The following is a 72,089-nucleotide window of genomic DNA, read 5'->3' as shown; positions in this document are numbered from 1 at the left end:
CCTTAATACCAACAGTGGTGCACTGGATGCTCTAAGTTTGAGACCAGTTTTCTCTGTCTACAAAGTGAGTTCCAGGACAGTCAGGGCTACACAGAGAAACCCTGTCTCAACCTCCCTCTCACAAATTGCTCAAACCAGGATATAGGAAAGAAAAAAAATTTCTCTAAAATATCTTTGAGTTAGTTTACATCAACATTTCTTAGGGGAGAATTTTCTTTGCTCAAGTTTCACAGGACACTTGGGTTATTGGTGGTGTTATATGATGATAAGTACTATTTTACTATTTCTAGAGTGTACACAAAAGTCAGGTTCCACTGACTTCGCATCAAACCCCAGAAGAAGGAATTTGCAGATATACTTCATGGAGATGCTGTTAAACCTAAAGGAAGGAATTAAGAGAGACATCCTAAGGAGAGGCTGTGAGAGCAAAGGAGAGAATTTGCAGATACCCCCTAAAGAGAGGCCGAGAAGCCCTGTAGAAGCAGCAGCATCCCTCACCTGGGCTCCCACTGAGCCTTCTAATTGTCTCCATAATTTCTCATGAAAATCTTGATATCTCTCAAAAATATGAATATCCCTTTCCTCCTTTTCTCTCATTTGCTCTAAATTCAATGGGTAGACAAACATCTATTTCCATTATTACTGCAGGTATTTCCTGATAATTAGAATGCCTGGAGAGACACACATATATGTAATTCTTTTCAGTGTTTCTTTTGAAAATCAAGATTATCCCCTCTCTAATGTCTAATACTAATTTTTTTTATTTTTAATGCATAACTTCTTTGTTGTTTAAGGTTTTATCATTCTCCATCAAGTGAATGTCTTGCTCAACATCTCCTGTGAATAGCAGAGGCTGTCTGGATGGGGGAAAAAGAAAATTGGTCTCCAGCCAGCTTGTTGCTTATTTGTAGGATCAGAAGTGATGGCCTATTGACAAACACTTATGTACTTTCATGGCATGTACAGTCCTGAACAACAGATGGGGAGCTGCTTCAGTAGTTTATTTCTCCTTACAACTCTCTGCCTCCCACAGTCTTTAATGAGCCAATTGTTGCTCTTCTTGTTTTGTGCCATAGACCAAGGTATTCAATACAAATCCAGGCAGAATTTCATGGAAAGACCATGTCCATTTACTAAATCATGATAATATATGCAAACTATAACTTACAATGATGCTTGGTAATTAGCTTTACTTCAACTTCTTATAGATAAAAGAGTAAGACTTCCCATTCAGTCTCAAAGGCAGGAATGTTTCAAGTATATACTCATATTAGGTGATCAGTCAACCACTGGGTAGTTGACACAGAACACAAATATTCCAAACAGTGAGAATAGCTGGTTCTGTGAAATGCCAAACCACTAATAGAGAATGAAGGCTAGTAGTTGAGGACATGGGGCTATGCATCAGCAACTGAATAATCACAATTTGATGACTTTGAATAAGTTAAAACCTCTCCAAGTTTGAATGGAAACTCAAATGGGAAACTGTTTAAGCCCCCCACCCCTTTTTTTTGGACATGGACTGAGACACCAAATCTTTTAAATTCAGACTCCATTTCAGAGGACCTGACCTAAGTTTGAATTGAGGTAAAGTAAAAACTGGTACCTAGCATTAGTTTCCAAGTTGCCTCCTAACAAAACTTGAGCCTAGCTCCAGTCACTAGGCTAATCCCCAAGAAAACCAGAGTTTCCAGGTTACAACCTCAACAAGACCAGATATCTTTCTCTTTCTAGTTAACATCTTGCTCATCTTCTAATGTGAGTAGCCTAGGTTGTGTGGATACGGGAAAAAGAAAATTGTTCTCCAGCAAGCAGGTCTCCAAGTTATTCCCCAAAAAAACCTGCACCCCAAGTTACAAGCCCACATCTTACAACCAATATATTGGATGACCAATGCAGAGGGGAGCAGAAGTTAAGTTTATGATATGACTCCTATCAGCAGCCAATTATATTAAAGGCCACAGGAACTTTCCAATTAGATGCTTGCAATCATATTCCCTGTTTGCTGCTTAGTTGCCCCATAGACATTCAGGTTTCCCCACACCAAATCCATCCTGCACGATGGTGATGCTTTGGGGTGGGTGTGCTGAGCTAGCTGGACTAGAATAAGTCCTTGCTGTGAGTTGCACCTGATTGGCTCCTGTGTGTTTTGGGGGATTACTAATATTTTACTGGCAAAAAAGTCATGAGACCTCTGCATCCAGTTAGCCTTCACACATTTACCTCCTGCTTGCTCATCCTGCAGGAGAGGTTCACCCTCTTCTCTGTTATTTTCTTGGTAGTGTCAGGGGCCCATAAAGCAGCTGTCTGAGAAAAACCTGAGACATCTCTGGACCAGAAGTTCTTGGGTAGAGAACCCTAACATGATCAAAGTGCAGGTCAATAGCCACACAGCATAGAGGTAAGATAGCTAGAGATAAGGGACTAGATTCATAAAAATTTTAGCAAAGCACACACACACACACACACACACACACACACACACACACACACACACATAAGTACATATGTGTTTGATTTCCGACCATGAGACCAGTTACTGAGGTACATAGTTTATATATTGAAGCAGACCTTGTTGCCAGGTTCTCTTAGCCTTCCTCAGTCCCTCCCTGGCATACCCTGCCCTCAAGTTTGAATTTTCTGAACCTGGGGGTGACCAGCTCTTTCCTGAGCTCTTCCCCATATAATCTAGACATTTGTGTGCTCTCTTTTTGTCTTTGTCTATGTCTCTCTGTCTCTCTCTCTCTCTCCTCAACCCTTTTCTCTTTTTTTCTTTCCCTCCTCAACTCCCCCTCACTTTCCCCATGGTGACTTCTCTGACCTTGGTCCTTGGGTCCAGTGAACTATCCCACTCAGGAGGATTTTTTCCAATAAACTTGCCTTTAAAGTCTTGCTCAACTTCTACTGTGAGTAGCATAGGTCGTGTGGGTAGGGGAAAAAGAAAAGTGTTCTCCAGCAAGCAGGTCTGCAGGTTATTCCCCCAAAAAACCTGTACCCAAGGTTACAAGCCCACTCCTTACAGCCAATGTATAGGATGACCAATGCAGAGAGGAGCAGAAGTTAAGTTTATACTAAGCCAATTATACTAAGGGCCACAGGAACTTACCAATTAGATGCTTGCATATATATTCCCTGTTTGCTGCTTAGTTGCCCCATAGACATTCAGGTTTCCCCACATCAAAACCATCCTGCATGATGGTGATGCTTTGGGGTGGGTGAGCTGAGATAGCTGGAATAAAATAAATACCTTGCTGTGAGTTGCATCTGATTGGCTCCTGTGTGTTTTGGGGGATTACTAATAATTTACTGTTAAAAAAGTCATAAGAGACTTCTGTATCCAGTTAGCCTTCCCACATTTAGCTCATGCTCCCTCATCCTCCAGGAGATGTTCACCCTCTTCTCTGTTGTTTTCCTCGTAGTCTCAGGGGCCTAGAATTCAGCTGTCTGAGAAAAACCTGAGGCATCTCTGGACTAGGAAGTTCTTGGGTAGAGAACCCTAACATGATCAAAGAGCAGGTGAATGGCCACACAGCATAGAGGTAATATAGCTAGAGATAAGGGACTAGATTCATAAAAGTTTTAGCAAAGACACACACACACACACACACACACACACACACACACACACACACACACACTTACATAAATCTATATATGTTTGTTTTCAGACCATGGGACAATTTACTTAGATGCATATTTTATATATTGAAGCAGACCTTGTTGCCAGGTTCTCTTAGCCTTCCTCAGTCCCTCCCTGGCATACCCTGCCCTCAAGTTTGAATTTTCCAAACCTGGGGGTAAATAGCTCTTTCCTGAAACTCTTCCCCATATAATCTAGACATTTTTGTGCTCTCTCTCTGTGTCTTTGTCTCTGTCTCTCTGTCTCTCTCTCTCCTCAACCCCTTTCTCTCTTTTTCTTTCTCTCTTCAATGCCCCCTCACTTTCCCCATGGTGCCTTCCTTGGCCTTTGTCCTTGGGTCCAGTGAACTTTCCCACTCTAGGAGAGTTACCCAATAAACTTGCCTTTAATATATAATAATCTTGTTTGAATTATTTCACTTCACCCCCAGTGGAGAAGTTTTAAATATACACAGAAACACACATACACACATACATAGACAGACAGAGAGAGAGACACACACACATACACAAACACACATCAAATCAAATGTGTTCTCCATGGGTCTTGCCTTAGTAGGAGCATTTGTCTCAATTGAAATTACTCTGCCATGATAATAAACATAACTATAAATATATGAATAACAAATATTAATATACATATATTGTTAGATTATTTATATCTCATTTGTGCTTTCAAGCATTAGAATGAAATATGTATAGGAGATTTCCTTCTGCCATGAACTTTTGATTCCAAGATATGTTTGACATGTGCTAACTATAAGTTAGAGGAGAGCAAACTGTGACTAGTACATATTATAGTTCAATATTTAAGCTTAATGACAGAGTCAATTTCACTCTACCTCTTAGAAGAGTCTAGACATATTTGCGAAGTGTATGAGTGTGTATAAGCATATGGGCAGGGGAGGGGCATTACAGGAACACCTACAAGAAAAGGCAGTAAGAAAAATCCTAACATCTTTGTAGGAAAAATATGTCCTCTGATTCTTGCCACAAAAGTTGTTCCAGCTGCTTGCTCTGATGTATCCAGCACAGCAAACCCATCCATTTAAGCATGGGACTTCTCTCAGATCCTCTGCTCCTTTGTAGTAGGTCCAATTTTAGTGCCTAATGTCCTCTGTGTCTCTAGATCCAACAATGGTAATTTTTTTCATGAAAAGATGTCCACCAGAAGACATTGACCTAAGACTTGTATTACAGGATGAAGCACATCTCTATGATTTGTAAAGGAAGCAGACCAAGAGTAAACTCATAATATGCTTTCTTATTACACAGGGATTATTAATACCACCATGTGCCTTCAATCTACTTTCCTCTCAAGGTCCCCTGTAACTTTATTTTTTTCCAACCCTTATTTTTCATGATGGTTTTTAAATGTGTTAAGCTCACTTTTAGCCTACTACCCACCTGAAGTAGTGGATAAGAAAGGATACTTTGGAAGTGGAGCAACTCCTATGTGTGTTGTCTTGAAATCCACAGTTCAGTTCACAAGGTTAGGAGTGAACCGCTCAATCCACTTGCAAGCACATCAAGGATGCATCAGTAGTCCAGTTTGATAAAGTCAGGATAGTCAACAGGAATCAGCAGTAGTGGTACTACCTAGCACAGACATGCAGGCCTCATCCACTTCAGGAGTCAGCAGGAGGCACCAGCAGGAATGCCAGGAGTTCTCAGCTCTCAGGGAAATGAAGATCACTAAGCCTTGAGACCAAGAAGAGTTGCACAACTAGCTCTGTAAGCAAGCCTAGCTCGGCCCCCATCACTGTCCATCGAGTCTTATTTATACCCTCCAAATACCATGTTTCCTCCACAGGTCTTGCCTGAACACAGGCTCATCACTTGCTGACATCACTCTGCTGATTATCCCCAGTCCACTGAACCTGCAATATAGTCAGAGGACACTACCAGATATTTTTCGGTCCATTTCCCACATGGAGTCCTGACAAATGGAGGTCAGGTAAGCCATGTAAGGTGGACAAATACACGTGTGTTGTCAGCAAAGAATCCTTCTGCACATGTCCTTTCACTTGCTTGCTTTAGCAGAACATCTTTTCTCCTATGTGTGCTTCAGGAAATTGTTCCTTCAAGAGTCTACCTTAGCATTTTACCTGTGGTTGCTCCAGTAAATCACCTTCCAACACAACTGATTTTCCAAAGAACAATCAAGTTTTCACTTCAGTCCCCTCTAGAAAATCCATACTATATGTACTTCATTAACATTTGGTGTTAGCATCAGAAGCTGTTTACAGCTAGCCCATGAATCCAGTGATGATGCCATCCCTAGTCAACAAGGACCTACTGTGTCTGTTGTCATGGCAAACACTGCACAATCCCTCTGCATGTCTCACCTGCATTACCTGTGGATGTCATTACCTGGGTCACCTACTTCAAGGCCTAGGTAAAAGTCAGAGTCTCTAACCAATCTTTCTCTTTCTCTTCTTCATTCCTTCTCCATTTTCAATAAAGGACTTCTTTCATGGGAACTGTTCTGGCTCGTCGTGATCAATACAGGAACAAGACAGCTTACAGTTAATATGTGGTGTATGCCTTTGTGAAGACTCTTGGATTTAAGAATGAGAATGATATCATCCAAAACATTTTTAAATAAAAATCCTAGCTTCCATTGTTATAAACTCAGAAAACACTGAAAGAACATGGACTCAATTTAAATTGTAATAATTTTACAAATCAGAATATGGGACTTCACCAGAGTAAATCTTTTCACACTTTCATCTGACCCCAGACTACATAGACCCCAGAACTATAGGAAATTGGCCCAACTGCTATGCAAAATACAATTATTTTATGACTTGTAATGTGGTGTTCTGCTATATAAGACCAAATGAACTAAGGCATATGTTCACACAGGAACTAAAAAGCCCTACTTGGAGGAACTCTGAATCTTTTTAGGGGAACTACAGGGAAAGAACTGAGGGCTCTAAGAGTGGTATAATGGAAATTGTTATGGATACCTTTATTGGGGAAAATATTTTGGGTTTTTTTCAAAAAAATTTTATTAGGTATTTTCCTCATTTACATTTCCAATGCTATCCCAAAGTCCCCCATACCCACCCACCCCCACTCCCCTAACCACCCACTCCCCGTTTTTGGCCCTGGCATTCCCCTGTACTAGGGCATATAAAGTTTGCATGTCCAATGGGCCTCTCTTTCCAGTGATGGCCAACTAGGCCATCTTCTGCTACATATGCAGCTAGAGACAAGAGCTCTGGGGTACTGGTTAGTTCATATTGTTGTTCCACCTATAGGGTTGCTGTTCCCTTTAGCTCCTTGGGTACTTTCTCTAGCTCCTCCATTGGGGGCCCTGTGATCCATCCAATAGCTGACTGTGAGCATCCACTTCTGTGTTTGCTAGGCCCCGGCATTGTCTCACAAGAGACAGCTATATCTGGGTCCTTTCAGCAAAATCTTGCTAGTGTATGCAATGGTGTCAGTGTTTGGAAGCTGATTATGGGATGGATCCCTGGATATGGCAATCACTAGATGGTCCATCCTTTCGTCACAGCTCCAAATTTTGTCTCTGTATCTCCTTCCATCAGTGTTTTGTTCCCAATTCTAAGAAGGGGCAACATGTCCACACTTTGGTCTTAGTTCTTCTTGAGTTTCATGCGTTTAGCAAATTGTATCTTATATCTTGGGTATCCTAAGTTTCTGGGCTAATATCCACTTATCAGTGAGTACATATTGTGTGAGTTCCTTTGTGATTGGGTTACCTCACTCAGAATGATGCCTTCCAGATCAATCCATTTGCCTAGAAATTTCATAAATTCATTCTTTTTATTAGCTGAGTAGTACTCCATTGTGTAAATGTACCACATTTTCTGTATCCATTCCTCTGTTGAGGGACATCTGGGTTCTTTTCAGTTTCTGGCTATTATAAATAAGGCTGCTATGAACATAGTGGAGCATGTGTCCTTCTTACTGGTTGGAACATCTGGATATATGCCCACGAGAGGTATTGCGGGATCCTTCAGTAGTACTATGTCCAATTTTCTGAGGAACTGCCAGACTATTTTCCAGAGTGGTTGTACACGCTTGCAATCCCACCAACAATGGAGGAGGGTTCCTCTTTCTCCACTTACTTGACAGCATCTGCTGTCACCTGAATTTTTGATCTTAGCCATTCTGACTGGTGTGAGGTGGAATCTCAGGGCTGTTTTAATTTGCATTTCCCTGATGATTAAGGATGTTGAGCATTTTTTCAGGTGCTTCTCTGCCATTAGGTATTCCTCAGGTGAGAATTCTTTGTTCAGCTCTTAGCCCCATTTTTTAATGGGGTTATTTGATTTTCTTGAGTCCACCTTCTTGAGTTCTTTATACATGTTGGATATTAGTCCCCTATCAGATTTGGGATAGGTAAAGATCCTTTCCCAATCTGTTGGTGGTCTTTTTGTCTTATTGATGGTGTCTTTTGCCTTGCAGAAGCTTTGCAATTTTATGAGGTCCCATTTATCGATTCTTGATCTTACAGCACAAGTCATTGCTGTCCTATTCAGGAATTTTTTCCCTGTACCCATATCTTCGAGGCGTTGGGGAAAATATTTTGGTTTCTAATGTTTACAAACATCCTCCATCAAAACCCACTTACTTCAGACAGGTTGCTGATGATCCCTCCCTCCTGAGCCAGGATGGATGGGTGTCCTCTGCATACCTGTTCTCAGCTCTTGGCTTCTTCCTGAAACCAGCACCGACTAGGCAACCATGCTGGAGAGGTTTTCTGTAATAAATTCTCTAAATACTAGAGATCCACTCATCTCTGTGCCCATGGTACTGACCAATGTCCAAATATAAATTATGAGTTAGAACGCATTATGTGTGTTGTTTGAAATCCACTTCTTCTGGCAATGATATCTTACAGGGCAGTAGGAGAGCAGAGCATGTTCATGTACATATACAGTGAGAGAATGTGTGACTTATGTGGATCAGTTTGAATATCAATCTATGCTTTGTCAATGCATTGATGAATTCGGGACTTCATCTTTTCACCTAGTTTCTTAATAATGAGTTTGTAAACTTGTCCTAGATCAGTGACATAAGATTCTGCACTATTTGGTATGCTTGTATGAACAACTTATCATTCTTTGTATATCCAGTTTCCTACAATGAATATGCAGGATTAGTGTGCAACCCAAGTGGGGTTCAGTTCTCTGTCCATGGGGAGGGATGTAGTGGGGTGGGGCTGTATGGTCTTGGTGATTGCCAGAACATGAGAAAAACTAGCAAGTGTTTGTTATTTTTCTAGGATTTCCAATACAAATTCTTTCTAGAACTGCCCTTTATTCTATCTGCCATTATATGAGAGCTATGAGAAAAAGAAGAAGAAACAAAGCCAGGGCAACACTTTATTTTCTGAACCAAGCAATTTTGCTAATCAGAATTCCTCTTTATGATTCTCAAGAATTTTTATGAAAATACAGAGGCAGAGGTGTTTCCTGAACCTGAATTCAACACTCTAATTAACACGCATGTGGTGTGTGATCATTGCAAACAAAGAGCATCTGTCATGAAAGAGCTGGGTACAAGTGTTCCTTGTATACCATGTGTATCATTGTTCTCAGCTGACTCTCAATCACAGCTTTATTGAGGGAACTTCTCAAAGAACCAGGGTCTTCCACATCAGGAGGCAGGAAGGCAGATGAATAGGTTACAAACCAGGAGCTTTAGATTAACATCCAAACTGAGGAGAACCTAGGCATTGGCAAGTGTGTGGGCATGTGGCCATTGGCTGGATAGTTGAAGAGAGTGAGGAGAGGGTCACTGTCAGCTAAGGTGTCCAAGTATTAAGAAGATGGGAAGGAGACCATCTGGGCAACATTAGACTGGAGAATGTTTTCCTCTAACCTGAAAGATTCTTAAATGAGCTGAGGAACTTTGAGTGTCAAAGGAAATTTGGTAAAGCAAAGAAAATATGTTCTCTTAATCCCTTGTATTCTGTTTCTGGTTGTAGAAAGGGTTCAGAAAACCAAACTTTCAAATAGAAATAAACTCTTTATGCTGCAGAGATATCTTTGTGTACTGTAGCTCTCTATATTGTACATTATTGCCAAGAGATATTCATCAGTATGTGAGTTGATAAGGAGAATGTGATACACATATATAAACTCAGCTGACTCTCAAGCACAGCTTTATTGAGGGAACTTCTCAAAGAACCAGAGTCTTCCACATCAGGATACAGGAAGGCAGATGAATAGGTTACAAACCAGGAGCTTTAGATTAACATCCAAACTGTGGAGAACCTAGGCATTGGCAAGTGTGTGGGCATGTGGCCATTGGCTGGATAGTTGAAGAGAGTGAGGAGAGGGTCACTGTCTCTGTTTCTGTCTCTGACTCTCTCTGTGTGTGCGTCTGTTTATGTGTGTACATAGTGGAATACTACTCAACCATAAAAAGAAAGAATTTACAATAACTGAGATGGTACCCGAGGACACTTACTGTGTATTATACAGACACACATATACAGACACACAAAGTGCAGGACAATGTGTTCTCACATATCCAAATAAAAAGCAATGTGATGGCAGGTGAGAATACAGTACTTGCTACTAGATTTTGGCAATGTATTTCATAACAGTTATTACCATAGAATTTAAGTGTTTCACCATAAAAAAAATTATAAATACCTGTGGGGACAGATATGATACTTATTGAACTTAATCAATTCATAATGTGCACATATCTGCATAAACTCTTTCAAATAAGCATATAGAATTATCACCACTATAGTAGGTCAGGTTAAAAATAATGAAACTGCCACACACACTCCAGTAGTGACATGCATGCCAGGCCAAAAGCCTCGTTGCAGTCCTGAGGCAAAGACTTTCACGGAGACTTTGTCTCCTGGAACTGTAGCATTCCATAGCACCTATGCTCCAATTTTGTCCTTGTGAATGGATCTGTGTGCTTCCTTTCCGTATTGTTTTGTTATAGGTGCCTCCAAGCAATGACTTGCCAAATATCTAAGCAAAATAGAACTTTGCTTCCTGGCTTTCACCGACCCTGGGCTTGGAATTCAGTAAGAATGTTGTCTATTCAGTGACATTTTGAATTGCCTCTAGTATTGTAAGAGAGATAGTGAAAGAAATCAGGCTTTACTATCTACTACATAGAGTTAGAAATCTCAGGGCAAGCTTATCAAAGTAAGTTTAGAATTCTTATTATAGTTATGTATGGCAGAGTACATGACTTATTAGTAGAATGTCCCCCCACACTATCAGAATAAAAGCCAAGTCGCTGCCATATACAGGAATTTACAATGGCTTAGGAAGTAGATTAGACTGTGGTTTTAGAGTTGCATTATTCATGAGATGGTTAGCTAGAGCGGAACTCCCTAATTAGAACATAACTTGGGTGTGAAAGCCCTTCCCCTAGGAGTGTAAAGACCTCACACCTGGCTTCTAAGACTATAGCTGACCTTAGATAGAGCTGACTTTGTCTCAGTTGTTTTATTACCCAGTTCCTGCCAGTCTTTATGTTTACATTCCTCTGTTTAGTGTAAGAGTCATTAAGCATCCTGTAACCTCATTCATACCTTGCTGATATGTAACTTAACTTCCCTATTTTTTTCTGTATAAAAAGTTTGATGCTAGCTGGGGCACAAGTCCCTTCCGCCCCACTCGAGCACCGGGGTACCTTGCCAGTGGAGTCGCACGACACCCGCAAGGGCCCACACAGGATGCCCCACGGGATCCTAAGACCTCTGGTGAGTGGAACACAGTGTCTGCCCCAATCCAATCACGCGGAACCTGAGACTGCGGGAGATAGGGAAGCAGACTACCCGGGCCTGACCTGGGGCACAAGTCCCTTCTGCCCCACTCGAGCACCAGAGTACCTTGCCAGCGGAGTCGTCCGACACCCGCAAGGGCCCACACAGGATTCCCCATGGGATCCTAAGACCTCTAGTGAGTGGAACACAACTTCTGCCAGGAGGCAGGTTCGAACATTAGATATCTGGCTACCTTCCCTGCAAGAAGAGAGCTTGCCTGCAGAGAATACTCTGCCCACTGAAACTAAGGAGAGAGCTACCCTCCGTGGTCTGCTTATAGAGGCTAACAGAGTCACCTGAAGAACAAGCTCTTACCAGAGACAACTATAACAGCTAGCTTCAGAGATTACCAGATGGCGAAAGACAAATATAAGAATCCTACTAACAGAAATCAAGACCACTCACCATCATCAGAACACAGCACTCCAAGCCCACCTAGTCCTGGGCACCCCAACACAACCGAAAATCTAGACCCAGATTTAAAAACATTTCTCATGATGATGATAGAGGACATCAAGAAGGACGTTCATAAGTCACTTAAAGAATTACAGGAGAGCACTGCTAAAGAGTTATAGGCCCTTAAAGAAAAGTAGAAAAACACAACCAAGCAGAGAGAAGTCCTTAAAGAAAAACAGGAAAACACATCCAAACAGGTGATGGAAATGAACAAAGCCATACTAGAACTAAAAAGGGAAGTAGACACAATAAAGAAAACCCAAAGCGAGGCAACACTGAAGATAGAAACCCTAGGAAAGAGATCTGGAACCATAGATGCGAGCATCAGCAACAGAATACAAGAAATGGAAGAGAGAATCTCAGGTGCAGAAGATTCCATAGAGAACATCGACACAACAGTCAAAGAAAATACAAAATGCAAAAGGATCCTAACTCAAAACATCCAGGAAATCCAGGACACAATGAGAAGACCAAACCTACGGATAATAGGAGTTGATGGGAATGAAGATTTTCAACTTAAAGGGCCAGCTAATATCTTCAACAAAATAATTGAACAAAACTTCCCAAACATAAAGAAAGAGATGCCCATGATCATACAAGAAGCCTACAGAACTCCAAATAGACTGGACCAGAAAAGAAATTCCTCCCGACACATAATAATCAGAAAACAAATGCACTAAATAAAGATAGAATATTAAAAGCAGTAAGGGAGAAAGGTCAAGTAACATATAAAGGAAGGCCTATCAGATTTACACCAGACTTTTCACCAGAGACTATGAAAGCCAGAAGAGCCTGGACAGATGTTATACAGACACTAAGAGAACACAAATGCCAGCCCAGGCTACTATACCCAGCCAAACTCTCAATTACCATAGATGTAGAAACCAAAGTATTCCACGACAAAACCAAATTCACACATTATCTTTCCACGAATCCAGTCCTTCAAAGGATAATAACAGAAAAGAAGCAATACAAGGATGGAAATCACGCCCTAGAACAAGCAAGAAAGTAATCCCTCAACAAACCAAAAGAAAAACAGCCACAAGAACAGAATGCCAACTCTAACAACAAAAATAAAAGGAAGCAACAAATACTTTTCCTTAATATCTCTTAATATCAATGGACTCAATTCCCCAATAAAAAGACATAGACTAACAGACTGGCTACACAAACAGGACCCAACATTCTGCTGCTTACAGGAAACCCATCTCAGGGAAAAAGACAGACACTACCTCAGAGTGAAAGGCTGGAAAAAATTTTCCAAGCAAATGGTCTGAAGAAACAAGCTGGAGTAGCCATTCTAATATCGGATAAAATCGTCGTCCAACCCAAAGTTATCAAAAAAGACAAGGAGGGACACTTCATACTCATCAAAGGTAAAATCCTCCAAGAGGAACTCTCAATTCTGAATATCTACGCTCCAAATGCAAGGGCAGCCACATTCAATAAAGACACTTTAGTAAAGCTCAGAGCACACATTGCACCTCAGACAATAATAGTGGGAGACTTCAACACACCACTTTCATCAATGGACAGATCATGGAAACAGAAACCAAGCAGGGACACAGTGAAACTAACACAAGTTATGAAACAAATGTACCTGACAGATATCTACAGAACATTTTATCCTAAAACAAAAGGATATACCTTCTTCTCAGCACCTCATGGGACCTTCTCCAAAATTGACCATATAATTGGTCACAAAACAGGCCTCAACAGATACAAAAATATTGAAATTGTCCCATGTATCCTATCAGACCACCATGGCCTAAGACTGATCTTCAATAACAACATAAATAATGGAAAGCCAACATTCACGTGGAAACTGAACAACATTCTTCTCAATGATACCTTGGTCAAGGAAGGAATAAAGAAAGAAATTAAAGACTTTTTAGAGTTTAAAGAAAATGAAGCCACAACGTTCCCAAACCTTTGGGACACAATGAAAGCATTTCTAAAAGGGAAACTCATGGCTCTGAGTGCCTCCAAGAACAAACAGGAGAGAGCACATACTAGCAGCTTGAAAACACATCTAAAGCTCTAGAAAAAAAGGAAGCAAATTTACCCAAGAGGAGTAGATGACAGGAAATAATCAAACCCAGGGGTGAAATCAACCAAGTGGAAAGAAGAAGAACTATTCAAAGAATTAAACAAAGGAGGAGTTGGTTCTTTGAGAAAATCAACAATATAGATAGACCCTTAGCTAGACTCACTAGAGGGCACAGGGACAAAATCCTAATTAACAAAATCAGAAATGAAAAGAGAGACATAACAACAGATCCTGAAGAAATAGAAAACACCATCAGATCCTTCTACAAAAGGCTATACTCAACAAAACTGGAAAACCTGGACGAAATGGACAAATTTCTGGACAGATACCAGGTACCAAAGTTGAGTCAGGATCAAGTTGACCATCTAAACAGTCCCATATCCCCTAAAGAAATAGAAGCAGTTATTATTATTCTCCCAGCCAAAAAAAGTCCAGGACCAGACGGGTTTAGTGCAGAGTTCTATTAGACCTTCAAAGAAGATCTAATTCCAGTTCTGCACAAACTATTTCACAAAATAGAAGTAGAAGGTACTCTACCCAACTCATTTTATGAAGCCACTATTACTCTGATACCTAAACCACAGAAAGATTCAACAAAGATAGAGAACTTCAGACCAATTTCTCTTAAGAATATCGATGCAAAAATCCTCAATAAAATTCTTGCTAACCGAATCCAAGAACACATTAAAGCAATCATCCATGCTGACCAAGTAGGTTTTATTCCAGGAATGCAGGGATGGTTTAATATATGAAAATCCATCAATGTAATCCATTATATAAACAAACTCAAAGACAAAAACCACATGATCATCTCGTTAGATGCAGAAAAAGCATTTGACAAGATCCAACACCCATTCATGATAAAAGTCTTGGAAAGATCAGGAATTCAAGGCCCATACCTAAACATGATAAAAGCAATCTACAGCAAACCAGTAGCCAACATCAAAGTAAATGGAGAGAAGCTGGAAGCAATCCCACTAAAATCAGGGACTAGACAAGGCTGCCCACTTTCTCCCTACCTTTTCAACATAGTACTTGAAGTATTAGCCAGAGCAATTCGACAACAAAAGGAGATCAAGGGGATACAAATTGGAAAAGAGGAAGTCAAAATATCACTTTTTGCAGATGATATGATAGTATATATAAATGACCCTAAAATTCCACCAGAGAACTCATAAACCTGATAAACAGCTTCGGTGAAGTAGCTGGATATAAAATAAACTCAAACAAGTCAATGGCCTTTCTCTATACAAAGAATAAACAGGCTGAGAAAGAAATTAGGGAAACAACACCCTTCTCAATAGTCACAAATAATATATAATATCTCGGCGTGACTCTAACTAAGGAAGTGAAAGATCTGTATGATAAAAACTTCAAGTCTCTGAAGAAAGAAATTAAAGAAGATCTCAGAAGATGGAAAGATCTCCCATGCTCATGGATGGCCCGTTCAACATTGTAAAAATGGCTATCTTGTCAAAAGTAATCTACAGATTCAATGCAATCCCTATCAAAATTCCAACTCAACTCTTCAACGAATTAGAAGGAGCAATTTGCAAATTCATCTGGAATAACAAAAAACCTAGGATAGCAAAAACTCTTCTCAAGGATAAAAGAACCTCTGGTGGAATCACCATGCCTGACCTAAAGCTTTACTATATAGCAATTGTGATAAAAGCTGCATGGTACTGGTATAGAGACAGACAAGTAGACCAATGGAATAGAATTGAAGACCCAGAAATGAACCCACACACCTATGGTCACTTGATCTTCGACAAGGGATCTAAAACCATCCAGTGGAAGAAAGACAGCATTTTCAACAATTGGTGCTGGCACAACTGGTTGTTATCATGTAGAAGAATGCGAATCGATCCATACTTATCTCCTTGTACTAAGGTCAAATCTAAGTGGATCAAGGAACTTCACATAAAACCAGTGACACTGAAACTTATAGAGGAGAAAATGGGGAAAAGCCTTGAAGATATGGGAACAGGGGAAAAATTCCTGAACAGAACAGCAATGGCATGTGCTGTAAGATCGAGTATTGACAAATGGGACCTAATGAAACTCCAAAGTTTCTGCAAGGCAAAAGACACTGTCTATAAGACAAAAAGACCACCAACAGATTGGGAAAGGATCTTTACCTATCCTAAATCAGATAGGGGGCTAATATCCAACATATATAAAGAACTCAAGAAGGTGGACTTCAGAAAATCAAATAACCCCATTAAAAAATGGGGCTCAGAACTGAACAAAGAATTCTCACCTGAGGAATACTGAATGGCAGAGAAGCACCTGAAAAAATGTTCAACATCCTTAATCATCAGGGAAATGCAAATCAAAGCAACCCTGAGATTCCACCTCACACCAGTCAGAATTGCTAAGATCAAAAATTCAGGTGACAGCAGATGCTGGCGTGGATGTGGAGAAAGAGGAACACTCCTCCATTGTTGGTGGGATTGCAGGCTTGTACAACCACTCTGGAAAACAGTCTGGCGGTTCCTCAGAAAATTGGACATAGTACTACCGGAGGATCCAGCAATACCTCTCCTCGGCATTTATCCAGAAGATGCCCCAACTGGTAAGAAGGACACATGCTCCACTATGTTCATAGCAGCCTTATTTATAATAGCCAGAAGCTGGAAAGAACCCAGATGCCCCTCAACAGAGGAATGGATACAGAAAATGTGGTACATCTACACAATGGAGTACTACTCAGCTATTAAAAAGAATGAATTTATGAAATTCCTAGCCAAATGGATGGACCTGGAGGGCATCATCCTGAGTGAGGTAACACATTCACAAAGGAACTCACACAATATGTACTCACTGATAAGTGGATATTAGCCCCAAACCTAGGATTCCCAAGATATAAGGTACAATTTGCTAAACACATGAAACTCAAGAAGAATGAAGACTGAAGTGTGGACACTATGCCCCTCCTTAGAATTGGGGACAAAACACCCATGGAAGGAGTTACAGAGACAAAGTTTGGAGCTGAGATGAAAGGATGGACCATGTAGAGACTGCCATATCCAGGGATCCACCCCATAATCAGCATCCAAACGCTGACACCATTGCATACCCTAGCAAGATTTTATTGAAAGGACCCAGATGTCGCTATCTCTTCTGAGACTATGCCGGGGCCTAGCAAACACAGAAGTGGATGCTCACAGTCAGCTAATGGATGGATCACAGGTCTCCCAATGGAGGAGCTAGAGAAAGAACCCAAGGAGCTAAAGGGATCTGCAACCCTATAGGTGGAACAACATTATGAACTAACCAGTACCCCGGAGCTCTTGACTCTAGCTGCATATGTATCAAAAGAAGGCCTAATCGGCCATCACTGGAAAGAGAGGCCCATTGGACACGTAAACTTTGTATGCCCCAGTACAGGGGAACGCCAGGGCCAAAAAGGGGGAGTGGGTGTGTAGGGGAGTGGGGGTGGGTGGGTATGGGGGACTTTTGGTATAGCATTGGAAATGTAAATGAGCTAAATACCTAATAAAAAATGGAAAAAAAAAGAATTACAGGAAAACACTGCTAAACAAACAGAAGCCTTTAAAGAAGAAGCACAAAAATTCCTTAAAGAATTAGAGGAAAACACAACTAAACAGGTAATGGAATTGAACTAAAGCATCCAAGATCAAAAAAGGGAAGTAGTAACAATAAAGAAAACCCAAACGGAGACAACTCTGATGATAGAAACTCTAGGAAAGAAATCAGGATCCATAGATGTGAGCATCAGCAACAAAATACAAGAGATGGAAAAGAAGATTTCAGATGCAGAAGATTCCAAAGAAAACATTGACACAACAACCAAAGAAAATGCAAAATGCAAGAAATACCTAAACCACAACATCCAGGAAATCCAGGACCCAATGAGAAGAGGACCAAACCTATGAATAAAAGGCATAGATGAGAATGAAGATTTTCAACATAATGGGTCAGCAAAATTATAGTAGAAAACTATCCTAACCTAAAGAAAGAGATGTCCATGAGCATAGAAAAAGTCTACAGCACTCCAAATAGCCTGGACCAGAAAAAAATTCCTCCCAACAGAAAATAATCAGAGTAACAAAAGCACTAAATTAAGACAGAATATTAAAAGCAGTAAGGAAAAAAGGTCAAGTAACATATAAAGGCAGGCCTATTAGTGTTACTCCAGTCTTCTCATCATAGAATATGAAAGCCAGAAGATCCTGGACAGATATTATACAGACCCTCAGAGAACACAAATGCCAGCCTAGGCTACTCTACCCAGCAAAACTCTCAATTATCATATATGGAGAAACCAAATTATTCCATGACAAAACCAAATTCATACAATACCATTTCAAGAATCCAACCTTTGGAAGGATAATAAACAGAAAACACCGAGACAAGGACGGAAGCTACACCCTAGAAAAACCAAGAAAGTAATCCTTCAACAAACCAAAAAGAAGACAGCCACAAGAACAGAATCCCAATTTTAACAACAAAAATAACAGGAAGCAATAATTACATTTCCTTAATATCTCTTAATATCAATTGACTCAATTCTCCAATAAACGGACACAGACTAACTGACTGGCTACACTAAGAGGACCCAACATTTTGCTGCTTACAGGAAACCAAGCTCAAGGAAAAAGACAGACACTACCTCAGAGTGAAAGTCTGGAAAACAATTTTCCAAGCAAATGGTCTGAAGAAACAAGGTGGAGTAGCCATTCTAATATGGAATAATATTGACTTCCAACCCAAAGTTATCAAAAAACAAAAACAAAAAAAAAAAAACCTCATGTTCATCAAAGTTAAAATATACCAAGATGAACTCTCAATTCTGAATATCTATGCTCCAAATACAAGAGCAGCCACATTCATTAAAGAAACTTTAGTAAAGCTCAAAGCACAGATTTCACCTCACACAATAATAATGGGAGACTTCAACAACCCACTCTCATCAATGGACAGATCCTGGAAACAGAAACTAATCAGAGACACATGAAAACTAGAAGAAGTTATGAAACAAAAGTTATCTACAAAATGTTTTATCCTAAAGCAAAAAGCAATACCTTCCTCTCAGCACCTCATGGTACCTCCTTCAAAATTGACATAATTTGTCACAAAATAGGCCTGAACAGATTAAAAAATATTGATATTATCCAATGCATTGTATCAAATCACCACCAACTAAGGCTGATCTTCAATAACAGCATAAATAATAGAAAGCCAACATTCACATGGAACCTGAACAACACTTCACTCAATGATAACTTGGTCACAGAAGAAATAAAAAAAGAAATTAGAGACTTTTTAGAATTTAATGAAAATGAAGCCACAAAATACCCAAGCTTATGGGACACAATGAAAACAGTCCTAAGAGAAAACTCATAGCCCTGAGTGACTCCAAAAAGAAACTAGAGAGAGGATACACTAGCAGCCTGACAGCACTCCTAGAAGCTCTAGAACGAACAGAAGCAAATTCACCAAAGAAGAGTAGGCAGCAGGAAATAATCAAAGTCAGTGATGAATTCAACCAAGTGGAAACAAAAGAACTATTCAATGAATCAACCAACCAAGGAACTGTTTCTTTGAGTAAATCAGTAAGATAGATAAACCCTTAGCCAGACTCACTAGAGGGCATAGGGACAGTATCTTAATTAATCAAATCAGAAATGAAAAGGGAGACATAAACACAGAACCTGAGGAAATCCAAAACATCATCAGATCCTACTACAAAAAGTTATACTCAATAAAACTGGAAAACCTGGATGAAATGGACAATTTCCTAGACAGATACCAGGTACCAAAGTTAAATCAGGATCAGATTAGCAATCTAAACAATCTCATTTCCCCTAAAGAAATAGAAGCAGTCATTAATAGTCTCCCAACCAAACAAAGCCCAGCACAAGATGGGTTTAGTGCAGAGTTCTCTCAGACCCTCAAAGAAGACCTAATTCCAACTCTCCACAAACTATTCCACAAAATAGAAACAGAAGGTACTCTACCCAATTCATTCTATGAAGCCACAATTACTCTGATACCTAAACCACACAAAGATCCAACAAAGAAAAAGAACTTCAGGCCAATTTCCCTTATGAATATTGTTGCAAAAATAGTCAATAAAACCCTTGCAAACCGAATCCAAAAAAACAGGTCAAACGATCATCCTTCATTACCAAGCTGGCTTCATCCCAGGGATACAGGGATGGTTTAATATATGGAAATGCATCAATGTAATCCTCTATATAAACTCTATATGAGCTCAAAGACAAGAACCACATAATCATCTTGTTAGATGCTGAGAAAGCATTTGACAAAATCTAACACCCCTTCATAGGAAAAGTCATGTAAAGATCAGGAAATCAGGGTTCACACATAAACATAATAAAAGCAATATACAGCAAATTGGTAGCCAACATCAAACTAAATGGAGAGAAACTCTAAGCAATCCCACTAAAATCAGGGACTAGACAAGGATGCCCACTTTCTCACTACTTCTACAATATAGTACTTGAATCCTAGCCAGAGCAATTTGATAACAAAAGAAGATCAAAGGGATACCAATTGGAAAGGAAGAAGTCAAAATATCACTATTTGCAGATGATATGATAGTATATATAAGAGACCATCAAATTCCACCATAGAACCAGGGATCCATACCAGATTATGTTATGGATCTGAGGAAGGGGCTGCCTCTGCATGGTTCCTCCATCCCTTTCAGCTCCAGACTGTGTCTCTGTAACTCCTGACATGGGTATTTTGTTCCATTATCTAAGGAGGGACGAAGTATCCACACTTTGGTTTTCTTTCTTGAGTTTCATGTGTTTTGCAAATTGTATTTTGGATATTCTAAGTTTGTGGGCTAATATCCATTTATCACTAAGTGCATATCATGCAAAATCTTTTGTGATTGGTTTACCTCACTCAAGATGATATCCTCTAAGTCCATCAATTTGCCTAAAAATTTATTAAATTAATTGTTTTTAATTCCTGAGTAGTATGTCATTGTGTAAATGTACCACATTTTCTGTATCTATTCCTCTGTTGAGGGACATCTGGGTACTTTCCAGCATCTGGCTATTATAAATAAAGCTGCTATGAACATAGTGGAGCATGTGTCCTTATTACCAGTTGGAACATCTTCTGGGTATATGCCCAGGCGAGGTATTGCTGGATCTTTGGGTAGTAATGTGTCCAATTTTCTGAGAAAATGCCAGACTGATTTCCAGAGTGGTTGTACAAGCTTGTATTCCCTCCAGCAATGGAGGAGTGTTCCTCTTTGTGTACATCCTTGCCACCATCTGTTTTTACCTGAATTTTTGATCTTTGCCATTTTGACTGGTGTGAGGTGGAATCTCAGGGTTGTTTTGATTTGCATTTCCCTGATGATTAAGAATGTTGAACATTTTTTCAGGTGCTTCTCAGCCACTCAGTATTCCTCAGTTGAGAATTCTTTGTTTAGCTCTGTGCCCCAATTTTTATGCGGTTATTTGATTTTCTGGGTCCATCTTCTTGAGTTCTTTGTATATATTGGATATTAGTCCCCTATCTGATTTAGGATTAGTAAAGATACATTCCCAATCTGTTGGTGGCCTCTTTGTCCTATTGACAGTGTCTTTTGCCTTACAGAAGCTTTACAATTTTATGAGTTCCCATTTGTTGATTCTCAATCTTACAGCACAAGCCACTGGTGTTCTCTTCAGGAATATTTCCCCTCTGCCCATATCTTCGATGCTTTCCCCCACTTTCTCCTCTATACTTTTTATTGTCAATGTTTTTTGGTGGCATTCCTTGATCCACTTAGACTTGAGCTTATTAAAAGTAGATAAGAATGGATTAATTTGCATTTTTCTACATGATAACCGCCAGTTGTGCCAGCACTATTTTTTAAAAATGCTGTCTTTTGCTGGCATATGCAATAGTGTCTGGGTTTGGTGGCTGATTATGGGAAGGATCCCCAGTTGGGTTAGTCTCTGGAGGTATGACAGCCAAATTTGCTGAAAGGACCCTGATATAGCTGTCTTGAGTGAGGTTATGCCAGTGTCTGGCAAATATAATAGTGGATGGTCACAGTCATCTATTGGTTGGAACAAATGGCCCCAAATGGAGGATCTAGAGAAAGTACCCAAGGAGCTGAAGGGGACTGCAATCGGAAAGGTGGAACAACAATATGAACTAACCAGTACCCCCAGATCTCATGTCTCTAGCCTCATATGTAGTAGATCACCTATTTGGTCATCATTGGGAAGAGAGGCCCCTTAGTCTTGCAAACTTTATATGCCCTAGTACAGTGGAACACTAGAGCCAAGAAGTGGGAGTGGGTGGGTGGAGGAGCAGGGTGGGTTGAGGGTACATTGAACTTTTGGGATAACATTTGAAATGTAAATAAAGAAAATATCTAATAAAAAAATTCTGTCCTTTTTCCACTGGATGTTTTTAGAACCTTTGACATAGATCAATTGACCATTGGTGTTTGGGCTCATTTAGGTCTACAATTCTATTCCATTGATCTACTTCTCTGTTGGAATTTTGATGGTGATTGCACTGAATAGGTAGATAGCTTTTGGCAAATGGCCATTTTTTTTTTTATATTAATCCTGCCAGTCCATGAGCATGGGAGATCTTTCTGTCTTCTGAGATCTTATTTGATTTCTTTCTTCAGATACTTGAAGTTCTTATCATACAGATCTTTTACTTCCTTAGATAGAGTCACACCAAGGTAGTTTATATTATTTGTGACTATTGTGAAGGGTGTTGTTTCCCTAAATCTTTCTCAGCCTGTTTATCCTTTGTGTAGAGAAAGGCCACTGATTTGTTTGAGTTATCTTATATCCTGCGATTGCCCTGAAGCCATTTATCAGGTTTAGGAGTTCTCTGGTGGAATTTTTGGGGTTACTTATATATACTATCATATCATCTGCAAATTGTGATTTTTGACTTTTTCCTTTCCAATTTGTATCCCCTTCATCCCCTTTGTTGGCTAATTGCTGTGGCTAGAATTTCAAGTACTATATTGAATAGGTAGGGAAAAAGTGGCAGCCTTATCTAGCCTTGCATTGAAATGTAAGCTGTTGAGACCCAGGAGTGTTTGTACATTTTGCTCAGCTGCTCCAATATACTTTCCCATCAAAAAAACTTTCTGCATGACACTCTGATTAAGAGTCTAGAGTGTTCCAGGAAATGAAGGCAAGCTCCACAGAGAAGTGTACAGGTAGCCAGGTACTGACCATCAGGTGGCATGGCTGTCCTAAAGGTCTGTCTTTTTCAGAGAGTCTTCAGATGACTCCGCGCAGTAGGGTTGGGTACCAGGCTCCAGTCTACTGAGCTCTAAACATCACTACATTAGTTCAAAACTCGCATTTCAAGAAAAGCAAAAGAGACCCATTAAAAAACAGTCGCTGGAATGTATGAATTCATAGATTTTGTGTACACCAGTGAGAATTTGAGCTTATGAAAGCCACCACAACCCCTTGTTAGCACTGTGGAATCTATAAGACTTGGAATCTCTTTTTCTATTACTAGAGTTAAATTAGGAGCTTAAAGTGTCTTAAGGATGTGAGGAATTAACATGGAAGCATCGTCATATATGCCTGTTAAATTTGGTGAGTGGTTGTTAAGAACTGGAAGGTTAGGGTCTCTAGGTCCTTCTGCAGCCACTATGTTTGGTTCAGGTTTCAGGCACCTCTACCGGTGGCATGAGATGGTGTAGTGACTGAGGATACTGTCTGTGGGACCTGATCCCTCTTGCTTTATCTCTATGTGTCACAGGATATCTGGTCATGTAAGGAACATTAGCCACAAGTTCCAACAGGTTAGCATCAGTCGAGAAAGGTAGATAAAGGTATCTTAAGATACCTACACCTAGATATCTGAAGATATACCTGAATACCTGAGCACATGGTATGTGTATGTGTGTGTCGGTGTGTGTTTAAAGTCAGTCCTCTATATATCAAATCCAGCTTCCACAGATTGCACAGATACTTCACATGATGTATATATCTGGGTGAGAGTTCCTGCTTTGCTTCTTGTCTTAGAGACTTTGACTGCTCTGAATAGACACACCAAAGAAACACTCTTTCAAATGTTGCCATAAGGACAACATTTGATTGTGGCTGGCTTACAGGCCATCAAGGCAGGAACATGGCAACATTCAGGCTGGCAATGTGCAGGAGGATCTCAGAGTTGTACAGCTTCATCTGAGGCTGCTAGCAGAATATTGCCTTCCAGACAGGTTGGATGAGGGTCTTAAGGCCCGCACCCAAAGTGACACACTTCCTTAAAGTGCCACTCCCTGGACTGAACCTATACAAAACATCACACTTCCCATTTGGTGTCTTTTCTATTTAATGCTACTTACAGTATTGTTTGTAGAGCTGACACACATATTCATTCAAGGCCAGGCATATGATCTTGCCATGCCCTGCTTGTCAAATCCTAACATTTAGAATGTGGACATTGGTTTCTGTAGAAAGTTAGGTGATTGTGACAATGTAAAAATGAATATAACCATGTTGCCTAACTCCCGTATGGCTGTTGGCTTTGGTAGTGGTTCAGATCTAAATGGGCTGTGTTATAAAGTGATAGATTAGGATGCTTGCAACAGCACAGGCCCTTCTTATTATCTATCAGGAGCCTGTGTGATGAAACCTTGACACTCCTACAGGCCAAAGCCAAGTTTATTTTGTTTTATGTTTTTTGTTTTTTGTTTTTTGGTTTTTGGTTTTTCCAGACGAGGTTTCTCCCTATAGCCCTGGCTGTCCTGGAACTCCCTTTGTAAACCAGGCTGGCCAAATCTTCCTGCCTCTGCCTCCTGAGTGCCAAGTATTTCTTCCTTGTATTCTGTTACTTGGTTCTCAGAGTCTTGCTTGGGACAATAATCAAGCACACACAGAGAGAATTTGCTGTAAAAACTTTATTTGCATAGAAAGGAAGAGGGAGGTCTACTGCATAACACCTGACAAATAACAGTCTTTTTTGAAATCTCAAGTCATATGACAAATATATTCTTCATGTTCCTAGTGCTAAGTGGCAACATAGTTGGAAGGTGTGGCCCTGGTAAGTGCTGGCTCAGAAAGCCGTTGTCCAAAACAACAATCTGTGGGTCTACAATCACAGATCAAGTCTGACTTCACATCTGGGGATACAGAGATCATATAAAGTACTTAGTACTTGGATCAGCAGGACAGAAGAGGTCTGGGCAAGATATGTGCTGGGTGAAATGGCTTCTCCACATTGATAATTACTGCCAGCAGCATGAGCAATCAGGATCAATATAAATAAATAAGCATGGTAAGCATAAAACTAAAGACTAAGCCCCACTTGTCTTGCTTGCCTTCATTTTTGTGTGCTTGCCATTACATAAATATCTAAATACACATCTCCATTTTCTAAAATATAATAGACATAATTAAATAGTCCAAGACTAGCCATTTAGATCTTGAAGAAAACACTAGCTACTAATTCTCTTTATTTATTTGTTCCCATGTTAGTTACAAACAAATCTTTGCAGAAAGAAATTGATCTGTATAGTTCTTGCTGTTCAATGAGGAAAATAAAGAAGTAATAAAGTTATCCCATCCCACGGGATTCAGTTATTCGTAGGTGCGAGGAGGACTGAAAACCTGGAAGGAAATGGGAGGAAGGGAAGGAGAGGCAGGAGACCAAGAAGATGGTACCTATCAAGGTCTCCTTTATTATGCTGCAGTGCCTTCTTTTAAAGCATACATCACAGGGAATAGGGGAGGGGTCGAGGGGGAAATTTACAAAGAACAAATCAGCAGGCATCTACTGACATGGGGGCTGAAGTCAGGTGCCAGGCAGCAGGCACTCTGCATCTTATCTCTAGAACATAGATCCTCCTTGACAGCCTTAGGTGTCAGGCTGGGCTCAGGTGTAACTCATATCCTTGGATGGCATGGGAGTTCAGGAAGAGATAGGGAAGAGGGGACTATAATTGAGCTTTTACAGATTCAGGTACCAGGAAGGGAATAGGAAGGAGGGAGTGATAACCAGCTCCTAGCAGGAGGCCATTTGGCCTGTTAGGGAGATTGTGAAGGGCTCACTTTCTCACAGGATGGTCTCTGACATCTCCCCCTTCTGAATTAAATTTAATAAGGCCACACTTAATTGAGGTGATCATATAATCTTTCTCATCCTTGAATGAGTGGGCAGTACCATGGCTGGGGGGGACATTGACCCGATTTCTCCCAAGGGTGCTGTCACTGACCCACACTTATGGCTCTTGGTATCTTTTGGGGAGGGGAAGCAGAGCCTTAGAAAAATTCACTTGCAACTGAAACTAGATACCAACCTCCATCCAAATCGGGTTTGTCTCTCCGGTAACTCAGAAAAGGTCTATATGGACCTTCCCCTGCAATTCTTAGCTTGTACCTATGCTGGGCCCATACCAGATTCATATTTATCAAGAACCAGCATGCACAGTTCTGAGTTCTGTGCAGCTCCCGTAGGAGAATTGTCAACCTCAGACTCAGTAAGGCCTCTACAAGAATTATGCCAATTGTAACACCACAATTTGTGACTCTAACGCTATATTAGGAGCTGGAGGTCACCCTTCCTCGTTCCTATTGTCTTCAAAGCCTGAGGAACCAAGGGGACCTCGCATTAGCAGCAAAGGTGGAAAATTGGAGACCAGTCACTCTTTTTGCCTCAGTGGGAGGTAGATCCTCTTTGTCTGAGTCCTGGATATCCAGCTGATGGTAGTGGACTGCAACCAGGTTACTTAAAACAGTTTCAATCTGTGACTTAACAAAACTGGTTAATTTTCTAAAGGCCCAGGGGCCAAGAGAAAAAGCAGCAAAATACCCATGAAAGGTCCCAAAATGCTGGGAAGTAAGGTGGTGACTCAAGGAAAAGTAGAAAACCAATTTTTATACCTATATTCTTGTTTCTCTCTGTTGTGTTTTCTCTCTTCTAAACTAGCTCTAACTTTGTCTATGCTATCTTTTTATGATATATATATATATATATATATGTATATATATTGGGTATTTATTTCATTTACATTTCCAATGCTATCCCAAAAGTCCCCCACACGCTCCCCCACCCACTCCCCTACGCATCCACTCCCACTTCTTGGCCCTGGCATTCCCCTGTACTGAGGCATATAAAGTTTGCAAGACCAATGGGCCTCTTTTTCCACTGATGGCCGACTAGGCCATCTTCTGATTCATATGCAGCTAGAGAAAAGAGCTGTGGGGCTTATTGGTTAGTTCATATTGTTGTTCCACCTATAGGATTGCAGATCCCTTCAGCTCCTTGGGTACTTTCTCTAGCTCCTCCATTGGGGGCCCTGTGAAACATCCAATAGCTGACTGTAAGCATATACTTCAGTGTTTGCCAGGCCCCGGCATAGTCTCACAAGAGACAGCCATATCTGGGTCCGTTCAGCAAAATCTTGCTAGTGTATGCAATGGTGTCAACATTTGGAAGCTGATTATGGGATGGATCCCCGGATATGGCAGTCTCCAGATGGTCCATCCTTTCGTCTCAGGTCCAAACTTTGTCTCTGTAACTCCTTCTATGGTTGGTTTTTTTTCCCATTTCTAAGAAGGGGCAAAGTGTCCACATTTCATGCGTTTAGCAAATTGTATCTTATATCTTTGGTATCCTGAATTTCTGGGCTAATAACCACTTATCAGTGAGTACATATTGTGTGAGTTCTTTTGTGATTGGGTTACCTCACTCAGGATGATGCCCTCCAGGTCCATCCATTTGCCTAGGAATTTCATAAATTCAATCATTTTAATAGCTGAGTAGTACTCCATTGTGTAAATGTACCACATTTTCTGTATCCATTCCTCTGTTGAGGGTTCTGTGTTCTTTCCAGCTTCTGGCTATTATAAATAAGGCTGCTATGAACATACTGGAGCATGTGTCCTTCATACCGGTTGGGACATCTTCTGGATATATGCCCAGGAGTGGTATTGCTGGATCCTCCGGTAGTACTATGTCCAATTTTCTAAGAAACCACCAGATTGATTTTCAGAGTGGTTGTACAAGCTTGCAATCCCACCAATAATGGAGGAGTGTTCCTCTTTCTCCACATCCTCGCCAGCATCTGCTGTCACCTGAATTTTTGATCTTAGCCATTCTGACTGGAGGGAGGTGTAATCTCAGGGTTGTTGTTATGTTACTGTTAAGAATATAAAAGGAATTAAAATAGAGTTGCTAAGGGAGCCACATTACTCTACCAGGATTCTAGGGCTCATCTTCATCACAATCTCAGGAGACTGCAAGTGTCCATCACACTGAGCACCAGTACTCACATTCTTCTTGAAGATCAGAGCCTTCTGAGTTTCCAAAGGAGACAGACACAGCCTGGTCCTCTTCCCCCGGCTGCACCTCAGTATTAGTCTTTTCATCTGTTTTTTGGATAGGATCAGCCTGGACCTGGAAGGCCAGCAGGAAAAGGGCAGAGAGGAGGACAAGTGTCTTCATGGCTGGGAGTCACCTGGGGGATTGGGGAGCAGGAGCCCAATGTGTGGAGAGTGATTAGTCAGCCCGCATGTATATGGCAGAGAAAAGTCCACACTTAGAGAAGACATTCTTTGATGGGAACTGGTAGAGGCTGTTACCCTGAAGTTCCCCTTGATGTTCCTCTGTCCTCAAGGCTACCGTCATGATGTTGCTTTGTGTGTTCAGTGACACCACCCCTCCCACTGATAATGATGAAGGGGCCTTGCTATCTTACCCTGTTTCCCATCTGCTTGAGTATTTACCTCTCAGTGGTTATGGAAGAAAAGAGTTGGGCACTGCCTAATTTAATAAGCTCATGGAACAAAGCATTTTTATGATCTGGACTTGAAGCCTGTACTTCTCAGAAAGTCTGGATCAGACCTTTACCAGGTAGACTGGAGAGTTAGTTCTTTGCATGATTCAGGTATTATCAATCCTCCTCATGAGGGATAACTTTGTGAATCCCCTACTTGGGGCCATTATAGAGAAAGTAAGATGACCTTATTGAAGCCAAAGTGGCAGCACACATCACACAAGAGTGCGGTCCAGGAGAGTCTCCATACTTGGGACCCTCAAGTCATGCGTCATTCCACATGTCTGAGATTCTGCAATGTTTTTACTTTCAGAAAATGAGTACTGATCTACAAGAGATGACATCCACAATGTAGAGAGGGTCATAAGGTAGTACCCAGTCTTAAGAAGTGTCATCACATCATACATGACCTCTGTTTTCTATGAGTTTCATCCCCTTTCTCACAGTACATACACACCAAAAGGTACAGAACTTCCTGCTGTTCTCAGTCACTGTATGGAGTCACCCTGTCACAAGTGCCAGCTCATATTTATGTGTTAATTATTATTATTCATTTGTCAAAATATTTTTATATACAGTTTTGTACAATAGTTAGCTAAGCAGTGAGAATAGTATTTTACACACATAAAATTACACACACATACATATATATGGAGAGATAGATAGATATCTATTTATATCTAAATATATACATGTATAATGGGACATGAACTTTTGAATACATCTGTAAACTTTGATTTATGAGTTAAGAAGCACACCTTGCCAGTCATGGTGGAACATGTCTTTAATCCCAGCACTCAGGAGGCAGAGGCAGGCGGGTTTCTGTGTTCGAGTCCAGCCTGGTCTACGAAGTGAGTTCCTCGACAGTCAGGGCTATTCAGAGAAACCCTGTTTCAAAACACACACACACACACACACACACACACACACACACACACACACACACACACACAGAAAGGAAGCATACCTTATATTTCATACACATTATTGTCTTTCTTGATCATTACAGAGTTGATCTCAGTAGCACTTTTAAAAATATTTATGCTCAAAAAACTACCATGGTCATGTGAAGGATTTTTATTACGTATTTTCACATTGTACCCTTCCTTCTAGTGTCCAGACAGAACTGGTCATTGAAGTCCCAGAGAATGCTGAACTAGCACTATATATCCATAGAGAAGTATGTCCTTTTTAAGTACAGCAATGAAAATTAGTCTGCACCATCTTTTCATTTTCTTATTGCTTTATGTTCTCTCTTTTTGTTCCTACCCAAGCCCCAGTAGCATTAGTTTGTCTCACTTGAGGAAAGACACTTACTCATGGACTCCAGAGAAAGTAGAGACCAGAATCCTCTATCTGTGGAACTGCACACAGTTACTTACATACTAATAGGTATATTGAGCCTTGGGGGAAAGCAGTTTTTTTGCTTTGTGAATTTACTGTCTGCTGAAATTTTATTGTTTTACTGCAGTTTGACACAAGTACTATAATGTTTTTCTTATATTCCTCATCCCAATCTGATAGATAACATTGATATTTCAATATTATAACAGTATATTTTTCTCATGCTTTGACACAAGAAGTGTGTGTACTTGTGTTTGGTCAAATGCTCCACTGAGAGAGTAGTTGGCACATTTGATTTTCATTTTTAAAGGAAGAGTCACTTATTTTTGTTCTATAAGTGATTTGCCAGACTGTATGTGTGTGCGTGGCTATTGTCTGTGGAGAGCAGGGAGCCCAAAAGCTTAGAACTGGAGGTCCAGAATGCTATGAGCTGCTATGTGAGTGTTAGAACTGAATCTATAACTTCTACAAGAGCACCCAATATTCTCTACATCTGAGCCATGCTTCCAGGCCCTCATTTTCTCTAATTAATCTTTAGCTGCTGATCAAAAAGTCTAGAAATTTTCTCTTTGTAGCATATGTTAAAAATCTCCTTAAAGATTGACATTTTTCTTTGTCCAGTTTTGTTTCCTGTTCCAAACACCCTGGTATTTGATTTTCTTTGATAATATTTCTGAGTTTTCTTGTTTTCAACTTGAATATGTAAACCTCAAGCTTTTGTCCTTTAGTGGCATTAGAAAAATTCCTCCCCCATCCTGTGGTTGAGGCAGTGTTACCTTTCTTACCACCCATTGTCACAACTGAGGATGTTCCACCTTTTCATAGAGCTTGTTCAGGACCTTTAATGTTCCAACATGTGATATCACATGTGAATGCCAAAGGAGGCATTGGAAAAAGGGCTGTGGATGGACAGGTGAATCAGAGACACTGAAGTGATGATGGAAAAATGAAGGAGCTCTTTGTAGTCCATTGCTATTTCTCCTTGTACTAAATCTTGTTCAAGCATCACCATATATTCAAACATGGCCTAAAAAGAATGGACGTTAACTGCCAGTGGTCTATGAACCCTCGAATAGTACACATGACACACTTGTGCACATGGGAGGGCTACCACTCTTCCTTCCTCACAGGCATTAGGACTCTGCTGACCCACAGAAAGTGCTGAAAAGATGGGTTATAGCTTGAGAACTTGTTTATTCTTATGCTCTTCTGCACTATATCCTGAACTCTAAGACAGGTGGGGTGTTCATTTCTGTATGTGTTTTCTATCACAAGCCAGAGTGCAAAAACTCAACAGATCTAGAGTTACTCTTAATAATCTACTCTATTTCTGTAGTAGGGATCATATATGTGAGTTATTACCTGTGATAACTGGCAAAAATAACACCCTTTCTTCAGATATTTCTAGAGAATAGGGGTTTTTTTTGGTGATCTCACATCAAATCTCAAGTGAGATAATTAGCAGAGGCAGAGACCAAGAAATAGTAAAAAGACCATCTGTCAAGAGATGTCTTTCCACCTTAGACTCTTATCAAGTCCTAAGTAGGTAACACAAATAATCCCAGTAAGTGACAGAAGGCATTACTCTAAAACACAGAAGTTAAGGTGGCATATGGGATAGCAGTAAAGTATAAGAATCTGGCCATAGCCCTGTTGCCTAATCTTTAGTGTTTTCTGAGTATGGCATTTAAACTCTTTAAAGTGCCTTTACAAACCCACAAAACATTGGTCAATGAACTTGGCTACTTTATTGAGTTATTGTGAAAACCTCTTATCCAGAGAGAAAAGATCTTAGCACTTAGTAAGTATCAGCTAATATAAACTCTCTGTACATATTACATACCTTGAGAATGCTGCCTGGTTTACCAAAAGTTTCAAATTATCATGGTTTCTATGAATTTACAACACAAAGCTGTTCCATGTCTCCAATAAATAAAAATTAGTATTCTTACTTTAGATAAGAAGTACTGAATATCCACAGCATTTAAATGTTATTTTTTCCAATTTTTCATTAGGTATTATCTTCATTTACATTTCAAATGCTATCCCGAAAGTCCCCCATACCCCCCCCCCAGTCCCCTACTCACCCACTCCTGCTTCTTGACCCTGGTGTTCCCCTGTACTGAGGCATATAAAGTTTACAAGACCAAGGGGCCTCTCTTCCCAATGGTGGCCAACTAGGCCATCTTCTGCTACATATGCAGCTAGAGACATGAGCTCTGGGGTAGTGGTTAGTTCATATTGTTGTTCCACCTATAGGGTTGCAGATCCCTTCAGCTCCTTGCGTACTTTCTCTAGTTCTTCCATTGGGGGCCCTGTGTTCCATCTAATAGCTGACTGTGAGCATCCACTTCTGTGTTTGCCAGGCACTGGCATAGCCTCCCAAGAGACAGCTATATCAGGGTCCTTTCAGCAAAATCTTGCTGGTGTATGCAATGGTGTCTGCTTATGGTGGGTGATTATGTGATGGATCCCGGGTTGGGGTTGCCTCTGGAAGGTCCATCCTTTCATCTCAGCTCCAAACTTTAACTCTGTAACTCCTTCCATGGTTGTTTTGTTCTCAATTCTAAGAAGGGGGCGAAGTATCCACACTCTGATCTTCATTCTTCTTGAGTTTCATGTGTTTTCAAATTGTATCTTGGGTATTCTAAGTTTGTGGGCTAATATCCACTTATCAGTGAGTACATATGTCAGTTCTTTTGTGACTGTGTTACCTCACTCAGGATGATGCCTTCAAGATCCATCCATTTGCCTAGAAATTTCATAAATTCATTGTTTTTAATAGCTGAATAGTACTCTGTTGTGTAATTGTGCCACATTTTCTCTATCCATTCCTCTGTTGAGGGACATCTGGGTTCTTTCCAGCTTCTGGCTATTATAAATAAGGCTGCTATGAACATAGTGGAGCATGTGTCCTTCTTACCAGTTGGAACATCTTCTGGATATATACCCAGGAAAGGCATTGCAGGATCCTCCAGTAGTACTATGTCCAATTTTCTGAGAAACAGCCCGATTTATTTCCAGAGTGGTTGTACAAGCTTGTAATCCCACCAACAATGGAGTAGTGTTCCTCTTTCTCCACATCCTTGACAGCATCTGCTGTTACCTGAATTTTTGATCTGAGCCATTCTGAATGGTGTGAGATGGAATCTCAGAGTTGTGTTGATTTGTATTTTCCTGATGATTATGGATGTTGAACATTGTTTCAAGTGCTTCTCACCCATTCAGTACTCCTCAGTTGAGTATTCTTTGTTTAGCTCTGTTTTGCTATCCTAGGTTTTTTGTTATTCCAGATGAATTTGCAAATTGCCCTTTCTAATTTGTTGAAGAATTGAATTGAAATTTTGATGGGGATTGCATTGATCTGTAGATTACTTTTGGCAAGATAGCCATTTTTACTATATTGATCCTGCCAATCCATGAGCATGGGAGGTCTTTCCATCTTCTGAGATCTTCTTTTCTTCAGAGACTTGAAGTTCTTGTCATACAGATCTTTCACTTCCTTAGTTAGAGTCACACCAAGGTATTTTATATTATTTGTGACTATTGTTGAAGGGTGTTGTTTCCCTAATTTCTTTCTCAGCTTGTTTATCCTTTGTGTAGAGAAAGGCCATTGACTTGTTTGAGTTAATTTTGTATGCAGCTACTTCACTGAAACTGTTTATCAGGTTTAGGAGTTCTCTGTTGGAATTTTTAGGTTCACTTATATGTACTATCTTATCATCTGCAAATAGTGATATTTTGACTTCTTCCTTACCAATGTGTATCCCCTGCATCTCCTTTTGTTGTCGAGTTGCTCTGGCTAGGACTTCAAGTACTATATTGAATAGGTAGGGAGAAAGTGGGCAGCCTTGTCTAGTCCCTGATTTTAGTCTGATTGCTTCCAGCTTCTCTCCATTTATTTTGATGTTGTCTACTGGTTTGCTGTAGATTGCTTTTATTACATTTAGGTATGGGCCTTGGAATCCTGATCTTTCCAAGTCTTTTATCATGAATGGGTGTTGGATTTTGTCAAATGCTTCCTCAGCATCTAACAAGATGATCATGTGGATTTTTTTCTTTGAGTTTGTTTATATAGTGGATTGCGTTGATGGATTTCCATATATTAAACCATCCCTGCATCCCTGGAATGAAGCCTACTTGGTCATGATAGATTATTGTTTTGATGTGTTCTAGGATTCCTTAGCGAGAATTTTATTGAGTATTTTTACATCAATATTCACAGGGGAATTGTTCTGAAGCTCTCTATCTTTGTTGGGTCTTTATGTGGTTTAGGTATCAGAGTAATTGTGGCTTCATAGAATGAATTGGGTAGAGTACCCTCTGTTTCTATTTTCTGGAATAGTTTGAGAAGAACTGGCATTAGATATTCTTTGAGTATCTGATAGAACTCTGCACTAAAGCCATCTTGTCCTGTGCTTTTATTTTTGGTTAGGAGGCCATTAATGACTGCTTCAATTTCTTTAGGGGATATAAGACTTTTTAGGTCACTAATCTGATCTTGATTTAACTTTGGTACCTGGCATGTGTCTAGAAATTTGTCCATTTCATCCATGTTTTCCAGTTTTGTTGAGTATAGCCTTTTGTAGAAGGATCTGATGGTGTTTTGGATTTTTTCAGGATCTGTTGCTATGTCTCTCTTTTCATTTCTGGTTTTGTTAATTAGGATTCCGTCCCTGTGCCCTCTAGTGAGTCTCTCTAAGGGTTTATCTATCTTGTTGATTTTCTCAAAGAACTAGCTCCTCCTTTGGTTGATTCTTTGAATAGTTCTTTTTGTTTCCACTTGGTTGATTTTGCCCCTGAGTTTGATTATTTCCTTTGGTCCTCTCCTCTTGGGTGAATATGCTTCCTTTTGTTCTAGAGCTTTTAGGTTTGTTGTCAAGCTGCTAGTATGTGCTCTCTCTTGTTTCTTTTTGGAGGCACTCAGAGCTATGAGTTTTCTTCTTAGGAATGCTTTCATTGTGTCCCATAAGTTTGGTTATGTTGTGGCTTTATTTTCTTTAAACTCTAAAAAGTCTCTAATTTCTTTATTTCTTCCTTGACCAAGGTATCATTGAGAAGAGTGTTGTTCAGTTTCCATGTGAATGTTGGCTTTGTATTATTTATGTTGTTATTGAAGATCAGCCTTAGTCCATGGTGATCTGATAGGATGAGTGGGACAATTTCAATATCTTTTTGTATCTGTTGAGGCCTGTTTTTTGACCAATTATATAGTCAATTTTGGAGAAGGTACCATGATGTGCTGAGAAGAAGGTATATCCTTTTGTTTTAGGATAAAAGTTCTGTAGATATCTGTTAAATCCATTTTGTTTCATAACTTCTGTTAGTTTCACTGTGTCTCTGTTTAGTTTATGTTTCCAGGATCTGTCCATTAAGAGAGTGGGGTGTTGAAGTCTCCCATTATTATTGTGTGATGTGAAATGTGTGCTTTGAGCTGTACAAAAGTTTCCTTAATGAATGTGGCTGCCCTTGCTTTTGGAGCATAGATATTCAGAATTGAGGGATCATCTTGGTACATTTTATCTTTGTTGAGTATGAAGTGCCTCTCCTTGTCTTTTTTGATAACTTTGGGTTGGAAGTCGATTTTATTCGATATTAGAATCACTACTCCATCTTGTTTCTTCAGATCATTTGCTTGGAAAATTGTTTCCCAGCCATTTCACTCTAAGGTAGTGTCTGTCTTTTTCCCTGAGATGGGTTTCCTGTAAGCAGCAAAATATTGGGTCTTGTTTGTGTCGCCAGTCTATTAATCTATGTCTTTTTATTTGGGAATTGAGTCCATTGACATTAAGAGATATTAAGGAAAAGTAATTTTTGCTTCCTGTTTTTGTTATTAGAGTTAGGATTCAGTTCTTGTGGCTGTCTTCTTTTAGGTTTGTTAAAGGATTATTTTTTGCCTTTACTATGGTGTAGTTTCCATCCTTGTATTGTTTTTTTTTCTGTTTTTCCTTTGAAGGGCTTGATTCATGGAAAGATATTGTGTAAATTTATTTTTGTCATGTAATACTTTCATTTCTCCATCAATGGTAATTGAGAGTTTGGCTGGGTATAGTAGCCTGGGCTGGCATTTGTGTTCTCTTGGTGTCTACATAACATCTGCCCTGGATCTTTTGGCTTTCATAGTCTCTGGTGAAAAGTCTGGTGTAATTCTGATAGGCCTGCCTTTATATGTTACTTGTTCTTTTTCCCTTACTGCTTTTAATATTCTATGTTTATTTAGTGCATTTGTTGTTCTGATTATTATGTGTCGGGAGGATATTCTTTTCTGGTCCAGTCTATTTGGGGTTCTGTAGGCTTCTTGTATGTTCATGGGCATCTCTTTCTTTAGGTTTGAGAAGTTTTCTTCTATAATTTTGTTGAATATATTTGCTGGCACTTTAAGTTGAAAATCTTCATTCTCATCTACTCCTATTATCGGTAGGTTTGGTCTTCTCATTGTGTCCTGGATTTCCTGGATGCTTTGAGTTAGGATGTTTTTGCATTTTGTATTTTCTTTGATTTTTGTGCTGATGTTCTCTATGGAATCTTCTGCACCTGAGATTCTCTCTTCCATCTCTTGTGTTATGTTGCTGATGCTTGCATCTGTGGTTCCAGATTTCTTTCCTAGGTTTTCTATCTCCAGCGTTGCCTCACTTTGGGTTTTCTTTATTGTGTCTACTTCCCTTTTTTGGTCTTGGATGGTTTTATTCAATTCCATCACCTGTTTGGTCGTGTTTTCCTGCAATTCTTTAAGGGATTTTTGTGCTTCCTCTTTAAGGTCTTCTAACTTTTTAGCAGTGTTCTCCTGTATTTCTTTAAGTGAGTTATTAAAGTCCTTCTTTATGTCCTCTACCATCATCATGAGATATGCTTTTAAATCAGGGACTATCTTTTCAGGTGTGTTGGGGTGCCCAGGACTGGGTGGGGTGGGAGTGCTGGGTTTTGATGATGGTGAGTGGTCTTGGTTTCTGTTACTAAGATACTTAAGTTTGCCTTTTGCCATCTGGTAATCTCTGGAGTTAGTTGTTGTAGTTGTCTCTGGCTAGATCTTGTTCTCAGGTGTTTATATTAGCCTCCATTAGCAGACCTGGGACACTAGCTCTCTCCTGAGTTTCAGTGTTTAGAGTACTCTCTGTAGGCAAGCTCTCTTCTTGCAGGGAAGGTGCCCAGATATCTGTTGTTCGAACTTGCTCCTGGCAGAAGTTGTGATCCACTCACAGAGGTCTTAAGATCCTGTGGAGGGTCCTGTGTATACCTTGTGTGTGTCCACAAACTCCAAGCCCAAGGTAACCCGGTGCTGGCGTGGACCGGAAGGGTCTTGTGCCCCTGATCAGGCCGGGTTTTTTGCTTCCCTAATTCCACATTTTAATTCTTATAGTTATACTAATAGCTATATATTCTTTATAATTCTCATAACAAAACTAAAACATTTACACATTAAGTTGAAAACAAAAATATAAAATCAATAAAACACGAATTACTTCTATTTACCACAAGAAATAACTGTTTTGCACAAATAAAAAATGTTTTAAAGAAATAAAACTCAATTTGGTTTAATAACAAACAGCTGTTGTTTCTTAAGCTGTTTGAACGCATTTTCTTCTTTCTTTTTTTCCTTTTTTTTTTTTTTTGGTTTTTCAAGATAGGGTTTGTGTGTACCTTGGCTCTCCTGGAACTTGCTCTGTAGACCAGGCTGGCCTAGAGCTCATATATATCCAACTCTCTGTGTCTGAGTACTGAGATTAAAGGTGCATACCACCACCCTGTGGCCAGAATACATTTTCTTTAGCTTGTTACATATGCATCCTGCCACCTCTTGCTCTTAGGACATTAAGTGCAAGTCCTCCAACAACATTTTACAAGGTGAGAGCCCTAATAGTGACAAAGGTCAAACTGCCTTTGCTAAAGTCTGCAAGAATGTCTACACCCTCACACATTGTTTTTATGTTTAGAACAGGAACATTTTTTACTATTTGTTTGCTGTTAGACATATTGCTAATGATCTCCTGTAAGTTCCTCTTTCACAGTGTATGGTACAAAACTTTTCATGACAGTGTCTGGGTAATGCAGACACTGTCATAAGTAGAGCAGACAGGACATTATGTGTACAATAGTTGCACACAATTTTCCCCACCTTTTGTAGCTTCATTGGTTTTATTTTCCAAGTCAGACTTTAATTTTGAATACTTAACACTATTGTTCATGTGCATTTCACTTTCGTCATGTTTACTAAGATGTGACAGATAATGCCAATCTTTGCACCCATTCTCATTTCTCAGCTGATTTTTTCATTCCCCAAAGAGTCTGCAATATAGGCAAAACACAGAGTCTTTCGAGGCTGAGAAGAGGAGCCAGGGTCTGGTGCCCTTTTAACCATTTGGAAAAACTCGGGTATAATATGTTTCTGAAAACGTCTTGCCTGCACTCTCTTTTGGAAAATTAAAATTTCTTATTTGAGGTGGATTGTTTTTGACAAGAAATTCATGTTGTTTCATATTCAAAATTCGGGGCCATGAACCTGGATTCAAAGAAGGTACAATGGACATATCAAACTCCTCTGAATTTTTGTCTCCTAGTTGCTCTTTAAATGTATGAGGAATTACTGCCACAGAACAAGGTAAATTCACATTTTGTTCCTCTGATGATGTATCTAGGCTAGTCTGCTGTGACTTTTATTATCTCTGAAGATTTTTCCTTTTTTTCGGGTACATCTCCTGTGGTTCTTGAAAGTGTACCTGATGATTCATGTAATCATTTTTCACTTTCTTCTCTGATAGCATTCTTTTATCTATTTTGTAAAAGCAGTATTTTTTATTTTGTTTCCATTATCTCTTTATATTCATCAGCACAATTCTGGCAGCAGAATCTCTTTTGCTGACCTGTTATCAGAATGCTGTGCCCAGTACTCTTGGGCATTTACTTGCTACACTGTTCACAGCAGTTCATTATTAGACCATTCGTCAATCTGTATTTATTAAAGCAATTATTACTGCACAGTTTATGTGTTATACTGTTAACACTGATTTCATGGCGAACCTCTCCTAATTAATTACAGATTATACATCTGGACTTAGTAAAAACTTCTTTCCTAAGACTCTGGCAGTTTTCATAGAGAGATGGCGATGCATTATAAAATCCTTGTAAGGATTGCTTGGCTCCACTGGAGGAACAATAGTTGTGGTTCTCACAGGAGAATTTTTTTTTTACACTTTACATTCCGTGTCCTTTGAGTCCACTTCTGGGAGAAAGAAGAAAGGCAGGTGGTTGAACAAAAGAGGTGAGCTGATCCTTTTCATTGATAAGCTGTCTGCCCCTTCTGTAAAGGATTTTTGCAGTTTGCACAAGTAATTTTATTAGCAGGTTTAGTAAGATGTTGTTGCTTTAACGGCTGGAAATTCTGTTTAGGAAGTGAGGCCACTGGTGAAAAAGAATCCACTTTTTGTTGTTTCTGGTTATGAGGAAATGATGGTGACTGGGAGATATAAGAATCAGGATTGTGATGAACTGCAAATCTTCCATTCTGAAATGCATCTGTGACATCAATCCTACCGGGATTAAAAGGTCCTACTGCAGCCTTGGTCTTGCTTCTTGATAGACTGGCAATGGGGAAATCCAGATGTTTGGTACTATTTTTATTTCCATTCAGTCCCCATTCAATAAAGTCGGTAGGATTTTTCTCCTCCCCACTATTTTTGTCTGTGTCCCCTTCATCATCAATTACAATTGTTTCACATATATCTCCCTTCTGAGAAGTCAAATCTCTCCAAGAAAGGGAAATTGTGGAATCAGTTCCTCGTGGATTTTCATATTTTGAGGAAGCAAATACAAAGTTTCTTTTATTAGGTATTGCTGGAGCATATATTGGAGGATGTACTGATTCAATAAATACAACATTATCATCTTCCACATGTGTGTTTCTAGATTAACCGGCTAAAGAAGTAGTTGGACCCCCACATGATTCCATATCTGTGAGATGAGCTTCCATGTCCAAGTCCAATGTACAGTCAACTAGTCTTCCCACTGATGAATTTTCTCCAAACAAACAATAGATCAACTAAACGACAGCAGGCCAAGCTCAATATGTTCTTTCCAGTTTCAGAATTATGAGGAGAGCACGCAGCTGAGTCGAAGATTAAACACATCCTCGAAGCCAGAAAGGGAATCATATTTCTCCTTAGTTATAACACTCAAGTACCAATCCGAAGCAAAGCAGGAGAGGTTCAACAATTGGGTCCCATTTGCTGCAAGCACTTGATTAGGACCTAACTTCTCAGTAGCCCGAGATAGGCACCAGGTCAGCCATTAGAAACTGGCCCAAATAAGCCTAAAAGCTGCGACAGACCGACCAAAAGAGAAAATGCCACGGGGCTTAAGCGGACGCCCCTTAACACAGAAAACTTGGGGTCTCTGTTAGGGTGGGAGTTTGGCTCCCAGGCGGGAGGGCCAAAGGGCCCCTCCCCAGCCTGCCCACAGGCTCACAGCACAGAAAGAAAAATACTTGAGTTAGAATCTTTTTGCATTTGCCTTTTTTTTATTGTTGTGTCCATGTTCCCTATGGAATCTTTGCCACCTGAGATTCTCTCTTCCATTTCTTGTATTCTGTTACTGATGCTCGTATCTATAGTTCCTGACTTCTTTCCTAGGGTTTCTATATCCAGAGTTGTCTCCCTTTAGGTTTTCTTTATTGTTTCTACTTCCATTTTTAGATCCTGGATGGTTTTGTTCAATTCCATCACCTGTTTAGTAGTGTTTGCCTGTAACTCTCTAAGGGATTTTTGTATTTCCTCTTTAAAGGCTTCTAGCTGTTTACCTGTGTTTTCCTGTATTTCCTTATTAAAGTCCTCCATCATCATCATAAGAAGTGACTTTAGATCCATGTCTTGCTTTTCTGGTGTCATGGTGTATCCAGGACTTGCTACGGTGGGAGAGTTTGGTTCTGATAATGCCATGTTGCTTCTGTTCATATGCTTGCCTCCTGCAATCTGATTATCTCAAGTATTTGCTGTCCTCAATATATCTGATTGGAGCCTTTCCTTCCTATAATCCCAGTTGATGCAGGACTCCTCAGAGTCCAGCTTTCTCTGTGATCCTTTGATTGTGGGCTCCTGTGAACCTGAGATTCTGAGTGTGTCAGAGTTCTTGGCAGTCAAGTTCCTCTGAGACCCTGAAATACTGGTGTTACCCAGCTCCTGTTATCCTGGGATCCTATTGTCCTAAGATCCTGGGCATGTTACAGTGCCTGGAAGTGGTGTCTCCTTTGAGGAGTGGGAAGCTCTCTGGTCAGTGGTCCTAAGATCGTGTTAAGATTCCTCTGTGGACCCTGGGGGTGTATGCCAACTCTATGCCAAGGTGACCTGGTGCGGGTGCCGACTGGAAGGGACTTGTGCCCTGGTAAGGTCGGTTTTCTGTTTCCCTAATGCTGTCTCAGGTCCCCGGCGATTGGATTGGAACAGAAGTTGTGTTCCACACACCAGTGGTCCTAAGATCTCATGGAGAGTCCCCTAGGGACCCTAGACATGTACAAAGACTCCACGCCCAAGGTGACCCGGTGCTGGTGCCAACCAGAAGGGACTTGTGCCCCTGGTCAGGTTTTCTTCTTCTCTAATGCTATCTCAGGTCCCACGCTATTGGATTGGAACAGAAGTTGTGTTTCACTCACTAGTAGTCCTAAAATCGTGCGGAGAGTCCTCTAGGGACCATGGGGTTGACCGCCGGCTCTGCATCTATAGTGTATTTTTTTCATGATATCACAGGTTGCTCACTGCAATTTCTTCAGAGGTCCTCTGTAGCGATAAGTGATGTCCTCTAGCTCCTGGGGTGGAACTTGTGGAAAATACCATGTTGATGGTGTGATGCGATTTCAATCGGGACATGTCTTCTGAGCATCACAAACTACAGCAATTATCAGTTATTATATAAACTAGCAATTCCTCAATGTTTGTCCAAGGCCAAGAAAAATGAATTGCTTGAGACTCTTTGGGATTAGGCTAACCTAGGGGACCTTTCTTTGGACAAAACCATGCTTTCTATAATTAAATCAGGGGCTGTCTGTCTTGTGAAGGTTATTATTTTCTTAAAATTCATTTTAAATTTATTCCCTTATTATATATGTAGGGAGAACTCGTGTTCCACAGAACTAATGTGGAGGTCAGAGGACAGCTAGTGGCAGGCTGTTTGCTCTTTCCACTCTGTAGTGCCTGAGACTTGAACTCTGTTTACCAGGCCTGTCTGTAGACTCTCACCTACTAAGTCCTCTTGTTTTTTTGTTTGTTTCATTTCAGTTACTGGCTTTCCTTGTGCTCAGCTTCTTGCTCTTGTTGTTCTGATATTTTACCTTTTGAACAGCCTTTCTCTTTGACTTTTACTTTATTTCTCATTGCATGGACTCATTGCTATTCCTTCTTGAAGTGTCTTGTGATTCTCTGAATGAGATTGCTTCAGAAGAATATATGACCTTATCACATGAGAGAGGTCTTTGTGAGTACATCCATATAAAGTAGGGCTACAAAAAGTGAAGAGTGTGGGCCAGGGCAGCATCATCATTTGAGCTTCTTCATTTTACTTTGCACCTGGAAATTGTGCTCATCTTTGCATTTGCTACTACCTGGTGTCAGGGTTGTGTTTAAAACAGTTTGATTTAGGAGTCTGACACTTGCATTCCAGAGACTCTTGACTTATCCTCACAGCACCATGGGTAAATGGCATGTAATTTCCAGGTCTCAAGGTGAACAGTAATTTTAATTTCTCTTCATTCTTGGTGCCCTGAATTATCAGCTTGTATCACACCTTAGATATAAACAAAAGTGTAGGAGTCAATCATGAAAATTGTAGGACTATTCCAACAATGGCTGGACAAGTCTTGGTTAGGCATCAAGATGCAGAATGAGCACAAAGGAATCGTCAGCAAGTAACATCTTGTAAAGAAATAGAGGAATTAAGGATATTTGTCATAGAGACTTCATGACAGTGAGCAGCATGATCTACTAATCATGTCACAAGTAGGCTGTGCATGGTTGTTGCAAAAGAAAAGCAAAATTACTGCTGCTTTTAAGCTCTGTGGGATCTGTATAAGTATTTTATGCATATAGCCATATAATGATAGACACTAGGATTTTCCTAGGTATTAGAAGAGTTCAAAAACAACTAAAATCAAACAATTGGAAGAGGACTTTGGTTTTTAAAAATAGACTCAGAGATAGCAATTACCATGAATAATTTAAGGAAGGAGAAAAAAATTGATGTAGTTTTTTATTTTTTTTTATTTTTCCTGATCTCCTTTCCCAAAAGAAAAAAGTTCCTATAAGGTCTCATATAGGAATCTAAACATGTCACTGGATGGTTCCCAGGAGTGAAGAGGCACCCAGAGCACACTCTTATGATATATGTTCTGTCACTGTGACTTCTTCAGAACAACCCACTCTAGCTTCCCTCTGACAAACTCTGTCTTGAATTCAATTCACTGGTGACATAAGGCCATTTTAGTTTCGTGGCCCCATAGGAAAAGATTCACAAAATCGTCCTTCCTGAGGGTGATTTCCCTAAATCATGCAAAGAACTGACTCTCTAGTCCACCTGGTCAAGGTCTGGTCCAGGCTCCAAGTTCAAAAGCCAATAATCATTTGATTAATCTATTTATTAAATTAGGCAATGAACATCTCTTTTCTTTCCCGACCACTGAGAGATAAATACTCAAGCAGATGGAAAACAGGGAAAGATAGCAAGGCCTAATTCATCATTATCAGTGGGAGTGGTGGGAGGCACTGAACACACAGAGCAATATCATGTTGGAAGCCATGAGGACAAAAGACAGAACTTGAGGGTTACAGACTCTCCCAGTTCCCATCAATGAGTACCTTCTCTCAGTGGGGACGCCTCTCTGCCCTATAAATGCAGGATGGCTACTCATTCTCCACACATTGAGCTCCTGCTCACTAATCTTCCAGGTGACTCCCAGCCATGAAGACACTAGTCCTCCTCTCTGCCCTCGTTCTGCTGGCCTTCCAGGTCCAGGCTGATCCTATCCAAAACACAGATGAAGAGACTAAAACTGAGGAGCAGCCAGAGGAAGAGGACCAGGCTGTTTCTGTCTCCTTTGGAGGCACAGAAGGCTCTGCTCTTCAAGATGTAGGTAAGTGCTCAAGCCCTGTGATGGAGGCTTGGTGTCTCTTGAGGCAGGACTGAAGATGAGCCTGGAATCATGGCTATAACAGCTTGGTTCAGGTAGTTGTCCCTTGATACTCTAAGATCTTTTCTGTCTTATTAATAGAAGTAACAGTGAGAGTCAACCCAGTGTTAAGTTTTTTCATTTAAAAATGTATTTACCTGTGACTCCTGAGCTCTGTTCCCCATTATAGGTTTAGGGATAAATGGAGTCACAGACATCAAGATAAAAAAATTATCTGTGAGACACCTTCAAAATATAGAACATATTGATAAGTCCTCTTATACATGATTAATAAATTTGTTAAGAAAGAATAATCTGTTTTGCTTTAAAAAATTGACTTAGAAACCAAATGCCATTGCATGAATGTGTTCTGTCAGGAAAATACAGAAATTTTAAAGAAATATGGTGTGGGTGTCATGTCCTGTACATGATCAATACTTGTTAAATGTCTCGTGTCCATGGTGCTGACTGTGATGTCACCAGTACAACAAACTTACTCTGTACCATGTACAGTACATCTCCATAGGAGTGTTTACTAACACACTGCTGGCCTCTTTACTTAACACCTGATGCTTTGTTTGTGTCCTCAGCCCAAAGAAGGTTTCCGTGGTGCCGGAAGTGCCGAGTGTGCCAGAAGTGCCAAGTGTGCCAGAAGTGCCCTGTGTGCCCGACATGCCCCCAGTGCCCAAAGCAGCCATTGTGCGAAGAAAGGCAAAATAAAACTGCAATCACCACCCAAGCTCCAAATACACAGCATAAAGGCTGTTGAGCTGAATGTGGAATCTGGGTTGAGATGACCATTTGCTTTTGGTCCTCACGATCCCATTGTGCTTAGCCTCAATTGCAATTCCTTCTCTCATAAACTCCTTGCTGAAAAATCATCTGTGTTTATGTTTCTTTGATGTTTTCTAGGTATCTTGGAAAGGACTCTTCTAATCCTTGTAGTAGAATCTTCAGTGAATCCCTTATAAAGGAAGTCTTGGTTACATTTAGCAGTCATATCAAGGATGCTCAGCAGGTTACATACAAAGAGACAGGCATTCTGCTCTAGTTACTTCTCTATCAACTCTTCTGTTCATTAGATAAGACTCACCCTCAAAAATGAGACCCACATTTTCACGATCCATTTTTTTCAGTTGAAGGACATTATGTCCTTTCCTTTCTATAGGTGCTGAAATCCCAGAGGCAATAAAGATGGTTGAGCAAGTAACTATGAGGGAGGTCCCTGTGTCTTGGGCATTTGCCAATGAGTGATACAGCTGTGCTATGGAGATTTCTCTGCAGTTTTGTGAGAATTCTCCACACTCACTTCCTTGGTTCCTATGCCAGCTTGCAATCCCACCAACAGTGCCTGAGGGTTCTCCTTTCCCTAGACCCTCACCCCCACTTGTGAACAATTGTTTTCTTGATCTTAGTCATTCTGACTAGGTATAGATGAAACCTCTGAGAACTTTTAATTTCCATTTCTCTGATGAGAATGTTGAACACTTTAAAATATACTTCTTGGCTATTTTTAATAGTTCTTTGAAATTTTGCAACAACCGGTTAGCCTATTTGGATAATACTCATCACTTAGCAAACTCATCCAACATCCATCCAAGTTCAATTCCTTTTTTCCTTTAATTTTAGTTTTTAATCCATGTGGACTTGCTTGTTGACAATGATGCCCATGGGATGCTGGGTCACATTGTAGACTCTTCCGGGTTTGCTGTGGTAGCACTTATGGGGCATTTCTTTTTGAACGGTGCCCATTCCCTTGATGTCTACAATATCACCCTTCTTGTAGATTCGCATGTATGTGGCCAAAGGAACAACGCTATGTTTCCTAAAAGGCCTAGAGAACATGTACTGGGTGCCTCTCCTCTTTCCCTTTGTGTTCGTCATTTTGGTGAGTTACTGGAAGATGTCTGCGGTGTTATTTTTTATTTTTAATGCATGACTTCTTTGTTGTTTAAGGCTCTATCATTCTCCTTCAAGTGAATGTCTTGCTCAACATCACCTGTGAGAAGCAGAGGCTGTCTGGGTGGGGGAAAAAGAAAATTGTTCTCCAGCCAGCTTGTTGCTTATTTGTAGGATCAGAAGTGATGGGCTATTGACAAAAACTTATGTACTTTCATGGCATGTACAGTCCTGAACCACAAGATGGGGAGCTGCTTCAATAATTCATTTCTCCTTACAACTCTCTGCATCCCACAGTCTTTAATTAGCCAATTGATCCTGTCCTTGTTTTGTGCCTTAGAGCAGGGTGGAAGTCAATGCAACTTCAGCCACCATTTCCTGGATTTACCTTAATCATTTACTAAATCATGATAATATATGCAAATTATGACTTACCCTGTTGCCTGGTAATTAGCTTTACTTCAACTTCTTATAGATAAAAGATAGAAGTAAGACTTCTCATTCAGTCTCATAGGCAGGAATGTTTCAAGTATATACTCATATTAGGTGATCAGTCAACCACCGGGTTCTTGGCCCAGAATACAAATATTCCAGACAGTGAGAATATCTGGTTCTGTGAAATGCTGAACAATTAATAGAGGATGAAGGCTAGTATTTGAGAACATGGGGCTATGCATCAGGCATGGAATAACCTCAATTTGATGACTTTGAATAAGTTGAAAACTCTCCAAGTTTGAATTGAAACTCAAATGAGAAACTATGAGAAACTGCTTAACAAAGGAAGCGCCCCCCCCCCCCCCGTTTTTGACAGGGACTAAGACACCAAATCTTTTAAATTCAGACTCCATTTCAGAGAACCTGACTTAATTTTGCACTCAGGTAAAGTAAAAACTGGTACCAAGCAATAGTTTTCAAGTTGCCCCCTAACAGAACCTGAGCCTAGCTCCAGTATCTAGGCTAATCCCCAAGGAAACCAGAGTTTCCATGTTACAACCTCAACAAGACCAGATATCTTTCTCCTTCTAGTTAAAAACTTGCTCAACATCTGGTATGAGTAGCATAGGTTTTGTGGGCAGAGGAAAAAAAATTGGTCTCTAGCAAGCAGGACTCCATGTTATTCCCCCCGCCAAAATGCACCCCAAGTTACAAGCCCACCCCTTAAGACCAATTTATTGGATGAGCAATGCAGAGGGGAGCAAAAGTTAAGTTTATGATATGATCCCAGCAGCAGCAAATTATACTAAGGGCCACAGGAACTTTCCAATTAGATGCTTGCATACATATTCCCTGTTTGCTGCTTAGTTGCCCCATAGACATTCAGGTTTCCCCACACCAAATCCATCCTGCATGATGGTGATGCTTTGGGGTGGGTGTGCTGAGCTAGCTGGAATAGAATAAGACCTTGCTGTGAGTTGCATCTGATTGGCTCCTGTGTGTTTTGGGGGGATTACTAATATTTTACTGGCAAAAAAAGTCATGAGACCTCTGCATCCAGTTAGCCTTCACACATTTAGCTCCTGCTCCCTCATCCTGCAGGAGAGAGGTCACCCTCTTCTCTGTTATTTTCCTGGTAGTCTCAGGGGCCAAGGATGCAGCTGTCTGAGAAAAACCTGAGGCATCTCTGGACCAGGAAGTTCTTGGGTAGAGAACCTTAACATGATCAAAGAGCACGTGAATGGCCACACAGCATAGAGGTAATATAGCTAGAGATAAGGAACTAGATTCATAAAGATTTTAGCAAAGACACACACACACACACACACACACACACACACTTATATAAATACATATGTGTTTGTTTTCAGACCATGGGACAAGTTACTGAGGTTCATAGTTTATATATTGAAGCAGACCTTTTTGCCAGGTTCTCTGAGCCTTCCTCAGTCCCTCCCTGGCATATCCTGCCCTCAAGTTTGAATTTTCCAGACCTGGGGGTGAACAGCTCTTTCCTGAAGCTCTTCCCCATATAATTTAGACATTTTTGTGCTCTCTCTATGTCTTTGTCTCTGTCTCTACCTCTCTCTCTCTCTCCTCAAACCTTTTCTCTCTTTTTCTTTCCCTTCTCAACTCCCCCTCACTTTACCCATGGTGACTTCCCTAGCCTTGGTCCTTGTGTCCAGTGAACTATCCCACTCAGGGGGATTTTCCCAATAAACTTGCCTTTAATATATTCTAATCCCGTTTGAATTAGCTCACTCCACCCCCAGTGGAGACGTTTTAAATATACAGAGAAACACACACACACACACACACACACACACACACACACACACACACACACAGAGAACAAATCACATGTGTCCTCCATGGGTCTTGCCTTAGTAGGAGCATCTGTCTCAGCTGAAATTACTCTGCCATAATAATAAACATAAATATATGAATAATAAATATTAATATACATATATTGTTAGATTATTTATATCTCATCTGTGCTTTCAAGCATGAGAATGAAATATGTATAGGAGATTTCCTTCTGCCATGAACTTTTGATTCCAAGATATGTTTGAAATATACTAACTATAAGTTAGAGGAGAGCAAACTGTGAGTAGATCCTATTATAGTTCAATATTTAAGCTTAATGACAGAGTCTATTTGACTCTATCTCTTAGGAGAGTCTAGACACATTAGAGAAGTGTATGAGTGTGTATAAGCATATGGGCAGTATGGAGGGGCATTCCAGAAACACCTACAAGAAAAGGCAGTAAGAAAAATCCTAACATCTTTGGAGGAAAAATATGTCCTCTGATTCTTGCCACCAAAGTGTTCCAGCTGCTTGCTCTGATGTATCCAGCACAGCAAACCCACCCATCTAAGCATGGGACTTCTCTCAGATCCTCTGTTCTTATGTGGTAGGTCTAATTTTAGTGCCTAATGTCCTCTGTGTCTCTAGATCCAACAATGGTACATATTTTCATGAAAAGAAGTCCACCAGAAGACATTGACTTAAGACTTGTATTACAGGATGAAGCTCATCTCTATGTTTTGTAAAGGAAGCAGACCAAGAGTAAACTCATAATCTGCTTTCTTATTACACAGGGATTATTAATATCACCATGTGCATTCAATGTACTTTCTTCTCAAAGTCCCCTGTAACTTAATTTTTTTCCAACCCTTATTTTTCATGATGGTTGTTAAATGTGTTAACCTCTCTTTTAGCCCACCACCCTCCTGAGGTAGTGGATAAGAAAGAATACTTTGGAAATGGATCAACTCCTATGTGTGTTGTCTTGAAATTCACAGTTCAGTTCACAAGGTCAGCAGTGAACCACTCAATCCACTTGCAAGTACATCAAGGATGCATCAGTAGTCCAGTTTGATAAAGTCAGGATAGTAAACAGGAATCAGCAGTAGTGGTGCTACCTAGCACATACATGCAGACCTCATCCACTTCAGGAGTCAGCAGGAAGCACTAGCTGGAATGCCAGGAGTTCTCAGCTCTCAGGGAAATGAAGATCTCTAAGCCTTGAGACCAAGAAGAGTTGCACAACAGCTCTACAAGCAAGCCTAGTTCAGCCTCCATCACTGTCCATCGAGTCTTATTTATACCCTCTAAATACCATGTTTCCTCCATGGGTCTTGCCTGAACACATGCTGAACACTTGCTGACATCACTCTGCTGATTATCCCCAGTCCACTGAAGCTGCAAAATAGTCAGAGCACACCACCAGATATTTTTTTTGTTCATTTCCCTCATGAAGTCCTGACAAATGGAGGTCAGCTGTGGCATGTAAGGTGGACCAATACATATGTGTTGTTTGCAAAGAATCCTTCATCACATGTCCTTTCACATGCTTGCTTTAGCAGAACATCCTTTCTCCTGTGTCTGCTTCAGGAAAATGTTCCTTCAAGAGTCTGCCTCGGTGTTTTACTTGTGTTTGCCCCAGCAAAAGAGCTTCCAACAAAACTGATTTTCCAAAGAACCATCAAGTTTTCACTTCAGTCCCCTGTAGAAAATCCATACTATAAGTAATTCATTAACATTTGGTGTTAGCATCAGAAGCTGTTTACAGCTAGCCCATGAATCCAGTGATGATGCCATCCCCAGTCAACAAGGACCCTACTGTGTCTGTTGTCATGGCAAACACTGCACATTCCCTCTGCATGTCTCATCTGCATTACCTGTGGATGTGATTAAACTGGGTCACCTACTACAAGGCCCGGATAAAAGACCGAGTTTCCAACCGAACTTTCACTTTCTTGTCTTCATTCCTTCCACATTTTTAACAATGGACCTCTTTCATGGGAACTGTTCTGGTTCATCGTGATCAATACAGGAACAAGACAGCTTAAAATTAATATGTGGTGTATGCCTTTGTGAAGACTCTGGGATTAAAAAATGAGGATGATATTATTTAAAACCTTTTGTTTTATAAAAATCCTAGCTCCCAGTGTTATAAACTCAGAAAACGCTGAAAGAACATGGATTAAATTTAAATTGTAATAATTTTTTAAATCAGAAAATGGGACATCACCAGAGTAAATCTTTTCACACTTTCATCTGACCCCAGACTTCATAGAACCAGAACTATAGGAAATTGGTACCAACTGCTATGCAAAATGCAATTATTATATGACTTGTTATGTGCTGTCCTGCTATATAAGAGAAAATGAACTAAGGCAGATGTTCACACTGGAACACAAATGCCCTACTTTAAGGAACTCTGAATCTTTTCAGGGGAACAACAGGGAAAGAACTGAGGACCCTAAGAGTGGTATAATGGAAATTGTTATCAGTACCTTTATTGGGAAAAAATATTTTGGTTTCTAATGTTTACAAACATCCTTCATCAAAACCCATTCTAGTTCAGACAGGTTCATAATGATCCCCCTCTCCTCAGCTAGGATAGTTGGATGTCCTCTGCACACCTGTTCTCAGCTCTTGGCTTCTTCCTGACACCAGTACTGACTAGGCAACCATGCTGGAGAGGTTTTCTGTAATAAACTCTCTAAATCCTAGAGATCCACTCATCCCTGTGCCCATGGTACTGAACAATGTCAAAATAGAAAATATGAGTTAGAACGCATTTATGTGTGTTGTTTGAAATCCATTTCTTCTGGTAATGATATCTTACAGGGCAGTAGGAGAGCAGAGCATGTTCATGTACATACACAGTGAATGTTTGACTTGTGTGGATTATTTTGAATATCAACCTTTGCTTTGTCAATGCATTGATGAAGTCTGGAATTTATCTTAAGGACTCTGAAAACATGTCCTAGATCAGTGACATAGGTTCTGTACTATTTGGGGTGCTTTGATGAACAACTTCTCATTCTTTGTATATCCAGTTTTCTACAATGGATATGCAGGATTAGTGTGCAACCCAAGTGGGGTTCAGTTCTCTGTCCATGAGGAGGGATGTAGTGGGGTGGGCTGTATGGCCTTTGTGATTGCTAGAACATGAGAAAACTAAGAAGTGTTTGTTATTTTTCTAGGATTATCAACTACAAATCCTTTCTAGAACTGCCCTTTATTCCATTTGCCATTATATGAGAGCTATGAGTAATAGAAGGAGAAACAAAAGCCAGGGCAACACTTTATTTTCTGAACCAAGCAGTTTTGCTAATCAGAATTCCTCTTTATGGTTCTCAAGAATTTGTGTGAAAATACTGAGGCAGGGGTGTTTTCTGAACCTGAATTCAACACACTAATTGACATGCATGTGATGTGTGATCATTGCCAACAAAGAGCATCTGTCATGAAAGTGCTGGGTACAAGTGTTCTGGGTATACCATGTGTATCGTTGTTCTCAGCTGACTCTCAAGCACAGCTTTATTGAGGGAACTTCTCAAAGAACCAGGGTCTTCCACATCAGAGGCAGGAAGGCAGATGAATAGGTTACAAACCAGGAGCTTTAGATTAACACCCAAACTGAGGAGAATCTAGGCATTGGCAAGTATGTGGGCATGTGGCCATTGGCTGGATAGTTGAAGAGAGTGAGGAGAGGGTCACTGTCAGCTAAGGTGTCCAAGTATTAAGAAGATGGGAAGGAGACCATCTGGGCAACATTAGACTGGAGAATGTTTTCCTCTAACCTGAAAGTTTATTAAATGAGCTGAGGCACTTTGAGTGTCAAAGGAAAGTTGGTAAAGCAAAGAAAAATATGTTCTCTTAATCACTTGTATTCTATTTCTTGTTGTAGAAAGGGTTCAGAAAACCAAACTTTCAAATAGAAATGAACTCTTTATGCTGCAGAGATATATTTGTGTATTATATCTCTCAATGTTGTACATTACTGCCAAGAGATATCCATCAGTATGTGAGGTGATAAAGAGAATGTGGTACACATATATAAACTCTCTCTCTCTCTCTCTCTCTCTCTCTCTCTCTCTCTCTCTCTCTCTCTGTGTGTGTGTGTGTGTGTGTGTGTGTATGTGTGTGTGTGTGGGGGGGGGTTTATGTGGACATTGTGGAATACTACTCAACCATAGAAAGAAAGAATTTGCAATAACTGAGATGGTACCTGAGGACACTTGCTCTGTATTATCCAGACACACAAACTGCAGGACAACATGTTCTCACATATCCAAGATAAAAAGCAATGTGATGGCAGGTGAGAATACAGTACTTGCTACTAGATTTTGGCAACATGAAGTAATGTTGAGGGGATTTTGGTCAATAGGTGCAGAATTACATTTAGGAAGGAGCAATGAGTTCTAGTGGATTATTACACAACAATATGGTTATAAAAATTAATGGATTATGTATTTCAAAACAATTAGTACCATAGAATTTAGGTGTTTCACCATAACAAAATTATAAATACCTGTGGTTACAGATATGATACTTTTGGAACTTAATCATTTCACAATGTGCACATACCTACAGAAACCCTTTCCAATAAGCATCTAGAATTTTCACCACTAGAATAGGTCAGGTTAAAACAATGAAACCATGCATTTTACAAGAAAATTTCTACCCAAATTGTAAATTGGGAAGGAAGAATACATGATCTTATAGCATCCAGGGTCAAGAATTTGCAACAGGGATATGTGTTGAATAAACTCTGAAGACAAAGAAAAGAGAGAGTTTTAGCTATGTAAAATAGAGGAGAGGCCTTGGAGAACATTAGTAGAGAGGTTGACCAATGTGACTGTGTCATGTGTTTGCTGATTGACAGTTACTGGAGTTATGCTAACTGTTCCTGGAAACAGAGGACCTATATCCTCAGATAATTACATTTCAGAAGGATTGACCATATTGATGTAATTGTTCAATTTATTTTGCTCAGTTCACCAGTGACTTATTTAAAGACAAATGTCTTGTGGACTATGATAACTGCATTCTGTTTGCAATCTTCTAACTGGAATTCTGTAATATTTGATGTGAAAAGAGTTGTATTGGCTTTCTCTTCTAGCTCAATCAGTGGAGCTAGTCTCTGTCATGATTGCCATAACTGACCAAGTAAGATGATTCTAGCATCTTTTCTTCCTCAAAGTGTGAAAGGGTATTCAATTTACCTAGCATGGTTCCATCACTATTGAATGCCGACAACTATGTTTTCTGTGAACCCACACCATCTGTGGTAATAGAACCTGTAATCTGGAGGCCACTACAACTGCTGTTCTTTCATTTAGGACATGTTCTTTCCTGAAGGAGTATGATGACTTATAGCCTGACTCTTAGCACCCTGTACATCACTGGAGTCCCCTGCTTCAACAACTGCCTACCGACTTCTTTATTTATCTTGCATATCTCTTCCATGCTGAATTAAGCCCTTGAAAGCTGTAGGGTAAGTCACTTGAGTGTACCTTGTAGAGCACACTGCAGTCATTAGACATGTATACTTTCTGTATATAAAGACGTTTTCTGTATAAAAACTGTATTTTGTACTATACGACTCTGGACACTGCAGATTAATGCAGATCATAGTGTGGGATGCACTGCTTTTTATCCTACCCATTCTGTCTCTGACTAACTTTTTCTAATGTTGAGAAAAGTTGTCTCCACAGAGCCAAATGTAACCCACGGTTTAGAAGCCAGTGGCATAATTCAGGTGTGGTTCATTAAAACTTAAACAGCTTTTAAGGACAGTGTAGTTTTTAAAATATATATCATTTTAGAACTCTGTAAACCTGAAACCCAAAGTGTCAGTTGTTCTTAACATATAGGCAAAGTCTTTTGAGAGTGAGTCAAGACTACCTAAAGGCAGAGTCAAAAGTCAGGAGCAGCATATGTGAGGATCATGAGAATTCTGAGCTTTCTATACATTTTGTGTCTGAACCTGGAGTCTTTTTAAAATTGATATTAATTGGAGCTGGTATCTCGAAGTAAAAAATTATAGTATTCATTCATCTTTAAAGGTTTCCTAGAAGGTCCTGGTACTTTATATACAGAGCCTTTACTGAGCCTTGTAGCATACTTTGAAAGAATGTAAACACACAGGAAGCATATTGTGAACAATTTATTGAGAAATGTTCATCAGGCCCCAGCATCAGTGGCCTCAGTACTCATGGCTGTCTTGTCCTCTGTGGTCTCCATGTTCAGCGGCAGCAGAGCGTGTACATTAAATGACCCTTTCTGCAGGTCCCATTCAGGCGTTCTCTTCTTTTGCAGCCTCTTGTTCTACAATAGCATATCAGATCTCTCAACGCGCTGGAGGCACAAAAAGAATCAGGCATTAAGATTTGGGGTTGGCAGCATGTAATAATATGTGATCCTATGGGGATATGTGATACAGCATGAATGTGCTGTGTTGGCCACAATACAGACTTCAGCAAGGACATCTCAACCAATAACACACTTCAGGGGTGTTGGTCATGGACTTGAGAGCCATTCTGATGTGTCTTTAATTTCTGTGTTCCTTTTGTCACCATGTAGACACTTTAGTATACTTTGAAATTGATTCAATTTTCCTTTACACAAAGAAAAATTTCTACTAATACCCAAGACTAATCCTGTTCTAGAAGCTTCTAATCAGAGTATTGGAGGACTGTGAGTACTGAAATTCCAATGTATATCTTTTTACAGTAAACGCCTTATGAGAAAGATATTCAATTAGAGTTACTTTTCGCTCGCTGTTACTGTTATGAATATAAAAGGAATTAAAATAGTGTTGCCAGAGAGCAACATTACTCTACCAGGATTCTAGGGCTCATGTTCATCCCTCCCTCAAGAGAATGCAAGCATCCATCACACTGGGCACCAGTACTCATTCCTCTTGAAGAGAAGAGCCTTCTGGGTCTCCAAAGGAGACAGAAACAGCTTGGTCTTCTTTCCCTGGCTGCTCATCAATTTTACTCTCTTCATCTCTGTTTTGGATAGGATCAGCCTGGACTTGGGAGGCCAGCAGGGCAAGGGCAGAGAGGAGGACTAGTGTCTTCATGGCTGGGAGTCACCTGGAGGATTGGTGAGCAGGAGCTCAATGTGTGGAATTGGGAGAGGCTGTTACCCTCAAGTTCCCTTTGATGTTCCTCTGTCCTCAAGGCTACCATCATCATGTTGCATTGTGTGTTCAGTGACAAAAACCCTGCCACCGATAATCATGAAGAGGCCCTGCAATCTTCTCCCATTTCCCATCTGCTTGAGTATTTACCTCTCATTTGCAAGAGAAGAAGCAGCTGGGCACTGCCTAATTTAATAAGCTCAAAGAACAAAGGATTTTTATATTCTGGACTTGAAGCCTGTACTTCTCAGAAAGTCTGGATTAGACCTTGATCAGGTAGACTGGAGAATCAGTTCTTTTCATGATTCAGATATTATCAATCATCCTCATGAGGTTTAACAATGTGAATCCCCTACTTGGGGCCATTATAGAGAAAGCAAGATGGCCTCATTTTGGCCCAGTGAATTGAGTTTAAGAGACAGAGTTTGTAAGAATGCAGCTAGAGTGAGTTGTTCTGTAGAAGCCAAAGTGTCTGAACACATGGAACAGTAGTGTGGTCCAGGAGCATCTCCATACTTGGGACCCTCAAGCTAGGGGTCATTCCACATGTTTGAGATTCTGCAATGTTTTTACTTTCAGAAAATGTGTACTGGGGCTTTGCCTGAGCATTGGCGGGAGACATCTTGGTTCCAGGACTCCACCGAGACTAGTCTGCACAGGTGAGAGTATGGACTACAGAAGCTTATAGCTTCTGGGACAGGTGGGAGCAACAGAGCTTCTGAGGCAGCCCCCTTTTCGGGCTCCAGACATCCCGGCAGCTTCCCTACCAGAGTAGAGGTGTCTGCCTGGCCTGGGAGGGCTTTGAGGAGTACCTAGGGGAGCCATCTTGGTTCCCAGATCCCTCTGAGACTAGTCTGTGTAGGTGAGAGTGTGGACTACAGAAGCTAACAGCTTCGGTGACAGGCTGAAGCAGCACAACTTCTAGGACAGGTCCTGTTTTGGGCCTTCATCTATGCTCAAAATACAAGGGCAGCCATAATTATTAAAGAAACTTTAGTAAAGCTCAAAGCACACATTACACCTCACACATTAATAGTGGGAGACTTCAACACACCACTTTTACCAATGGACAGATCATGGAAACAGAAACTAAACAGGGACAATGTGAAAGTAACAGAAGTTATGAAACAAATGGATCTAACAGATATCTACAGAACATTTTATCCTAAAACAAAAGGATATACCTTCTTCTCAGCACCTCATGGAACATTCTCCAAAATAACCACATAATTGGTCACAAAACAAGCCTCAACATATGCAAAAATATTGAAATTTTCCCATGCATCGTATCAGATCACCATGGATTAAGACTGATCTTCAATAACAAAATAAATAATAGAAAGCCAACATTCATGTGGAAAATGAAAAACACTCTTCTCAATGATACCTTGCTCAAGGAAGGAATAAACAAAGAAATTAAGGACTTTTTGGAGTTTAATGAAAATGAAGCCACAACATACCTAAACTTAAGGGACACATTGAAAGCATTTCTAAGAGGAAAACTCATAGCTCTGAGTGCCTCCAAAAAGAAACTAGAGAGAGCACAAAGGAGGAGCTTGACAACACACCTAAAAGCTCTAGAATAAAAGGAAGCAAATTCACCCAAGAGGAGTAGAAGTCAGGAAATAATCAAAATCAGTGGCAAAATCAACCAAGGGAAACAAGAAGCAATATTCAAAGAATCAACCAAACGAGGAGCTGGTTCTTTGAGAAAATAAACAAGATAGATAAACCCTTAGCCAGACTCACCTGAGGGCACAGGGAAAGCATTCTAATTTAAAAAAAAATCAGAAATGAAAAGGGAGACATAACAACAGACCCTAAAGAAATCCAAAACACCATCAGAGCCTTCTACAAAATTCTATACTCAACAAAACTGGAGAACCTGGATGAAATGGACAAGTTTCTAGACAGATACCAGGTACCAAAGTTAAATCAAGATCAGATTAATGATCTAAACAGTCTTATATCCCCTAAAGAAATAGAAGCAGTCATTAATTGTCTGCCAACCAAAAAAGCTCAGGATCAGATGGGTTTAGTGCAGAGTCCTATCAGACTTTCAAAGAAGATCTAATCCCAGTTCTTCACAAACTATTCCACAAAATAGAAACAGAAGGTACTCTACCCAACTCAATCAATGATGCCACAATTACTCTGATACCTAAACCACAAAAAGACCCAACAAAGATAGAGAACTTCAGACCAATTTCCCTTATGAATATCGATGCAAAATTCCTCAATAAAGTTCGCTCTAACGAAATCCAAGAACAAATGAAAACAATCATCCATCCTGACCAATTAGGTTTCATCCCAGGGATGAAGGGATGATTCAATATACGGAAATATATCAACGTAATCCTGTATATAAACAAACTCAAAGACAAAAACCACATGATCATCTCATTAGATGTGGAGCAAGCATTTCACAAAATCCAACACCCATTCATGATAAAAGTCTTGGAAAGATCAGGAATTCAAGGCCCATACCTAAACATGATAAAAGCAATCTACAGCAAACCAGTAGCCAACATCAAAATAAATGGTGAGAAGCTGGAAGCAATCCCACTAAAATCGAGGACTAGACAAGGCTGCCCACTCTCTCCCTACCTATTCAACATTGTACTTGAAGTCCTAGCCAGAGCAATTCGACAACAAATGGAGACCAAGGGGATACAAATTGGAAAGGAAGAACTCAAAATAGTACTTTTTGCAGATGATATGATAGTATATATAAGTGACCCTAAAAATTCCACCAGAGAACTCCTAAACCAGATAAACAGCTTCAATGAAGTAGCTGGATATAAAATTAATTCAAGAAATCAATGGCCTTTCTGTTCACAAAGGATAAACAGGCTGAGAAAGAAATTAGGGAAACAACACCCTTCTCAATAGTCACAAATAATATAAAATATCTTGGCGTGAATCTAACTAAGGAAGTGAAAGATCTTTATGACAAGAACTTCAAGTCTCTGAAGAAAGAACTTAAAGAAGATCTCAGAAGATGGAAAGACCTCCCATGCTCATGGATTGGCAGGATCAATATATTAAAATGACTATCTTGCCAAAAGCAATCTACAGATTCAATGCAATCCCCATCAAAATTCCAACTCAATTCTTCAACAAATTAGAAAGGGCAATCTGCAAATTCATCTGGAATAACAAAAAACCTAGGATAGCAAAAACTCTTCTCAAGGATAAAAGAACCTCTGGTGGAATCACCATGCCTGACCTAAAGCTGTACTACAGACAAATTGTGATAAAAGCTGCATGGTACTGGTATAGTTACAGATAAGTAGACCAATGGAATAGAATTGAAGACTCAGAAATGAATCCACACACCTACGGTCACTTGATCTTTGACAAGGGAGCAAAAACCATCCAGTGGAAAAAAGACAGTGGTCACTTGTATATATTATCATATCATCTGCAAATAGTGATTTTTGACTTCTTCCTTTCCAGTTTGAATTCCTTGATCTCACTTTGTTGTCTAATTGCTGTGGCTAGAATTTCAAGTACTATATTGAATAGGTAGGGAGAAAGTGGGCAGCCTTGTCATAGCCTTGCATGAAATGTAAGCTGTTGAGACCCAGGGGTGTTTGCACATTTTGCTCAGCTGCTCCCATGTATTTTTACATCAAAAAACTTTCCGCATGACACTCTGATTAAGAGTCCAGAGTGTTCCAGGAAAGGAGGGCAAGCTCCACAGAGAAGTGGACAGATACCCTGCACTGACCATCAGGTGGCATGGCTGTGCTAAAAGTTTGTCTTTTTACAGAGAGTCTTCAGAGGACTCAGTGCAGTAGGGTTGGGCAACAGGCTCCAGTCTACTGAGCTCTAAATATTACTACACTTGTTCCAAAGCCCATATTCCAAGAAAAGCAAAAAAGACCTTGTAAAAGAGGCTGGGATCTATACATTAATAGATCTTTTGCACATCAGTGAGAATTTGAGCTCATCAAAGCCACCACAACCCTTTGTTAGCACTTTGGAATTTGGAAGACTTGGAAATCTCTTCTGCTATTACTAGAGTTAAACTAGGACCTTAAAGTGTCTTAAGGGGGTAAAGAATTAACATGGAAGCATCCTCATATATGCCTGTTGAATTTGGTGGGTGGTTGCTAAAAACTGGAAGCTTAGGGTTTCCAGGTCCCTCTGCAGGCCACTATGTTTGGTTCAGGTTTCAGGCACCTGTACGGGTGGCATGAGCTGGTATATTGACTGAGGATACTGTCTCTGGGTCCTGAACACTCTTCCTGTATCTCTGTGTGTCACAGGGTATCTGGTCATATAAGTAACATAAGTCACATTTTCTAACAGCTCATCATCAGTTGAGAAAGGTAGATAAAGGTGTCTTAAGGTACCTTCACCTAGATATCTGAAGATATATCTGAATACCTGAGCACATGGTATGTGTTTGTGTGTGTGTGTGTGTGTGTTTACAGTCACTCCTCTATATATCAAATCCAGCTTCCACAGATATGTACAGATACTTCTTCACATGTTGTATATATCTGGGTGAGACTTCCTGCTTTGCTTCTTGTCTTAGAGACTTTGACTGTTCTGAATAGACACACCAAGGAAACTCTCTCTCAAATGTTGCCCTAAGGACAACATTTGACTGTGGTTGGCTTACAGGCCATCAAGTCAGGGATATGGCAATATTCAGGCTGGCAATGCAGAGGAGGATCTCAGAGTTGTACAGCTTCATCTGAGGCTGCTAGCAGAATATTGACTTCCAGACAGGTTGGATGAGGGTCTTAAGGCCAGAACCCACAGTGACACACCTACTCCAACAAGCCCATACTTCCCTAAAGTGCCACTCCCTGGACTGAGCATATACAAACCCTCATACTTCTTATTTGGTGCCTTTTCTACTTAATACTTCTTACAGTATTGTTTTTAGAGCTGACACACTTATAGAAATTCAAAGCCAGACATATGATCTTGTCCTGCCCTGCTTGTCAAATCCTAACATTTAGAATGTTGAGAGGGGTTTCTCTAAAAAGGTAGGTCATTGTGACAATGTAAAAGTGAAGATAACCATGTTGCCTACCTCCCACATGGCTGATGGCTTTGATAGTGGTTCAGATCTAAATGGGCTGTGTTATAAAGTGATAGATTAGGATGCTTGCAACAGCATTGGCCTTTCTTATTATGCATCAGGATCCTGTGTGAGAATGATAACCTTGACACTCCTACAGGCCAAAGATAAGTTTTTTGTGTGTTTTGGTTTTTCCAGACAGGGTTTCTCTGAGTAGCCCTGGCTGTCCTGGAACTCACTTTGTAGATCAGGCTTACCTTGAACTCAGAAATCTGCTTGCCTCTGCCTCCTGAGTGCCAAGTATTTCTAGCATTCTGTTACTTGGTTCTCAGAGTCTTGCTTGGGACAATAATCAAGCACACACAGAGAGAATTGCTGTAAAAACTTTATTTGCATAGAAAGGAAGAGGGAGGTCTAGAGCATAACACCTGACAAGTAACAGTCCTTTTCAAATTCTCAAGTCATATGACAAATATAATCTTCTTGTTCCTAGTGCTCAGCAGCAACAGGGTTGGAAGGTGTGGCCCTGGTAAGTGCTGGCCCCAGAAAACCATTCTCCAAAACCACAATCTGTGAGTCTACAATCACAGATCCAGTCTGACTTCATATCTGGGAATAGAGATCATATGAAGTACTTAGTTCCTGAATCAGCAGGACAGAAGAGGTCTGGGCAAGATATGTGCTGGGTGAAATGGGTTCTCCTTATTGATCATTACTGCCAGCAACATGAGTTATCAGGATCAATATAAATAAGTATTCATGGTAAGCACAAAACTAAAGACTAAGCACTACTTGTTTGTTTTTGTTTTTGTGCTCCTGCCATTAATTAAATATGTAAAAACACATCTCCAAACTAAAATATAATAGACACAGTTAAATAGTCCAAGACTAACCATTTAGATCTTGAAGAAAACACTATTAATTCTCTTTATTTATTTATTAATTCTCAAGTTACTCACAAACAATTCGTTGCAGAAAGAAATTGATCTGTTTTGTTCTTGCTGTTCAGTGAGGAAAATAATGAAGTAATAAAGTGACCTGGGTGACCCAATTTTAGAGATTATTTGTACTCCTCTCTATTGCATGTCTCTAGCATGATGATATCTCTCCCCTGCATCTTGGAGAGTACTGCATTTATCCCCTCCAAATGATGTGGAAATATCCTGGTCCTCCTTGATCAACTATTCCTGGTCAGGAGCCTCCTCAGTACTTCCTTGGGGAGAACCTGCCTGCATGTGCAGGGCCAGCAGGAGAAGGGTGGTGAGCAGAGTTAACATCCTCATGGCAGTGGGTTTTCTAGGAGATTAAAAAAAAACAAAAACAAAAACAAAAAACCAAACTACCAGGATCTGTTGAGGTAAATCTCCTCCCAAATATGCCCCAATGAAAACACAACATAGTTAATATGATAACATGCTGTGCACCTAAATTTGGCACATCTACCACTATCTTACCATCTTCCACAGCTTATGAGACCCCTTAGAACTTGCAGTTTCCCCAGGCAATGTGCTTTTGCTCCGCTTTTCTTTTTCTTCCTAGTCTGGCTCCTCTTCCTCTTCCATTTTCTCCTTCCTATCTCTCTCCCCCCATTCTGCTCCACCTTCCCTTTTACTTGCCCTATCATTAGCTCTCCTTTATTTTACAAATTAAGATGGGAAGCAGGTTTACAGGAAATCACCTGAGCCTTGACTCATTCCTGGTTCACAACCATTTACAGCAGAACATAATTAACATCAAATAAAATTAGCCGCAAGGCTATCCACAAGATTTCCCCCTTTCTGTCCAATTAAAAGACTATTTTATCTCAGATATAAATGAACATAACTATTACTATTTTGTAATTTATAAAGTACAAGAGATCTAACACCCAGTCCATCATGTTTGTTAATTAAACAGAACCTCTGTCATTTATCCTTACTTAAAAGACTTATAATTCTGTATCTGGCTATGTCTTGCCATCTAAAAACCATCCCCTGAAAACTGTTCTTCTCAAAATAAAAAGCCTGGGTTGGATACGAGACTATGTAGTTTTTCAACCCCATCAGAAGTCCAAGAATGACTGATATATAACTGAAAATATATAGGAAAACCTAAAACAGATTCCAAAACTTAGCCAGTCCATAGAGACCTCTGATCACCTGGTCAGTCCCTTACTTCAATATGTTGGAGCATCAATCTTCAGCCTACTGGCCACAGTCCTCTGAAAGACTTAGAGAAACAGGAATATTAAGGACTAGTTTACTCTGTCTCGGCAGAATCCAGCTGTCCTTTTCTGTAATTGTGTCCTTTGTTTGGACAATATTATGTCAGTAAATGAAATGAGGCAATTCTTGCTTAGTGGCTGTTTTGCCACAACTGGAGTAACTCAAAGATGCTCAGTTTCTTCTTTGAATCCAAGACAGAGAAGGCTGTCAGGAGCACACTGGTCTCAACAACAAATAAATTAATAACATTAAAGGTCACATTCTGTGGATTTCTGTTTTTGAAAACCAACTATGCATTGTAACCTTGACTGTTGTCTGTTAACTACTCTCAGTCACTAATTAAAAATCTGAAAACAGTCTAAAGATAAAGCCAGAGTCATGAATTTCCTATTTGGCCCTTAACTCACAGGCTTACACATCTCAGATCTGTTTATAATAACAGCAATAGAAGGACTTAGTCTAAGCCCTGTACTTCAAATTTGTCAGTACCAAAGACAACCTATAATAACCACTCCCAGCCCTAAAGCTTAGGGAACTGGGATGACAACTCTTCATAACTTCTTGAAGCTGAATATGGGTGTCGAGATATTTTTGAAGGGAGGGGGAATGGTAGGGAAATGAGGGAGTTAGTTGGCCTTAAGAAGGCCACACCAATGATTGTATTAGTCTCTGATGTCTGTGTCCTGACTGGATCCAGATGAAAAACCAAGACATCAGGTTTTCAGGCAGGTCAGTTCAGCATGTCTGATGATGAAATTAAACAAGACTCTATATTCTGTAATATATAAATCTCAAATGAAATTTTAGTATCATTAAGATAACCTTTTTGTTTGATTCTCTGGAATCTAGTTCTCATGGGTGGTCTCCCTCTATCAAATCTGATCCATATAACTATGGAAGGTATAAATAACTTAATCATCATTTACAAAAACACAAAGACAAAACATTTTTCTCCAAATCAGCATATCCTTCAGCTGGTAATCAGGAAAACCTGTAGCTTGCCCTCTGTTCTAGAGGAACAATAAAATAACCACAACACTCAAAATCACACACATTTTAGAAATTTAGGCCTTTCTAATTTGTCATGTTAGGATTTAAACTCAAAATTCCCATGGAGCCCTCATTAGACAGAATATGAGTCTCCTGCAGACTTTATTAAACCATTTTAAAAACAATAAATTCACACTTATATTTTCCTTTCCTTTCCTCTTTCCTTGCCTCTTTCCTTGCCTCTTTCTTTGCCTCTTTCCTTGCTTTTTTCTTTCCTCTTTCCTTTCTTCTTTCCTTTCCTCTTTTCTCTTTCCTGTCTACATCTGCCTATAAGGAGCAGCTTGTCAAAACAGGATAAAGCCCAAAATTCCTGTGGAGCCAATATTAGACAGAATATGAGTATCCTGTAAGACTTATTAGTGTGCTCTCTACCTTGAGCCACAGACATACATTAACCCCCATTATAATAGCTATTTGTTGTGATCTCTACCTGGAGCCGCAGACTTCTATTAATTAATTAATACCTGTTCATAGCAGGTAATTATCACTGCTCTCTCTACTTGGAGTCAATGACTAACATATCCTATCTAATTCTGAACATGAAATTTCTCATAATTAATAAGCTCTCTGCCTAGAGCAGTCATCCTGTCTGTTGTGTTCTCTACCAGGAGCCACAGGCATTTATTTATACCTTCTATCTTTTGTTTTCTCTACCAGGAGCCACAGGAATTTATTTAATTAATACCTATTATTTAATTATTTCCTATTATAATATTTACCTCTTATGCTCTTTACCTAGAGCCACGGACTTCTATTAATTAATACCTATATTCATAGCAGGTGAATCGACTAAAGGGGACCTCATGAAATTGCATAGGTTTTGTAAGAAAAAAGACACTGTCAATAAGACAAAAAAAAAACCACCAACAAATTGGGAAAGGATTTTTACCAAACCTATATCTGATAGGGGACTAATATCCAATACAAGCAACACCATTAAAGAATGGAGTACGGAGCTAAGCAAAGTATTCTCAACTGAGGAATACCAAATGGCTGACAAGCACCTTAAAAATGTTCAACATCATTAATCATCAAAAATTCATGTGACAGCAGATGCTGGCAAGAATGTGGAGAAAGAGGAACACTCCTCAATTACTGTTGGGTTTGCAAGCTGGTACATACACTCTGGAAAACAGTTTGCTGGCTCCTCAGAATATTGGACATAGTAATACCCAAAGATCAAGCAATACCACTTCTAGGCATATACCCAGAAGATGTTCCAACTGGTAATAAGGACACATACTCCACTATGTTCATAGCAGCCTTATGTATAATAGCCAGAAGCTAGAAAGAACCCAGATGTCCCTCAACAGAGGAATGGATACAGAAAATGTGGTACATTTTCACAACAGAGTACCACTCAGCTATTAAAAACAATTGATTTATGAAATTCTTAGGTAAATGGATGGATCTGGAGGATATCATACTGAGTGAGGTAACCCAATCATAAAAGTACTCACGTGATATGCACTCACTGTTAAGTGGATATTAGCCCAGCAACTTAGAATACCCAAGAAACAATTTGCAAAATACATGAAAATCAAGAAGATGGAAGACCAAAGTGTGGACACTTTATTGCTCCTTAGAATAGGGAACAAAACACCCATGAATGGAAGGAGTTAAAGAGACAAAGTTTGGAGCTGCAATGGAAAGATGGACCATTCAGAGACTGCCCCACCCAGGGATCCATCTCATAATCAGCCAGCAAATGCAAACTCTATTGCATATGGCAGCAAGATGTTATTGACAGGACTCTGATATAGCTGTCTCTTGTGAGGCTATGCCAGTGCCTGGCAAGTATAGAAGTGGATGCTCACAGTCATCTATTGGATGGAATACAGAGCCCCCAATGGAGGATCTAGAGAAATTACCCAATTAACTGAAGGGGTCTGAACCCTATAGGAGCAACAACCATATAAACTAACCAGTACCCCCAGAGCCTGTGCCTCTAGGAGCATATGTAGCAGGTGATGGCCTTTTTGGCCATCAAAGGAAAGAGAGGCCCTTGGGTCTTGCAAACTTTATATGCCTAAGTGCAGGGGAAAGCCAGGGCCAAGAAGAGGGAGTGGATGTGTCGTGGGGCAGGGCAGGGGTAGGGTATAGGGGAATTTCACAATAGCATGTGAAATGTGAATGAAGAAAATATCTAATAAAAATTGTGTAAAACAGAGTTTCTGAGGCAGCGCCATCTTCGGCTCCAGACAACCGGCCACCTTCCTGGCCAAAGCAACACAGCTTCTGGGAAAGATCCTGTTTTGGGCCTTCATCTTCAGCCAGGAGGAGGTCCAAACACCAGATAACTGTGCACCTTCCCTGAAAGAGGAGAGCTTGCCTGCAGAGACTGCTCTGACCACTGAAACTCAGAGGAGAGAGCTAGTCTCCCACGTCTGCTGATAGAGGGTAACAAAATCAACAGAGGAACAATCTCTAAACAAAGACAACTATAACAACTAACTCCAGAGATTGCCAGATGGCGAAAGGTAAATATAAGAATCCTACTAACAGAAACCAGGACCACTCACCATCATCAGAACCCAGAACACGGAGCAGGGGTAGGGTATAGCGGAATTTCATGATAGCATGTTAAATGTGAATGAAGAAAATATCTAATAAAAATTGTCTAAAAATATAGCTGTCTCTTGTGAGACTAGGCCGGGGCCTAGCAAACACAGAAGTGGATGCTCACAGTCAACTTTTGGATGGATCACAGGGCCCCTAATGGAGGAGCTAGAGAAAGTATCCAAGGAGCTAAAGAGATCTGCAACCCTATCGGTGGAACAACATTATGAACTAACCAGTACCCCAGAGCTCTTGACTCTAGCTGCATATGTATCAAAAGATGGCCTAGTCGGCCATCACTGGAAAGAGAGGCCCATTGGTTAGGCAAACTTTATATGCCCCAGTACAGGGGAATGCCAGGGCCAAAAAATGGGAATGGGTGGGTAGGGGAGTGGGGGGGGGGGTGTGGGAGACTTTTGGGATAGCATTGGAAATGTAATTGAGGAAAATACGTAATAAAAAAAAGAATTTCATGTATTCATCATTGTTAATAGCTGAGTAGTAATCCATTGTGTAATTGTACCAAATTTTTGTATCCATTCCTCTGTTAAAGGACATCTGGGTTCTTTCCAGCTCACGGCTATTATAAATAAGGCTGCTAAGATCATAGTGGAGCATGTGTCCTTATTACATGTTAGAGCATATTCTGGGTATATGCGCAGAAGTGGTATAGCTGGATCTGCAGGCTGTACCATGTCCAACTTTCTGAGGAACCACAAAACTGATTTCCAGGGAGGTTTTATCAGCTTGCCATCCCACCAGTAATGGAAAAGTATTCCTCTTTCTCCACATCCTTGCCAGGATCTATTGCCATCTGAATTTTTGATTTTAGCCATTCTGACTGGTGTGTGGTGAATTCAGGGTTGTTTTGCTTTGTATTTCCTGATGACTAAGGATGTTGAACATTTCTTTAGGTGCTTCTCGGCCATTTGAGTTTCCTCAGTTGAAAATTCTTTGTTCAGATCTATACCCCATTTTTAAAGTATGGTTATTTGATGTTCTGGAGTCTAACTACTTGAGGTATATATATATATATGTTATTAGTTCCCGTTCAGATGTAGGATTGGTACAGATCTTTTGCCAATCTGTTTGCTGTCATTTTGTCCTATTGACAAATTGTCCTTTGTCTTACAGAAGCTTTGCAATTTTTGAGGTCACATTTGTCTATTGTTGATCTTACAGCATAAAACTTTTGTGCTCTGTTCGGGAATTTTCCCCCGGGCCCATCTGTTTGAGGCTCTTCCCCACTTTCTTCTCTATAAATTTCAGTGTATCTGTTTTCTTGTGGAGGTCATTGATCCACTTGGTCTTGAGCTTTGAACAGGGAGATAAAAATGGGTTGATTTGCATTTCTTTATATGCTGACTGCAGGTTGAATCAAACTTTTTAAGAATTATATTACTAACCAGTCTGTGTTTTGGCAATGCTTGTGTGATTTTCCCATTAACCAGTAATTTTTGTCCTTCACAGATAGTTGAGGTCTAGACAGAAGAATCTTATAAAGGTATCTCATCATGTGGGCTCCTTCACTGTAGCCTTACCTTAAGTGTGTCCTTTGTAGCTAGGCCTCAATGATATATGTAAAAAGTTACTTTCATTAATTAAAGATCATTGTGGTATGCCTGGAGAGTAGAGCAAGAGATACAGCACTCTTCTGTCCAGACCATGGGAAACAAGAGCAGCTGAAACATCTTGGACAGACTTCTACTATTTATGAGTTACTTGTGATGTCTTAATTTTTTTGTGGGCTAATTTTTATTGGTTCCTTCAATCACTTGTGGTTCAAAGACAGTTAAGAAATGTGGAAAAGCTGGGGGCAAAGGGGTGCTTCTCAGAACGACTTCTTATTTATCTTGTCTAGCTCTAGATCATACCCATTTGCCCATATCTGCTCACTCTGAGGAGATTGTACTGCATAGCTCTGTGTCTGAAACTTAATCATTGGAATGAGAAAGTATGAAAGAGTACACGGGAAATGTATGGCCTAAAATCAGGGTTTATGCTTTGTAGAGATGACTAGGATACATACTAAATAAACATGTACAGAAGGATTTAAAAATTAGGTCTCAGTGAGCCTCTCCAGGGCCTAAGTTACAACTGTTAGGACGAGTTAAGCCATTCAGCAGATTAAGGACATTGCTGAGATTGTACATTAGTTCTGCTGTGAGACTGTGCAGGTTCTAATGGAGTCTCCCATGTGATTGAAGGATATTTATCAATCATTCTCTGAAAGGACAGCATGCAATGTTTCTTGGAGACTGAGTACAGCTAAACAGTTCTCTAGAGCCATGTGAGCAAAACAATCATGATATTGTTCCTTGAAACGTAATGACTTCTGAATGTAGCACTGGCTGGCAGATGGCAGAGAGATTGGAACTAGGTAGACTTACCTAGTGATTCATTCTCAGAAGTATTGTTCCAAGACCAGTATTGGCCATGTATAAAGACAATGTTACACCCAGAATGATCAGCATGGCCATTCCATTGTCGAGATGCACTGAATTTCCATTATACAGTCCCTAAGAATAAAGACAGTACTTTGAGATGACCTCAAATCCTCTGACACTGCTATCAAAATGCAGACTTGTCCCAGCTTCCGTTGAGCATAAAATTGGTCATGTCTTGACCAGTGTCAAAATCTCATACTTGTCAACATGCTGTATTTGTCTCCATGATTCAAAGTGTTAATATTTCCTTTTTTTTCCTTCTTAGATAATGCTGTGACCAGAATGCTTAAGTCCTACTAAAATTAATATATGGCAATCATACTCCCAAAGGTTATGACATTCACAAGAGGAGTCTTCTGTCAGGGGATTGTGGTAAAAGGAGAGAAGCCCCAGGGATAGCTTACTTTTCTTATAAAAGAGATTCAGAAAACTACCGTGTCACTTTTTCCATGTACTGACATCTGAAATTTCATTTATAAACCAGAAAAATGGGACATAACAACAGAGTGAAGTTTTTCACACAATCACCTGACTCAGACTTCATGGATTCCAGAACTGCAGGAAATTGGTAACATCTGCTATGCATAATATAATTATTATATGACTTGTTATGTGCTGTCCTGCTATATAAGACCAAATAAACTAAGGCAGATGTTCACACTGGAACCCATCTGCCATATTTTGAGGAACTCTGAATCTTGTTGGGGGAACTACAGGGAAAGAACTGAGGGCCCTTATCATGGTAGAACAGTAGTTGTTATGTGTACCTTTATTGGGGAAACATTTTGGTTTATAATGTTTGCAAACATAATTCATCAAAAACCCACTCTACTTCCCACAGGTTGATGATGATCCCTCCCCACTGAGCCAGGATGGATGGGTGTCCTCTGCACACCTGTTCTCAGCTCTTGGCTCCTTCCTAACACCTGTACCTCAGTATAGACTAGCTAAACATGATGGAGAATTTTTCAGCAACAGACACTCTAAATCCTAGAGGACCACTCATCTCTGGGCCCATGGATGGACCAATGTCCAAATAGAAAATATGAGTTAGAACACATGTGTGTGTTGCTTGAAAACCATTTCTTCTTGTAATGATATTTTACACAGCAGTAGGATAGGAGAGCATGTTCATTTACATTCAAAATGATAAAATGTGTGACTTGTGTGGATTATTTTGAATATCAACCTTTGTTTTGTCAATGCATTGATGAAGTGGAGAATTCATCTTTTCACCTAGTTTCTGAAGATTAACTCTGAAAGCACATGCTAGATAAGTGGCATATGGTCCTGTCCTATTTGGGGTGCTTTGGTGAACAACTTCTTATTCTTTGTATATCCAGTTTTCTATAATGGGGATGCAAGATAAGTGTGCAACCCATGTGTGGTTCAGGTCTCTGTCCATGTGAAGGGATTTAGTGGTGTTGGCTGTATGGCCTTTGTGATTGCTAGAACATGAGAAAAACTAGCAAGTGTTTGTCATTTTTCTAGAACTTCAGACTACAAAGCCTTTCTAGAACTACCCTACATTCTTTGTGCAATCATATAAGATCCATCAGGAAAAGAAAAAAAAAAGGTAGGGCAACACTTTTATTTTCTGAATCAACCAATTTTTCTAATCAGAATTCATCCTTATGGTTCTCAAGTATTTTTGTGAAAATACTGAAGCAGGGGTGTTTCCAGAAACTGAATTCAATACTCTAATTAATACACAAGGGATATGTGATCATTGCTAACAAAGAGCATCTGACATGAAAATGCTGGGTACATGTGTTCTTTGTCTACCCTTTACATCATTGTTCTGAGCTGAATCTCAAACACAGCTTTACTGAGGGAAATTCTCATAGAACCAGGGTCTTCTACATATTGGATCACTACTCAACCATAGAAAGATGGAATTTTCAATATGTGCAATGGTACATGAGAATACTTTCTGTGTAATATCCAGACACACTAAGAGCACGATATCCTGATCTCACATATCCAAGATATAAAGCAATGTAATGGCAGGCAAGAATAGTATACTTGCTACTAGATTCTGGCAAGGTTGGTCACTGGGTACAAAATTACATTTAGTTAGGAGTAATGAGTTTGGTGAATTATTACACAACAACATGTTGTAAATATTAATGGATTATGTATTTCAAAACACTTAGTACAGTAGAATTTAGGTGTTTCACCATAACAAAATTATAAACACCTGAGAAGACAGATATGATGCTTTCCCAACCTAATTATTTCACAATGTCCACATACATTCATAAATTCTTACCAATAAGCATCTAGAATTTTCACCACTGATATAGGTCAGGTTAAAAACATTGAAACCTTGCATTTTACAAGAAAAATTCTCCCCACATTGTAAAGGGGGAAGGAAGAATACATGAGCTTATTGCATCCAGGTTCAAGAATTTGCAACCGGGAGAGTTGTTAGAATCAAATCTGGAGAGAAAGACGAGAGAGACTTGTAGCTATGTAGACTAGAGGTATTGGAGAACATTAGTAGAGAGGTTGACCAATGTGACTGTGTCATGTGTTTGCTGATTGACACTTACTGGAGTTATGCGAACTCTTCCAGGAAACAGAGAACCTATATCCTCAGATAATTACATTCAGAAGGATGACACACATTGAGTTAATTATAAATTTATTTTGTCCAGGTCACGAGTGACTTATTTAAAGACTGAAATGTCTTGTGGGACTATGATAACTGCCTTTTGTTTGCCATCCTATAATTGGAATTCTCTAATATTTGAGGCTAAATGAGTTGTAATGGCTAGAGTTAGACTTTCTCTCCTAGCTCACTTGGTGGATCTAGTCTTTGTCATGGTTGCTATAATCTACCAAGTAAGATGCTTCTGGCATCCTTTTTTCCTCAAAGTGTGATAGGGTATTCAATTCTCCTAGCATTGTTCTATCACTATTGAGAGTCCACAACTATGTCTTTTGGGAACCCACACCATCTGTGCTACTAGAACCTGCAATCTAGAGGTCACCAGCACTGCTGTCCTTTCATCAGGACATGGTTTTCCCTGAAGGAATGTGTGATGATTTATAGCCAGACTCTTCATACCGTGTAACGTCACTGGAATCCCTGCTTCAAGACTGCCTACCAACATCTTTATTTATCTTGGATATCTCTGCCAAGCTGCATTAGGCCCTTGAAAGCTGTAGGGTAAGTCACTTGAGTGTACCTTGTAGAGCACACTGCAGTCATTAGACATGCACACTTTCTCTATCGAAACTGTATTTTGTCCTATACTACTGTAGACACTGCAGATTACATGCAGGTTATCATGTGGGATGCCCTTCTTTTCATCCTAC

The 72,089-nt window shown here is 40.0% G+C and overlaps 2 protein-coding genes, 1 non-coding gene and 2 pseudogenes across 3 annotated transcripts; 2 read left to right on the top strand and 3 right to left on the bottom strand.

Annotated features, from left to right (window-relative positions):
* On the bottom strand, positions 28,178-28,379 carry Defa-ps16 (defensin, alpha, pseudogene 16; annotated as a pseudogene).
* On the bottom strand, positions 37,374-40,167 carry Gm15302 (predicted gene 15302; annotated as a pseudogene).
* Defa29 (defensin, alpha, 29) lies at positions 43,930-45,062 on the top strand. Its single transcript, NM_007844.2, has 2 exons — positions 43,930-44,146; positions 44,773-45,062. Exons 1-2 carry the CDS (start codon positions 43,975-43,977, stop codon positions 44,949-44,951), a joined length of 351 nt encoding a protein of 116 aa, NP_031870.2. The 5' UTR covers positions 43,930-43,974; the 3' UTR covers positions 44,952-45,062.
* Gm23561 lies at positions 44,311-44,402 on the top strand. Its single transcript, XR_003947682.1, has one exon. It is a non-coding gene; the product is annotated as a small nucleolar RNA SNORA5 (small nucleolar RNA).
* Positions 45,063-54,562: 9,500 nt separating the features above from the next.
* On the bottom strand, positions 54,563-55,404 carry Defa27 (defensin, alpha, 27). The gene is made up of 2 exons (NM_001170955.1): positions 55,233-55,404; positions 54,563-54,672 (listed from the first exon to the last, which is right to left on the bottom strand). The coding sequence occupies exons 1-2, from the start codon at positions 55,402-55,404 to the stop codon at positions 54,563-54,565; spliced, it is 282 nt and encodes a 93-aa protein (NP_001164426.1).
* Between the last annotated feature and the right edge of the window lie 16,685 nt (positions 55,405-72,089).

Source organism: Mus musculus, chromosome 8, assembly GCF_000001635.26.
Source record: "Mus musculus strain C57BL/6J chromosome 8, GRCm38.p6 C57BL/6J".
NCBI classification, from domain to species: Eukaryota; Metazoa; Chordata; class Mammalia; order Rodentia; family Muridae; genus Mus; species Mus musculus.
Note: the sequence above shows the minus strand (reverse complement) of the source record. Positions and strands in the feature narration are given on the sequence as shown.

Coding starts and splice junctions, on each gene's coding strand:
- Defa29 (NM_007844.2), top strand. CDS start 43,975: ATGAAGACACTAGTCCTCCTCTCTGCCCTCGTTCTGCTGGCCTTCCAG. Junction 44,147..44,772: donor CTCTGCTCTTCAAGATGTAG/GTAAGTGCTCAA, acceptor TTGTGTCCTCAG/CCCAAAGAAGGTTTCCGTGG.
- Defa27 (NM_001170955.1), bottom strand. CDS start 55,404: ATGAAGACACTAGTCCTCCTCTCTGCCCTTGCCCTGCTGGCCTCCCAA. Junction 54,673..55,232: donor CTCTTCTCTTCAAGAGGAAT/GAGTACTGGTGC, acceptor GTGCCTCCAGCG/CGTTGAGAGATCTGATATGC.